The sequence below is a fragment of the Arachis hypogaea genome, chromosome 11 (genome assembly GCF_003086295.3).
Source record: "Arachis hypogaea cultivar Tifrunner chromosome 11, arahy.Tifrunner.gnm2.J5K5, whole genome shotgun sequence".
In the NCBI taxonomy this organism is placed as follows: Eukaryota; Viridiplantae; Streptophyta; class Magnoliopsida; order Fabales; family Fabaceae; genus Arachis; species Arachis hypogaea.
Genome location: NC_092046.1, coordinates 74468884 through 74540972, shown reverse-complemented (window position 1 = coordinate 74540972; position 72089 = coordinate 74468884). Strand labels below are relative to the sequence as shown.

General features: G+C 38.0%; 2 protein-coding genes and 1 long non-coding RNA gene across 3 annotated transcripts; all 3 read right to left on the bottom strand.

Annotated features, from left to right (window-relative positions):
* Positions 1-24251: 24251 nt before the first annotated feature.
* On the bottom strand, positions 24252-24878 carry LOC140176147 (uncharacterized). The gene has a single exon (XM_072206035.1). It carries the CDS (start codon positions 24876-24878, stop codon positions 24252-24254), a length of 627 nt encoding a protein of 208 aa, XP_072062136.1.
* Positions 24879-27076: 2198 nt separating this feature from the next.
* Positions 27077-28234, bottom strand: LOC112721478 (uncharacterized). The gene is made up of 2 exons (XM_025772538.1): positions 28093-28234; positions 27077-28008 (listed from the first exon to the last, which is right to left on the bottom strand). Exons 1-2 carry the CDS (start codon positions 28232-28234, stop codon positions 27077-27079), a joined length of 1074 nt encoding a protein of 357 aa, XP_025628323.1.
* Positions 28235-56961: 28727 nt separating this feature from the next.
* Positions 56962-57839, bottom strand: LOC112723937 (uncharacterized). Its single transcript, XR_003163236.2, has 3 exons — positions 57750-57839; positions 57264-57505; positions 56962-57036 (listed from the first exon to the last, which is right to left on the bottom strand). It is a non-coding gene; the product is annotated as an uncharacterized lncRNA (long non-coding RNA).
* Positions 57840-72089: the final 14250 nt, after the last annotated feature.

Genomic DNA, 72089 nt, shown 5'->3' with positions numbered 1-72089 from the left:
AGATATACAAATAGGAACAGATAAGGCATTTAGACAATTAGCAAGTAATATACAGTCAATTAGACAATCTCAAACAAATCACGTAGTATGCAATATGATGAATGTCTGTCCCTAATGGCTGATGATATCATCTGTCGGTTATATAGCCAACCCGACAAGTCCTGTAGCTAACCATTGGACTGTCCCTCTATCACGCATCCCCAACTCGAGTTATACTCAATGTAATCGTGATCATAATTATGATCCATATCTAACACCCTCAATGGTGTATATTCAGGGGGCGAGCTAATCCGACACTTTCACAGTGCCCGGCCACCCTTACGACATAGGGTCAACAGAGTCTTGAGTCTCCACCTGGAGCACGTGGTGGCTAGCCACTACTTTCTTTCAGGAAAACTCGTGTCTCAGATATTGGAAGTGTAACATTTATATTTCATTCAATAGCATATATGCATTTATACACGGCCATAATCAATAATGGCACCGCCGTAACATGGCCATAATCCAGCCATCCGGCTCACAGTTAAATCTATAACCAGCCAATTCATAACAATTGCAGCTCTTAGGCTCATGGCACATACAGCACTTCCACCGCCATCCTCTGCATCTCATATAGTCATCTTTGATCCTCATTGATCATTCATTTTTCCCTTGCTTCACTCGCAAGTTACCACATTCCCTAGCTATTCTTCTCATTGCTAGGCATATCATAATGATTTAAGACATAAGTGGTGAGATCTAAGGCTTAGAAGTATGAAATTTGGCTATTAAAACTCAAAAATCAACTTTGGGATGAAAACAGGGCCACGCGTACACGTCCTCCACGCGCATGCGTGGATGGCCAAAAGGTTCATCGACGCGTATGCGTCGCCCACGCGCACGCGTAGATGGGAAAATAGTCAAGGGACGCCTACGCGTCAACCACACGCACGCGTGGGTGCATTTGTACCCCACGCATAGAACTCGCACAGTGCTCGTGCAACTCTCGGGAAATTTGGCTGGGCAACCATTTTAGCACATCGACGCGTACGCGTGAGTCACGCGCATGCGTGGATGGCGTTTTTCTGAAAATGACGCATGCGCGTCAAGCACGCCTACGTGTGGGGGGGATATTCTGCTAAAAAATTTTCCAAGTTAAAAGCTGCAGAATTCACAGATTAAACCCCCAATTTTCCAACGGACATAACTTCATCGTTTTAAAATGTTTTTCGTCTGTTCTTCGAACGGCATAACCACCCCAGATCCAATTTCAGTTTTTAAACAGATTTGGCACAAAACGGAGATCCAGAGTTCAAGTTACATCCCATCAAATTATGCCCAAAAACCACATTTTTATTCAAAACCACAATGTGCCATTTTCAAAACATCCAAATTTCATCCCTTTTTGAAGTCAACCAAATCATACCAATTTTAACCCTTTTTGAAATCAAGGAAGGTATACCAAAATTCAACTCAAGCCTCTTCAACTCATACATTAGCATATTTAACACGTTACAAGCCAACAACTCACTATTTCATCCCATCTCAATCAAATAGCCCAATATTAAATACATTAACATGGCATATACCTTTCCTTATCACAATTTCCAATCACATCATTACCAATTAACCAACATTACACATAATCACTACCATGCTCACTCTCACATGGATCCATCCATAATTCAACCTTAATCATTCATCAAGCATATATCATAGCATGCATTTTTCTCATATATCACACCATCAAGGCATCAATATTCATAATCACATATATGACCACATCATATATCTCAACCATTCAACAACATCAACAATTCAATGCCTATCTTAGGGTCTCTAGCCTAAGTATTTCCTACCACATTACATTTTAGATACGAAAAAACGAGACCATACCTTAACCAATTTCCCAAGCTCAACCGGAGCACTTCCAAACTACTTTTCCACAAGCTTTCAAGGTCTCAACACCTCCAAGAACAGATTTTTATCACCAAAAATCCCTTTTCAAGCTTTTCAAAGTCTCAATCAAGCTCCAATATCCACATATACACAACATAAGCCACAATTATCATATCCATACACAACATCTCAATACCCAAATATCATAGAACAATAATTTATACTAGGGCTGAGAATCTTACCACACCCAAGGTCCAAGGAGACAAGATTAACCTTCTCCTTCAAGAGAGTTGGGTCCTATAACATCAAAGAGCCCAAAATCTCAACATTTTTGCTCATTAAACTCGAAATCAAAGCTGGAAATTCGAAGAGCAAACTGTGGCTTACCTCAAGATTGATTGAATGAGTTTTGTAGAGCTCTCTACGGTGAACGCGTGGCCGCAAACGGTGCGGCAATTGGAGCTCTAGATCAAAAGTTATGGTGGTTTGAAGATCAAATGAGAGAAAGAACTTGAGAGAGTGTTCTTCCCTCTTGTGCCTCCATTTCAGCGTGTTTAGTGTCTTAGAGAGGGGAGAGAGAGTGCTTAAATGAGTGTTTTAGGGTTTAGTTTAGTTGGGCCAAGGGCCAACTATGGGTCCGGTTGGTCCGATTTGGCCCGTTCGGTCCAATCTTGGTCCGATTTCTATAAAATTGGTACCAAAATTCTCGTCTCAATCTCTTCTATCATATTTAGCCATAAAAATCATATTTTTGACTTTCTAAAATAAATTCTCATTTATGAGTTAATTAGCCGTTAATTAATCGGATTTTACAACTCCAATAGCTTCTTCTGTGGAGGTGAATGTTAAAAATATACACTTTTAGGGTGAGAAAAAGAATCCACAATTGTCTCAAGAAGATATAAGTAAAGTCTATAATTCTGGTATACACATTATTCAATTTAGTATATTTCCAATTCAATCATTCTGGAATTATACTACTATGAACTATGTCTTTGTGAAGGTTTAAGTTCTACATTTTTTGGAGGAGATAACAACCATACGTCTGCTAGCTATGAAACTTCCTTATATGGTCTCATTCCTAGTCATAGATGGTTGCTACAGGTAATTAAGATTTGTTATCATTTATCTATCTTATATTTAGTTTTCAAATAATATTTTTTCATAAATTTATATCTTTTGGGATTTAATAGCATGTGAATGATTTGGTTTTTTATTTTGATAGGCCATGCAGAATACACCATAGTCAAATAAGGAGTGATTTTTGAGATTAATATCATGTAATAGACAGCTTTATACCATAGAAAACGTATATTTGGGACTAAAGACATGGATATTAACGAAATGCAAATATGTTTTGTGATTATTAGCTGAAGAAACTTTTTATTTAGAGATATTAATAAAAGAAAATAATGCAAGTATATATCTGTAACTAATTATTTGTGAATATTATTAAATTAATTCAATTTATTATTATTATTATTATTATTATTATTATTATTATTATTATTATTATTATTATTATTATTTTGGCCAATAAATCTATGCTTTTATCCTTCATATTTTTTTATTAAGCACATTATATATATAATAAAACACATATTATTATTAAACAAAAATATTATAAATTAGAACTATATTAAATAATTAATACTAACAACTTAATAGTACTCGGCATTAGTATAACTTTTTTTTTATAGTTAATGTACTTCATTTCTTAAAAAAAGAAAAAGAAAAAGTTATATCAAGGACAATATTCTACTGAATAGATTTTGTTAAAACCGAGTTGACATTGGATAAAAACACATAATTTGATAGATGTAAGTATATAAATCACTAAAAATATTATTTATTTAATTAGGTTTTAGCATAAATTAATGTTTTTCATTTCTCATATATATATATATATATATATATATATGATCAATTTTATAAAAAAAAATTTTTAAATACAATGATACATAGCCAATACAATAGTAAAAAAACATTTAATTTTTATAAAAAATAATATCATTACATAATAAAATAATTAAATAAACAATAAATATAAGTTTAAGAGAATTTCTAATCAAGTCCTATTTGCAATTCTAAATATTTTTGGAGAAATTCTGTAATAAAAAATTTTAGAGTACGGTTTTATTCTTATCCATTAATATAGTACCTTAAATACTAATCCTTTAAAAGTACATCATAGGTCAATAGAAAGTAGATATTTTAATTAAGGATAATTTAATGCATGTTTATATGTAATTATGTTGTTTGCAAAATATTTTTTAATTAACGTTTACTTCTTTTAACAAATTTTAGTGTGTACGATAAATTTTGTCTGAGTTAAAAAAATTACTTTTAAACAAAATATAATAAATAAATAAATAGCATTTTATATTATTATATTCAAACATATTTAGTAGATATAAAATATTTTTTATAAAACATAATAAATAAACAAAATATATTTTTATATCCTAGGACCATATGTAAAAGTTTTTTTTTTAAAGTGATATATTCAAATATTAAATTACTTGTATTTTTTATAAGATTCTTTAAAAAAAATTATTCTAACATTTTTTTTTAAAGTTATACCCATACAAGATAATATACTATTACTATCCGATTTATATGTAAATAATAAAAATATGAAGAATAAAATAAATTTAATTCTAAGATAGATATTATAAATTTTTATTCACTTATTTTGTTTTCTTGGGGTTATATTAAGTTAATTAGGTTAAAATTTAAGGTATTCCAATACTTTTTATAAATACCCATTGATTTTTTAATAGTACACGTCTTCTTTTAATATGAATGTAATGCAGCAGAATATTACGTATTAAAAAAAATAAAGATAAGATAATAATAATTCTTATGCAAATACATTATAACTAACAAGCTCAATTTTTATTAATTTAAACTTCATAGACTTATAATTTACTAAAGGGTTAACCACCAAAAACGTCCCCGAATTATTCAAACGCTGACAAAAATGCACCTGAATTTTACTATCGACAAAAATACCTTTAAATAATTTAAAAACACAACAAAAATACCCAATAGTAAATATATATTTTCAAAAAATGCCTTAGAGATTATATTTTGATACAATTTTTCACAAGCATTATTATAAAATTGAAATATTATTATCCTTAAAATTTGGTGATTTTTCGTTAAGTATATATTTTTTTATAATTTTTTTGTTAACAACCAATAAAACTTTTAAAACATCACAAAAAATATATACTTAACAAAAAATCACCAAATTTTAAGAATAATAATATCTCATTTTTCTAATCATACTTACAAAAAATCACAACAAAATTCAATTTTTAATATATTTTTTGAGAAATACATATTTAATGTTAGTTTTTTTGCAAGATTATCTAACATTAAATATGTATTTCTCAAAAAATATATTAGAGATTGAATTTTGATGCAATTTTTTGTAATTATGATTAAAAAAATAAGATTTTATTATCCTTAAAATTTGGTGATTTTTTGTTAGGTATATAATTTTTTTGTTAACAACCAATAATATTTTTAAAAATTACAAAAAATATATACTCAGCAAAAAATTACCAAATTTTAAGAATAATAATATCTCATTTTTCTAATGATTCTTACAAAAAATTGCATCAAAATTCAATCTCTAAGGTATTTTTTGAAAATACATATTTACTGTTGGGTATTTTTATTGCATTTTTAAGTTATTTAAAGACATTTTTGTCGATGGTAAAATTCGGGTGTATTTTTGTCAGTATTTGAATAACTCAGAGACATTTTTGGTAGTTAACCCTTTATTAAAACAAAAAGTAATGAAATTTTCTAAAGAAATAAACTAATAATTCTAATATAGAATTATAACTAAACTAGATTACCCTATAAAACTAAGATAATCAAGACACTTTCTTCAAATGAAGAAAAATTAAAATTGTTCCTAATTTAAATTATTCTAAAATTAAATTGGTCTTGAATTGTTGTTCCAATTTTTGATAGCGAGATCTTCTATTTCCCTCTTCTTCTTCTTGATGTTGTGATCTCCACTAACCAAATCAATTGCAAGGCGCATTCTTGTAAAGTCATTCACTCTCTGTTACAGAATAAAATTACAATATTATATTAGATTAGAAACTAACTTATGAATTTAATAAATTAAATATATTGTTATAGTACCCCAACATCATATGATCCCCAAAGATCTGATAGTATCATCCATTGTGCAACATAAATACCACAATCATTCCTGCAATAGAACATGTAAGACCCATAAGTTTTAGAAAATCTTATTATGAGCTGATTTCAAATTTATTTATTTATTAGAGATTTTATTTTCAAAAATTATTTCATTGAGAATAATTAAATCAAGTTTTGATAATTAAAATGAAGATTTTACTTAATTTCATAATTATTGAATAATTTTCTATATTTAAATTATAAAGTTTAATAGTTGTAAAAGAAAAGAATTTTTATATGATTTAGTTTAAACAATTGAGATTTTAGAATTTAATATTTTAATTTTTATAAATAGAGAAAATTTATTATATTATCTTATATTTTAAATTAAAATACTTGATTGAGAGTTAATTAGCAAATTGACAATTAAATAAATTTTTAAAGTAATTTTGAGGGATTAAATTAGATTTTAAAATAAATACAATGTAACTTAAATTGATTTAGAAATTACCAACCTTAATTTAACCCAAAAATTCCTAATTTCAAAGTTACCCCAAATCAAACCCTAATCCTAAAAATCAAGCCCACAAACCCTAACCCCTTTAGCCCAAGCCGCTGCCCTCTTTCCCAACAAGACACACGCGCACACACAGTAAGAAAGGGAGATGGAGAGAACGGGAAAAGAGAAGAGAGAAAGGAGGAAGGAGATGCGCCTGTGCTGGTGGTCCTCACCATCGACTCAACAGGATGGAAGAGAGAGTTTGAACAGAGGAGAAGAAGAAGGGTGGCCACTGTTGCTGCTGTCCGCGCCATCGCAGACGCCACCGTTCTGTGGAGTCGTCGTCCTCACCGCATCACCGCCGGTACATCCACGAGCCGCCGGCAGAACCGTGAAGGGAGAGAGTGCACGAACAGAGAAGAAGATTGACGGGGGAGGAGTGCGATGCTCGGAAGGAGGCGTCGCTGTTCACATCACCGTCGCCGAATACCAACGCCGCCATCGTTGCGTGCTCCATCGTCATTGTTGGAATTGGGCAGCCGAGCTTCTGCCGCCAGGGAATGCCGCCGCTATTCGGGTCACTGGAAATGTGGCTGTGATCACCGAAAACACCATCGGAGTTGTCGCTGTTTCAGGTCAGCCATTCTTCCTTGTCTGGGTAAGAGTTTCATTCCGGAACCTTTGAATCGGTATTTTCTGTTTCAAGTTGTTTAAGGATCTGAGGTTTTGGTATACCGCTCACATATTTTTAAAAGTGAATGTTGTGGGGTTCGTGGTGGTTTATGGCCAACATATGTGTGTTGTTTTCCAATTGAAGATCTTGCGAGGTTCGTGGTGGTGTACCACTCGCAATGGTGGGGTTCGTGGTGGTGTATCGCCTACCGATTTTCAAGAGGACGATATCCAGGTTAGCTACCAGATGTGTCGGGCTCTGGCAAAGTAACCGACACGTGAGCTTATGGCCAGAAGGACAAGTATGCATCATACTACATTTGTTTGCCATTGTTTGGGTGTGCTTAAATTGTTTTAGTTTGCTTATCTGATAAGTTCTGCTTAACTGATAACTGTGATATTTGCTGTGACTGTTCTTTAAGTGTGTTTGCCTTGTATTTGTTTGTGCTTATGACTGGTTTCTGTTTGAAGTATTGGTGGTGGATTGATGATAGCAGTTATGAGTTTGTTGGGCCGGAGGCAGAAATTTAATTGTATATTGGGCCGGAGGCCGTGACGAGCGAGTTTAGGTTGATTGATCCCATGGTATTTACATTGAATATTATGTCTACTTATAAGAAATGGAACTTTTACGAAATTAAGATATGGGTGTTGGAATTTTGGATCTAATTACATGTCGATGTTTGAATAGATTCATAAGACAACGACGACTATTGATCTTTTAAAACAGTTTTCGTTAAAAATATCTTCTCATAACAATTCTCAAAACCCTCTACTGAGAACTCTTTCGAAGATAATGTTCTCACCCCCCCTACAGATTTCCCTTTTCAGGATATGGACGCAAAAGTCATGAAGAGTTTACCTAGTTGTTATTGTCGCAATGTTTTATATTGCTTTAGTTATTATTTAATATTTTCCTTGCCTTTATCTTTCACAATTTGTAAGAGGGATAGGATTTGTTTTATGTAAAGCTTGTAAGTTAATACTATTTATATGTATGTATATGGTTGTAAGTATGGATTTATGTTTTGTTTTAAACGGTCTTTTGAAAAATACGGTTTAAGTTTTAAACAGGCTCATATTTTAGTATTAAATATTTTAAGAGTCTTCGTAATACCCGAGCTATCAGAGTGGCGTAGCCGAAAGCGTGACATTTTGATAGTTAGGGTGTTACAGAACACATAAAGAAAAAAAAGATAATACTAAGTTTTTAAAATTTTAATAATATTGCTTCCTAATAATAAGATAAGTTTATGTAATTATTATAATTTTTCACTCATATTAATTTAGATTAAAATTAGTGAATGAAGTACGAAATTTTTATTTACTTACGAGCCATCTTCTTGCTGCGTAACTTCGGGATCTACCAATTTATAAGTAGAAATTGTAGGTGATATCCCAACAGATAATTTATATGTTCCGTCACCCAAAATATTTTCAAGAAATGATGCCTGAAGGATAGTCATCAACCATAAGCGGTAATCCAAATATGATGAAAGAATATTTTTTAAATACAATCTGGTTTGCTTAAATGGCTCATCACTTTATTGACTGCTGTCATCCTTGACTTTTTCTGTATCTTAGATTTTTTAGAGTCAAGATACACAATTTCTTGATCAGATATGTTAACAACCATTAAGAACCAGTGAAAATCCACGTGAATTGGAACATAAATCTACAATAACAAAAGACATTAGAGTACAAGATTATTTGTTACAATAATAAATCACTTTTAGCATTATACTTTGATAGTAAATTTCTCTATGAGACATGTGATAAACCCATATTTTATGATATAATTTGTGCTCAAATTGAGTGTTTCTATCAATTCTTCACCCACTTATTCATATAAATTGTATGGTTTTACTTTTTCTTCCTTATTTTATGATATATGTGAAAAACATGTTTCCTATGCTTTAAAAATATTAATTTTAATTATCTTTTATTACCATTCGATGTCGTGATTTGTGTGTTAAGTATTTTCAGGCTTCATAGGGCAGGAATGACTTAGAGGACAGAAAGGAAACATACAAAAATAGAAGGAAAGCAAAAAAATGGAGTTTTGAAGAAAAGGCAGCGACACGAACGCATGGACGACGCGAATGCATGCCTAGCGCGAAATGGCAGTGACGCATACGCGTGGACGATGCGAACGCGCACCTTGAGGAGAATGCAAATGACGTGTACGCGTGACTGACGCGTACGCGTGACAAGGAAAACTTCCAGATGACGCGAACGCGTGACCCACTCGAACGCGTGACAGACGCCACGTATAAGAATCTACAGAAAATGCCCCCAGCAATTTCTGGACCCTTTTTCGGCCCAAATCTAAGTCAGAAACTCAGAATATAAGCCAGAGAATGAAGGAATCAAACAACGAAACAACTTAGTGATAAAATATTGATAATTTTTAGGATTAGATGTACTTTTAGAGAGAGAGGCTCTCTCCTCTCTCTTAGGATTTAGGATTAGGATTTCTCTTAGGATTTAGGATTTCATCTTCTTCAATCACAGGTTCAATTCCTTTAATTTATTTTCTACTTTTATTTATTCCATTACTTTAATTGTCATTTATCTTTTCATTATTGATTTACAAACTCTCCATGTTAGGATTTGAATTTATGTTTAAATACAATTTGAGGTATTTCAAATTAATGATTGTTTTAATTATGATGGTTTCAATTAAATTTAGATTTATTTTCTCCTTTTGGTTTGGTTAAGTAATTAGCAACACTTGAGTTATCAAACTCAGCTGTTGATTGAAATTGGAATTCTCTGCTGGTTAATTTGTACTCCAATAACTCTAGTCTTTCCATAGGAATTGACTAGGACTTGAGGATCAAATTAATTAGTCCACTTGACTCTCCTTTGTTTAGCAAGGGTTAATTTAAGTGGGAGCAGAATTCAATTCTCATCACACCTGATAAGGATAACTAGGATAGGACCTCAATTTCTTATACCTTGCCAAGAGATTTTATTATTATTAATTTATTTTTCTTGTCATTTAAATTACTTTTAATTTATTTCAAAAACCCAAAAACATATCTTTTTACATAACCAATAATAAATCATACCTCCCTGCAATTCCTTGAGAAGACGACCCGAGGTTTAAATACTTCGGTTATAAATTTTATTGGGTTTTGTTACTTGTGACAACCAAACTTTTGTACGAAAGGATTCTCTGTTGGTTTAGAAACTATACTTGCAATGTGATTATATTTTTAATAAAAATTCTAGACCATACGAAAATCCTAACATCAACATGTCTATCTTAGTAAGATTATATGCTTCTCTCATAAAATTGGCCTTAATGTAATTCCAAGTTCCGATGGAAACATTTTCTAGATGCATTGTAATTTGCTGTAAAAGACATGTCAATTAGAACGAGCATACATACCTATATTAATGCGAAAAAAAATAAACATACCGCAAATGTTGTGGGAAGAAACCACTTGTGACCATCATCATTATGAGTTAGCATGGAAACAACAAGGATAAGGACCTATAGTTATATCAAATTACAAGGTCCAAAATTATATAAAACAAACAATTCAATAAAATTTGCTACAAAATAAAGTCAATTTGAGTACATCTTGGATAAATTTGTAACAAAGCAAAAAAAAAAATACAATACATCATCAATAATAGAATGTCTAGGTTTTAGTGTCATCAAAGCTTCTCTTATGCCTGAACAATGATCATTGGAAACCAATTCTTCCCTATTAAAAACAAAATCATTACTTTGTGTCATCTTTTAAAAAATCACCGTATACCTTCTAAAAATATATTAAGAAGATTGTATAGTACTTTGGGTCATAATTAAAATAAAAAATATATGACGCAAGGGCAAGATCTGCTTCTCTAAAGCTCGAATTCCTTGTTGCCTGAAATAAAACCGAGAAACACTGCATAATATATTGTAAAAAATAAATAATATACCTAATTAAACTAAATTCATTTATATTGTTCATTAATTTATTAGTTACTTGGAAAATTTTATCTCCATTCATTAAGGTTGAGACATCTTCAGCTGAATTTTCTTCGTGCCAGAATAAATTGCACTAAAATGAAAAAAAAAACACATACGAATCATGTTAGACTTATGAATAAGAAAAATAAAATTGGTTATGCAACTAATTTTTTAAAGACAATAATACCTTAGTGTCAGTCTTAGATGGTGTCTTCCTTACTCCATTTTGTCTAGTTTTTGGCCATAAAGATTTCCTTTTTTTGCGCGCAAAACCTTTATTAATCTTACCATTCTGTCTTGAAGATGTTTGTGTTGTCTTTTTGGGTGTAGTTTTCTTCTTAACAGAATTTTTCATACCACTGGAAGTTGGACCACTTAGGAGTAGTATTCATGCATTGACTCATAGGAGGCGTTGAGTTCATTGGTCGTGATGATAGTTCGTCCACCTTTTTGGTCAACAGCTGTAGTTGCTCATCTAGCCCTTGTAAAAATTTTGTTGGAATTATACTTACTTCAGCATTAGTCTATCACAAAAATAAGAATGGAACAATCAAGTCAATTAAGAATAGAAACGAGTTGCCTAATAAAGAAAAGGATAAAGAAGGATTTATGGTTACCATTGTGAAAACAAGTTGGGAGTTCGTGACGTATCCATACTTATGGACTCAGTCTTTAGCTTCGAAAAATCCATTAACTATCCTTCACTGAAAATATAAAAATGTTTTGAATATTTTCTTTAGCTGTGAAGGAAAGCATGTATATATAGATAGTATTTTTTAACATAAGTTGGTTACATAAATGTCTCACTACTCTCTCATTTATAGAAAGATCTTAAACAATCAAATAACTGTTTAACATTATATTAGAATTCGGTGATAATGAAAAAGAAATTTACAAGAGAAACAAGTAGTGCAGTATGCACAATATATATTTTTTCATATACACTTGTAGATAAATATTACCATATATGCTGTTTAATAAATTTAGTTGCACTTATCACTTATCTAAAAATATGAAAAAAAAATTGACATACTTAGATTTACACAAAAAAAAAATTTTATTTCCAGCATTCATCTAAATTTAGAGAGCAAACAAAATTAGTTCTTTTTATTTGCGGTTTCACATTTTAATTTAATATTAAATAAATTATATTATGTAAATTTTTTACTTTACCTTAACCTCCTATGTTGGTGTGTTTTTTTTTTCATTCATGGGAGAAAGTGATAGAGAGTACATAAACTATAAATATTTTTTTAAGATATAATTATAACTATAACAAAAACTTGTTACATTAAAATTAAATTCTTTAACCTCACCTAGAAAAGAATTAAAGGTAGCATATCTTTGTTCGGGTACTCACAATTGAAAAGACATTATTTATACTAAATAATAATAAATTTACTATTTGTGCTAAACACTAATAAGTTATATAAAAGATTACATAAATCTGTTAGAAATTAAAAATTAGATACCAATTTTATAGGGGCTAAATTTACTGACTAATTAATTTTAAATAACCAAAACATCAATGTTAATGTGAAAAGACATATTTAATTTCATCATAATGAGTTAATTTATTTAATTTTAATATGAATTAGAATTTTAGTTTTATAAAATAATTATTCATTTAAATTTTTTTAGAGTGACGATAGACTAAAATATTATTATTAGATAAAATATTGTTTAATTTTAGTAATCATTAAATATTTAAACTTAGTTTTAAAAACTGAAATATCTCAGGAGTTCACTTTTACAAGAGAACAGACCGAAATATTGTAAGAGGGTTCTTTCTAGTAATTTCTTTTATGTTGTTTCTTTTTTAAAACTATAAGTCACGCAGGATCAATATGGTAACAAAGTAGTACAGCCAAATGTTTCTATTAGAACTTAAAAAATTATATAGTAATATATAATAATATTATTTATTTATCCTCTTTAGTTTATTAATTTTGACATTGTTATATTACATAATTCTCTTCTATTAGATTAATATAAAAATCATTGTATTAGATTTAATTCTATATATAACAAATATAAAAAAAACTTTATTTAAAAAATTATTGGGTTAATTTAATTGATCTCACAAAATTACTTTGTACTACTCAATTAATATATTAAAATTTAATGATAATTGTGCATGTCAAGTAGGGTTGAAAGTGAGTCAATACAGCTCATAAGCCAGCACAAACTTGACTCGCTAAAAGCTCAATAAGCTAAACTCGTGAGTTGGTGAGCCGAGCTTGAAAAAGGAATCGAACTCATAAATTAAATAACCCATCTTGACCTTGGGTAAGTTCAGCTCATTAACTCGTAAATGGGCTCGATTATATGTATAATATTACATATATCATACATACATATATCCGATATGCATTTAAGCTATACTTTCGATGTAGGACATAAATAAAAAAATTATGATAATAAATAAATAGACAATATGTAAAATTTATCTTTTTTAATAATTTTTACAATATACATAAGTTATAATTAATTGAAATAGAATTATAAATTATGTTCTTGTTATTTGAGCCAGCTCATGAGCATTTGGTGAGCCGAGCTTGAGCTTAAGAAATAGGCTCGATTGTTAATGAGTCGAGTCATGAGCCAAGTTCAATTTTCGTGACCTGAACTTAAGTTTGGTATACTCAACTCAACTCGACTCACTTCTAACCCTAATGTCAAATAGTACTTCTATTGTAAGTTAATAACTAAATCTCATATAGATATTAAGATTCACTTGAAAAACGAAAAAATGTAGAAATGAAAAGAATGTAATTTATGATATTTTAGTTACAACTAATGGTATCAAACTAGGGATTACATATTTTGAAAAAAAAATCTTAGAGTCCCATAAATAATAGCTTTAGAACTGGCAAGAGTAATCTCGCACTGTTCATGTATGTCATGATTTTAATGGTGAAATTTCATTATAAGTTTGAATAAGTTTTATTACATTATTTATATAATTTGACTATATAAATTTATAAATATTAATTGTGTTAAAATTTTAATACGCAAAATATATATTTCTCTCGAGTGTCGAAAATTTTTATATTTATCTTTGGACGATGATTTTCGTAAATATTATTTGATGCGAGTTGGCGTGACTTAGTATCATAACACTATGTTTGTAGGATTGCAAGAATAGACTTGATCTTTAATCAAACATAAAAGCAAATCGAGTTAAATATGGTATTAGCATAAGTGATTGGTTTGACCCACGATAATGGAAAAAGTGTCACATATTAACTTGTGATAAATTGAATCTATTTGTAAATCTCAGGTTCAACTTACTAGATAATCTATTTGTAAATTATTTAATATTTGAAATGACCTCTGAAATTTGACCTCTGACATAATTTAGTCCACCTAGCCATCCTTAGGGGTTGGGATGATCTTCCCATCAACGATTATGCAACCACTCCACCATAGTTGTAGCTGCCTCTGCCTTTTTCGCCCTGGCCCAAGCCTTCTCCAAGTCAGACCTCAACCCGTCCCTCTCCTCTTCCAACTATTTTTTAATCTCTTTAAGTCTGTCCATCTCAGCTCGGGCAGCCATTAAAGAACTCTGAGTAGCATTGAGAGGAGTCTTCTCCAACTCCCTGGCCAAGATAGTACACACACCAGCGGCCCGATTTCCATTTCGGGCAATGAGTTGAAGGTTGTTTTGAATAGCCATGTCATCCATACTGATATGCCTAAGGGGAAGAATATTTTAAATCACATCTAGCTCCCAACATTGGAGCTGGTATATCTTCAAAAAATAATAGAAGTTTAGGTGTAGCTGGGTAGGGGGAACATCGCAGGTCTAGATAACATTGATCTCGAAATCAGAAAAAGGAAGCCTTACATCTAACTTCGAGAAAAAGCAATCCTATGCATAGAAAAAGTGACACTCTGACTCATCTAAAGGGGGGAAGCATACCCTCTCTTCAAGATCAGCCACTACTATCTCATAATTCCGTTCATCCTCTCAACTCTCACATAGCCTATGGTGTCTACGAAAAGTTTGAGTGTATTCTTTATCAATTACAGGAACAGTGGTCAGGATAAAAGTGTCTACCTAAGCTAAAACGGAAGGGGGGACTTTTGTCAACATATCATGAACAATGGATCGAGACATACAGCTATACCTACAAATGCAACAAATGAACATCGTCGCTAAAGGAACTCGGTCAAAGCCAGAGGAAGTCGGGTAAAAGCAACAAAATAAAACACGCGATTTCACAAGATATTTTCAAAATAGAACGAATAGAAATGGCATCCCTCCTACACTATCAGCAGCGACACCATTGGGGGACAATGTGATTATGTTCTACAAGTAATGAACAGCAACAAGTTTCTCCAAAATTCCAAATACAGAGCCAAACGTTCATAATAGTAACATCAGACGACAAAAACAGTTTCAAAAGGGGTTTTTAGTAAACAAAGCAGCAGCATTGAACAACTTTTTCCAAAGAAGTTTCAAGACACAAACAAAATCAACAATGTAAGAATCTCCGCTACTACTTGAAATGTCCCCCGAAGTACAAGAAGCAGATTGAAAGAGCCCAGAACAGTTACACAAAAAGAAGTCAAGAATACCAACCTTGGTGAGGTGCGAAAAGGGAAAGGCACGTCTCACAGCAAGCAACCACAAACGTTCCTCTCCAAAGGGTGAAAAGAGACCTTCAAAGAGTCTAAGACAGAGAAATCTTGGGTCGAAATGACGAACAAGGAGTGAAAAGGAAAAAGTGAAGATAAGATTCTTTTTGCATCTAGAAGGAAACATGGCAACATTGAGAGCTTTTCAGATATGGAATAAGGAAGAAGAAGAAGGGTGCGAAGCTTGTATAAGAGCGAAGGGGAAAAAAGGGTATCTTGCACCCTTCTTTAAAGCTATGCGCGGATTCCAACGAAACGGCCACCTAATGCTCACCCCTCATTTAAAGTGGTAACATTCAAAATTTTAAAACACGTCGAGTATCCGACCTCTTGAAGGCGGCATACCCGATCAAAATATATCAACCGTTCTTCCATTACTCCATGATCAATCGTGTTCACACAAATTCTGCTGGTTTTTTTAATCCAATCAAAATATAATTTCCTTGGTGACGAGCTATATAAATCACAATGCATTCTTATACTTTAATATAATAGGTACTTTTATTTGTTATTGGAGTACTCTTATCATGACCACTACCAACTCCAAAAAAGAGTTAAAATTGTCGATGGAGATGCTCTTGCCAAAGGCATTACGTATGAAATCTGGTTGTGAGAAAAAGTTCATACAACAAAAAATACAAAAAAGTATTCTTCTGTGTCAATTGACATCCTTGCCAAAGGAACAGAGACCGACATCTACATTCCCCTGGTGAGTGCCTTAGACATTTAGCAATATATACAAATGAATTATATATTGTTATTTCGGTCAAGATTGTATTATTAAACATTCAGTTACAATTTTTTATTTTAACTTCTTATAAATGCAGTGGTTACCCATTTTGTTTAGACCCCTTCCATGGATGACATTGAAACACACATAAACACTAGTTGCAACATATGTTTACGGCATAGCCAATGATACAAAAACTCATTGGTTTGTATAAATTTATCTATATTTTTCACACTTAAATTTTTTTTTAAATTGTTGTTAACATTTATTTGAGCAAAGATGAAATATTTGCTAAATCAAGCCAATTTAGTGCCAACATATCATCATTTAAGACTCTGTGTCCAGGAAATCGTATAGATGAAAATGCAAGGTCCCCTATCATTTATAAACCACGTGTGCACTCTACCATATTAAGTAAAACTAAAATTTATAATTTACTAAACAGGTACTTAATGTGTTGGCTTCAATGTTGACATATGATGAAAGATCAATGTCAGAATTGCATATGAATTGGTACATGCCATCAACCTTCGTAGTGAGTATATAAAAATATTTTTAAAAAATAATTTTTAAATATAGTTCAGTCTTAAATGATTATTTTATTTGTCCTCTATAGCAATACATACTAGATTAGGAGGGATCGTCAAAGAATATGCGAAGAAAATATCAAGAGGATTTTACGGGGAAGGTAGATTACCTTAGAAAGGTGATTGAATTATTTACAATTTAATCTTTATAAAAATTTATTTAATTTTGTATTTTTCATTTTCTGTTTACTCACAATTAAAAAATTATTAGATGTTTGTTAGTGTTAAAGAAGACAACAATCATTGGTATTTAGTGGTGTTTGATTTTCGAAAGCAAGAAGTTATTTTATTAGATCCAACACTTGATCTATCTAAAGAGGACTCAAAGGATTAAACCATTAAAAGACTGGTAATTATACTTGTTTGATAATCTTAGTTGTCTAATTTCTATTATATTTGTAATAATGTTAAATGGTTAAAATGGATGCAGGCTTTGTATATCGTAGCCATGTTACAAGATCCCACATTTTATGACTCCAAACGCACTGTAATGCCAAAAGTTTCAAAATTTGCTGTCGTCAACTCGTCATGTCAGATGAAATCGGGAGATGTGAAAAGTATTTGTTTTATTTATAGTTTACTCAACAAAATTATATTACAATCCAATTGAACATTTTTATTAACTGTAACTTACTTTGTAGAAATGATGCAGGTGTTTGGATGACTCAATGGATGAGAGAATACGGTTGGTGCGATCAATATTCTTCTATTGATGTAAGTAGTTGTAGCATAATATAAAAAATTAAGTATTTATTTCAAATTGCATGAATATTTTTTTTTCTTTTTACAGGTTCACGATGAAATTCGGATGAGACTACCTTTGGATCTCATATTGTATCAGTACAATGTGAAAAGGGACGTTGTCATCAAAGCTGCCGAAAAAAATTACAAGGAAATTCATGCCAAGTATAGGACTTTAGTTAAAAAAGTAGTATGCATTAGTATTAGATCTCCAAATTATTTATTTGTCTACTGTTAGTATGATGTTCTTTCTTTTAATATTTGTTATTTCTGCTCATGTTATTCATCTTTTTTAATTGTTATTTTATTTCACTTAAAATTTGTTAATCTTTATGTAGTTTGATATGTTAAATATATAATTTATGATCATATATGTTGCTGATTATTAGAATTGGATATTTGAATGTATATTTTAATGTAAAATAGTCTATATTCAAATAGAAAATGATCTATACTCAAATGGAAAATGATCTATACTCAAAAGCTCCTAAAACAATTTTTAATTTAACATAACTGTACGATGAATGAAAACACAAAATAATAATAATAATAATAATAATAAGGGTAAGTTTAGATGGATACATAACATCTTTTATTCTTCTAAATTATGATTATTATAACATAGTTGTCAAAATAATTTTTTAATACTTATAGTATAGGTATTTTTTCATCATTCGTTAACTCTTCTCACTATTTACTTTTGAACTTCTTGAAGTACTCTAATTTAGATTTCTACCTTTCTTTTGCCTTTATCTTCTTCATCCATAATTATAGTATTTTTCTAGAATAAACAAAAGTAGGAATATATCAATATTGACAAAGATGATATTAAACAAAAATATTATATTTTGCAATTAAAAGTACATAACTAGAGTACAAAATTAGAGTATAAGAATACAACTACTCATGAAAATTAAGTGATTACATTCTTGACAATAAAAAAGAAGTTAAATATAGTAGTATAATAAGAAAGATAAAAATTTTGATGACCATGACCTCGAGAGAAATTTATACAAATAAGTTTTTATTAAACTTTCATTAACGTGACTATTTTCAAGACTTTTTGCTTATTGTCCATAATAATAATAAATATACTATTTCATTGATAAAAAAATATACAAATGTCTTAGCCCATACATAGCACCGACATCAAGAGAAAAATTATTTAAATTAATGAAAAGCGTATATCTTTATAAGAAAACATACTTAATCTATTGGAAAAATGAAAAAACAAAAAATCAATAATTTCTTACAATGTTGGGACAAGCAAAACGAACGCTGTGGATACACTTTTGAAAAATCTCGTGCTAAAGAGCGTGGAGGTTCGAGTCCTCTTCAAGGCATAATATTGAGATCTCTTATTGAATTGGAATAAGTTCGGCAGCGCATCACGAAATTTTTTTTTCAAAGGAGTCCATCATGTAATTAAAAGAGTTGATCTTTTTGAGAAATCGATGTTTCTTGTTCAATCGTCTGAACTAGCTAATTTAGGATTGGAGCTATGGCTGCCGATGAAAGATTTGACTCATGAGACCTGATGAAGAACACAACATAACCACCAATACATTTATTACAATGACATTTATAGGTTGTCTCCTATTTTTTCTTAAAAGTAAAATTACTGTGATACATTTTTTTTCCAGCTAAAGCTTCCAATAATAAATAGCTTATATTAATCTCTGTTTGTTCGGATGAATGCATTAGAAATTTTTGGAGTCCTAATTCTTCTAGGAAGGAAGATAAGAAACTCATGCATTGAGCCTATACCAGAGAGATATAGATTTAGACTAGAAGATATGGGTATATTGTTGGATAGGTTTTTTTTATTTAAATAAAATAAAGAGGGATCAATTTTATTTGATTCTACAAATTCGAAAACGTGAATTCCCTACACCTGCTAATATATAAATCGTGCTATAGTAGTGTGTATTAGATATTATATTAAACACTGATTTATGCATCAAATTCCTTAAAAAAAAAAGTTCATAAATCGTCTCAGGACACCGAACCTCCCAAATTGTATATAATTCGTCTTAGGTAGCATGGTTTACTTTTTTTTTCTGAATAACCCTAAACCTCAATTCATTATATATATTTAGTTTATTTTGTCAAATAAAATATATCTTTAAAAATTTATTTTATTATTTGAGTTTTTTAAAATATATTTTTGTTCGGTTTGCTGGGTACCAAACGGGTCGGAGATGCTTTGAGGATGAGGTAGTGGGAATCGGAGGTGCGTGAGGACTGAGGCTTTACGACCTTCCGAGCTGTTGTGGTGTAAAAGGGAGGAGACACCTGCAAAAAAGACTCCGATGCTCAAGTCAGAATCGGTATAGATGGCAATAAAAGTGAGGAGGTAGTGACGTACCTGAGGGAGGGGTAGGGCCCTCCCCTTATATACTCCGTACCTAGGGCGGGTCCCATAGGAGCAGACTCACCTTCCAGGAAATTTCCTTTCCTCGAGCTATCAGGTGCCTTGCTGGAGGGGTGGAATGGCTGGGTCGGGTTCCCAGTTTGGGAGCGACGTGCCCGTCGGGTCGGCCATTCGGACTCGGGAGTTGTTCCAGATGAGTCAGGCCGAAATAATGCCCTCCAACGTGCCAGTTGTGGTCGTGAGAACCGCTGTTGGCGCGTTTTGACCTCCTTTATTTGTATCGCTGCTTGGTCGGTCGCTCGTATTTGGGGCGTGCCTTCTACGCGCGTGTAGGCTTCACCGTCTCGAGGGAGCATTGTTTGTCGCCTCGTTCTTCTTAATTAAGTGCATTTATGACTAATTTGAAGGTGTGGGAAAAGTCCATTTTACCTCTGACCTTCGCGCTTCTCCATGGCAGTTACTCTTTCATTTTGGTTTTCTTCTCTTTCCTTCGCGTCTCCTTTCCTTGTTTTCTAATCACTACCACAAACTTCTCATTTCCCTTCTGCACTTTCTGAAGCTTCTTCATTTGGGATTGATTCAGTAAAATTTCTTCAAGATTTCGTAACTCCTTTCAATCATCATCATTTTCCTGGTGAGTCTTTTCTTCCTTTCGTGCTTCTTAACTTTATTGTGCATTTATGTTGCCTGTGTGCCTTTTCCTATTCATGCCTATTTGGAGTAAGTGTTGGGTTTGCATGTTTGACAATGCTAGGTAGATGTTAGGGGGGTTGTAATTTAGGTTCCTGATTTTTGATCTTTACTTAGCTGTAGATTTAGTCTTGTCTTAACTGTAGATAGGCTCACTGTAGCGTTTAGTGTTAGTTCCTGTTTTCCTGACCTACCGGCCTTTTGGTCTAACCTTAAGTGGTGCCTCCACTATAGGTATGGCGCAACTTCCTTTCCTGAGACCCCGTGTTAACAGTTACGCCTGGGTCACTTCTGACGTGAAGTATACACCTTCACAAATAACCTTAGAGGAGCTCGCGGAGTTTCGTCTTTGCGACCAGCTGTGTGGGGGAGGTGGCGAGGAGGGGCGTTATGAGGTGTTCGTTCCCGCCACCCACGAGCGCATATGCCATCTTAACCTTAACACCCCCCAGATTGCCGACTGAATTTGGATGTATAAGGCAATGTTCACCATTCTGGGGGTTCGCATCTCCTTCACCCCCTTCCAAATGGCGCTTCTTAACCGGTGCGACGTGGCTCCATCGCAGCTGCACCCGAACAGTTGGGCAGCCATCCGGTGTTTTGAGATGGTCTGCTAGTACCTAGATCTGCCGGCCTCTGTGGAGGTGTTCTTATGGTTGTTTGTCTTGACTAACCCTTCCAAGGAGGGAAGACACAAGAAAGGGTTTATGTCATTCCGGGCTGCTCAGGGCAGACAAATTTTTGCGGTGTTTAAAGACTCATTTCATGGTTTTAGAGTAACTTCTTAAGGTCTGACCTACCAAAGGTGACCATCCTTTCTGGTTGACTCTAGAAGGGGAGCGGCGGATTCTGACTTACTGGAGTTTTGGGTCCGGGTGCAACGTTTTTACTAAGGTTACATATAAAGGCCTTACTCAGCGGGATAAGAACATTGCTGATGTGTTGCTGGCAATTTTTAACAAAAACAACATTAACCCTCATCTTTTAATGGGTGACCGGGAGATGGGTAGAGGTTACATAGGTGAGTGGTCGGCTGGTTTTGTTGCCCTTTCTCTCTTTTTTTTTGTATATATATACCAGACTGACGACTTGTTGTGTGTCGCAGTGAGTATGGCCGCCGAACATACTGGACTTGAAGATTTGATGTCTCAGTTCATTCCTGGCCACAGTGAGGATAGCTCTGCCACCCAGTTTGCCGAGCAACCGTCCTCCCCTAATGCCGAAGCGCAGACAGCAACTCCTCCCCCACCACCAAAATCTATCAGCCCAATTGTTATAACTGGTCCAAGCAGTAGTGGAGTGGTGCCTCTTAAGGTCGAGCCGGCTGAATAGGGTCCCGATGTCGCGATAGTCGACAACCCTCATAAGCAAAAATCGACCTCTAGTCCTGAGGGGTCACTCACCGTAATGGAGAAGAATTTTGATGCTGGGGGCTTCATTGATTCCCAGCTTATGCCTGGTACAGACGAATTCTTTCATGACGGGGACCTCGGCGCACAAGCTCGGTGGATCTACCGATCTATGTTAAGGGCTGCGACTATTGCCAGGAGAGCTGAGCCTATTTTGACCCAAGCTGGGACGTTGGATGGGAAGTATCGCCAATCCACTCGAGAGGTCGAGAGCTTGAGGTTGGAGGTCCAAATCTTAAAAGAGAAGTTAGCTGACTCAGAAGGGAAACTGAAGTCCTCCGACGAAGCGGTCGCCCGTCTTGCTGAGCGGGAGATGACCTTGGAGTTTGAGCTCAACTTCGCTCGTGGTGAGGCTTCTGCCGCCCAGGCCAAGGTTACTGCTTTGGAGGCCAAGCTTGAAGAGGTCGAGAAGTCGGCCAAGAGTGCTAAAGATGAGGTCGCCAGGCTGAAGGGAGAATTTGCCGGCTTGAAGAAGAAAAATAAAGACACCGTGAAGAAGGCGAGGGAGGTGATCAACGGGACCGAGGAGGTGATTAAGGCCCAGGTCAAGCTACTTTCTCCCGACTTTGACACTTCTACAATTGGAGCTTTCAAGACTATTCGGGATGGTCGGATTGTGGACATCCTGAAGAAGTAATGTAACTTTGTTGTATTTTGTTTTGAACTCTGTAATAGTTTATGTAGACCTTTGAACGCTTGAGTAGTTTTAATGAACTTGTTTACCGCTTTGTTGGTAGTTAACAACTTGCTTGCCTTTAATGCGCTTGCCTACCATTTTTTTGGTAATTAACGACTTATTTACCACTTTGCTCTTGTCTGGTAATTAGCTAATTGCTTACCATTTTTTTTGTCATTGATAATTGGGGAAAATGACTCGTGGCTAGCTGGCTCCTGGAGTGATCAATCCTGTGAGGCCGTAACCGTAGTAGGCCGGTTAGTTGGTAAGTAAATAAAGTGAAGAGAGAGCAGTGATGAAACAGGAATTTGTTAAGTAAATAGTAGAAATTAACAACTGGTAATAATTACTGGTAATAATTTCACATAAAGTAAAATAGATATTACTGAATCGGCAAGACGAGTGGTCGCCCTGCTCTCTAGGGGTAGAACCTTGTCAAGTTTGTCGCATTCCATGTTCGGGTACCCCCTTCCCGTCTTGGTGTTCCAACTTGTATGCCTCGTTGCCGACCACTTCTTTCACTCTGTGTGGACCTTCCCAGTAAGCCACCGGCTTCCCTTCCCCAGGGGTGGGGAGTCCTACGTTGTTGCGTCATAACACCAGGTCGTCTCACTCAAATCTCCTTCTTAGCACTTTAGCATTGTAGCGAAGTGCCACTCTTTGCTTCAGTGCCGTTTCCGACATGTGTGCCATTTACCTGGTCTTATCAACCAGGTCTTTCTCTACAGCTTCCTCTACTCCACCCAGGAATAGTCGTAGACTTGGCTCCCCGTAGGTAAGTCAGAAAGGCGTTTCACCGGTGGAGGATTGAGGTGTTGTTCTATACGACCATAGGACCCATGGTAGTTCGTTTGCCCACGCTCCCTTCCTCTGTCGAGTCACTTTTTCAAGCCCTGGAGGATGACTTTGTTTGCGGCTTTGACTTGGCCATTGGTCTGGGGATGCTCTATCGACGAGAACCTTTGTTTTACTCCTAAGCCGGCGAGGAACTCCTTAAATTTCTTGTCCACAAACTGTCCCGTTGTCCGATATCACAGACTCTGGGATTCTGAACCTGGAAATTATCTGTCCCTATACAAACTTAAGGCAGTTAGCTGACGAGATGCTAGCCAATAGTTTTGCTTCAATCCACTTTGTGTAGTAATCAATGGCCATAATCGGTATTTGACCTGTCCAAGGCCAACTGGGAAAGGACCCAGGAGGTCGATCCCCCATTAGCTGAAAGGCCGAGATGCCATTAGTAAACTGAGCTCAGATGCCGGTGCCTTGTGGAAGTTAGCATTTTCCTGGCACTTCTTGCATCTCATGACAAATTCTTGGGAGTCTGCCATCATCGTGGGCCAAAAGTAACCAGCTCTAACGAGCTTCCGAGCCAAAGCCTTCCCCCTAATGTGATGGCCGCAACAACCCTCGTGGACCTCCCTAAAGACGTAGTCCGTCTGATCGGGTCGTAGGCACTTCAACAGGGGTTTATTCAGTCCTCTTTTGAACAGCTGGCCTTGCACTATTGCATACTTGGCCGCCTCCCTTCTCAACGCCTTCACCTCCTTGTGGTCGTTAGGGAGCTTGCCACTTTCCAAGAAGTCGATGATTGGATCAATCCATGAGGGATCGACGTCTGCTCGGGTTGTGCACAGGGTGACTGTTGGTTCTTTCACCAAGCCTTGAATTAAGGAACGGTTTCCCGTTCCTGGTTTTGTGTTGGCTAGTTTGGATAAGAGGTCGGCTTGAGTGTTCCTCTCACTTAGGACATGCTGTACCACGACCTCTTCGAAGTCCTTTCTCAAGCCCTTTACCTTTTCCAGGTATTTTTTTTTCAGAGGGTCATTGGCTTGATACATTCTGTTGACCTGGGAGGTGACGACCTGAGAGTCGCTATTCACCTCTACCCTTGCTACCCCACTTCTTTTGACAATAGTAGGCCGCCAATAAGGGTCTCGTATTCTGCCTTGTTGTTGGAGACCGGGAACTCAAACTTGATGGATTGTTCGTACACTATCCCTGACGGGCTCTCGGGGATTATCCCTCCTCCTCCAAACGTTTGGTTGGAGGCTTCGTTAACGTGGAGCTTCCACCATGTGCCCGGGGCTTCGTGAGGGTCTCCCGCGACCTCCACGAGGAAGTCGGCCATGGCCTGGGCCTTGGTCGCATGTTTGGGCTCGTACTGCAGGTCGTACTGAGATAGCTCGATTACCCAGGTCATCATCCGTCCTGCTAGGTCGGGCTTTTGCAGGAATTGACGTATTGCTTGATCCGTTCTGATGACGATACGATGACTTTGGAAGTACTGTCGTAGCCTTCTAGATGAGGTTAATAGCGCATACGCTAACTTTTCCAACTTACAGTATCTCAGCTCCGCTCCTTGAAGTGCTTTGCTAACAAAATATATCGGTTGTTGGGTCCTCCCTTCTTCCCGTATCAAGATGGCCGCCAAGGCTTTGTCGGTTACGTCCAAGTACAGATACAGTATTTCAGAGTCTTTGGGTTTCTCGAGAACCGGGGGTGCCGATAGTATTCTTTTAAAATGGTGGAATGCCTCCTCAAATGCTGGGGTTCATTTGAATGCAATCCCTTTTTTCATCAAGTTGAAGAATGGGAGTGCCTTTGCTGCCAACGTGCCGAGGAAATGTGATAGGGCAGTAAGCCTTTCGGCTAACCTTTGTAGGTCTTTGACGCATCCCGGGCTCTTTATTTGCAGGATTGCTTCACACTTTTCAGAGTTAGCCTCTACTCCTCTCTGAGTTATCATGAATCCCAGGAACTTTTTAGCCTCCACAGAAAAGGCACACTTGAGAGGGTTAAGTCTCATGTTGTGTCTCCGGAGGGACACAAACACAGTCTCCAGATCACTGAAGAGGTCTTCTGGCTGGGTGGTCTTCACCAGGATGTCGTCTACATAGACTTCTACTGTCCTTCCGATAAGGTTTCTAAAAACCTTATTCATCAGCCTTTGATAAGTATCTCCTACGTTTTTTAGTCCAAACAGCATCACCTTATAGCAGTATGTACCCCCTGGCGTTATGAACGCCGTTTTCTCCTCGTCTGGCCGGTGCATCGGAATCTGTTTGTAGCCAGAGTATGCGTCCATGAAACTCAGAAACCGATACCCTGTAGCTGCGTCCACTAGAGTGTCAATGTTAGGAAGGGGGAAGGAATCCTTAGGGCTTGCCTTGTTGAGATCGGAATAGTCTACACACATCCTCGACTTCCCATTGGCTTTCTTGACCAGGACTACATTTGATAGCCAGGTCGAGTAGTCCATTTCTCGGATGAACCCCGCTTCTAGCAAGCTGGCCATTTGCCTGGCCACCTCGTTAGCTCTCTTTTGGGACATCTTTCTTCTTCTCTGTGCCACTGGTTTAGCCTTTGCCTTCACAGCCAGGTGGTGTGACATGAACTGAGGGTTAATCCCCGGTATGTCGGTTGGGGTCTAGGCGAACAGATCGCCATTTGCTCGAATCATCTCCACCAATGGCTTTTTCAAGTTCTGGGGGAGGTTTCAGCTCACAAAGGTGAACTTGTCTTCTGAGTCACCCACCCTGAACTTTTTGAGGTCTCCTTCAGGTTCCGGTCTCGGCTTGTCGTCGACCCTAGCATCTAGATCAGCTAGGAAAACCCCAGATGCATCCTTTGACTTCTTCCTTAGGAAGAGGCTGGCATTGTCGCACGCGACCGCCGTTTCGAAATCTCCCCTGATGGATCCCACTAACCCATCGTCAGTCACAAACTTCATCATCAATAACTTGGTACATATTACCGCTCTGAACTCATTGATTGTTTTCCTTCCCAAGATAAGGTTGTAAGCCTTGGAGTCTCTTAGAACAATGAACTCCGCCATTAACGACCTCTTTCCTTGACATCCTCCTATAGAGACCAGTAGGGAGACTATTCCATCATGCTTGATAAAGTTATCCCCTAAGCTGACCACCCCGTGCTGGTGGGTTTTCAGGTCGGCTTCTCGGAGGCCCAGAGCTTCGAACACGTTTTGGAACATGATGTTCGAGTCGGCTTCGGTGTCAACGAGGATTCATCTGACTAATCAAGTTTCCACTCCTGCCGTGATCACCATGGAGGGGTTCTCCGGTACGTCGTGGAACCACTGGTCCTCTGGTCCATATGATATTGTCGAGACTCTCCTAGAGGAAGGCACAGGACTAGATGATGATACTGCCAAGATTTTGGCATCTTTTTTGTCGCGTTCACTGTCCTCGTCGGGTTCGTGCCTTGGTCTCATGGCGTGGCTCCTGTCGTCTTCAGATCGGTCGCGATCTCGTCTCTTGGGTTCTCTTATGAGGTGAGAGAACTCCGCCAGCTTACCTTCCCGGATCGCCTGCTCTAGAGCATCCTTCAGGTCGAAGTAATCTTGGGTTTTATGGCTGAAGCCCTTGTGGTAGTCACAGTAAAGGTTCTTGTTCCCTCCAATTCTATCCTTGAGCTGGCGAGACTTCGACAAGATGCCCTTGTCGGCTATCTGCTGGTACACCTCGACGATCAGGGCTGTCAGGGGAGTGTAATTAGTGAACTTCCCTACCCGGGGGAACGGCTTGAAGGCTTTAGTTGGCCCTCCGTCCTTGGAGTGCTCCTTAGGCCTTTTCCCGTTACCGAGCTGATGAGCAGGGTGATAGGCGGGCTGCTGCTTGTTGGCTGCCATGACTTGGCTAACCTCCTCGTCGTTGATGTACTTCCTAGCCACATTTTGGATTTCTTGCATCGTTCTCACGGGCTTGATGGTAAGGTGTTTTCTGAAATCGTCGTTCAACAGCCCATTTGTCAGACACAAGTTGGTCACCGAGTCGGTCAGGCCGTCAATCTCCAGGCATTCATCATTGAACCTATCCAAATACTTCCTGGTCAGTTCCCCGCTTCTCTGCGTCACCCTTAGCAAGTTGATCGGGTGCTTCGCTTTGGCAATACGCGTGGTGAACTGAGCCAGAAAAGCGCGGGTTATGTCCGCAAAGGTTGTCACAGAGCCTTGGGGGAGAGCATTGAACCAGCGGATTGCCAGCCCTGCTAAGGTCACGGGGAAGGCGCGACACCTCACTTAATCACCCACACCTTCCAGATTCATCCTGGCCTCAAAGGCCGTTAGATTTTTCTGGGGTCCCTGGGACCCGTTGTATCTCATGTCCGTTTGCTTATTGAAGTGCTTCGGTAGCCGGACCTCAAGAATGGAGTGGTGAAAAGGGGTTGCCCCCATGATCACAGGGTGTCACTTTCTCCTTGGTCTTTCTCTGCTATCTTCTCGGTTTTCCTCTTTGGTGTGTCTCGCTCGAGGTTGATTGTAGATTATAAGGTCTTGCCGTCTCCTCGGCACCTCTCTACTCTCCCCTTGGCTTTCTGGATCAGACTGGGAGGTCGGTGTGCATCTGGAGCAGTCTCTTCAGGGACTTCTCCCTCTAGTTTCCCCCTCTTTTGAGGAGACCGGGAATGATGCTGCCTCAGGGCGAGCTGGTAGCGCTCTCTGGTTTCTAGCTCCCGCTCCAGGTTCTACACCCTGTGGCGCAGTTCCTGCATTATTCTAGCGCTGTTGCTCTGCGTTCCTCCGAAGGGACGCCTTTCCTGGGAACGGGAGGGAAACTCATCCCGTCGAGGGGGGGGGGATCTCGTGTGTTCACGGGAGGAAGCCAAGGAGGCTACCCTACTAGTTCGGTGAACCACTTCCTCCCCACGTGGCTCGCCTCCATCATCTCCTTCCACAGGACCCAACAGAAAATCCATTCAGGCTGGTCCCCACAGATGGCGCCAATGTTCGGTTTGTTAGGTACCAAACGGGTCAGAGATGCTTTGAGGATGAGGTGGTGGGAACTGGCTTGGATCTGGGTCACTGGTGCGTGAGGACTGAGGCTTCATGACCTTCCGAGCTGTTGTGGTATAAAAGGGGGGAGCCACCTGCAAAAAGGACTCTGACGCTCAAGTCCGAATCCGTACAGATGGTAGTAAAAGTGAGGAGATAGTGACGTACCTGGGGGAGGGGTAGGGCCCTCCCCTTGTATGCTCCGTACCTAGAGTGGGTCCCACAGGAGCAGACTCGCCTTCCAGAAAGTTTCCTTTCCTCCAACTGTCAGGTGCCTTGCTAGACGGGTGGAATGCCCGGGTCGGGTTCCCAGTTTAGGCGCGACGTTCCCGTCGGGTCGGCCATCCGGACTCGAGCATTGTGCCAGCTGGGTCGGGTCAAAACAATTTTGTTAAAATTATAATTTTAAAAAGTATAAATGTTTTTGTAAAAATAAAAGTGACATATTAAATTAGGTTAAGTGTGATGAGTAGTATTTTGAAATAAGAAGGGAGAAAGCACTTAGGTACAGGACATAATTGATTAATTTAAATTAAAAAATTGTAGTTACTTTTTTTTAATATAAACTTGAGGAAAAAATTTCTAGATTAATTATAAAACTTAATTGGCATCGGTGATTTAAGTATATAGGATATATGATATAGTCATGATGTTAGATTTTTAACCATTATATGAATTTTATTATAAAAACAAATTGATTAATTTAAATTGGGAAATTGTAGTTAATTGATTACTATAAATTTTTAAACCAAAATTATAATTGAAAAATCATTCAAAAGAAACAAAATTAGTTAGTATATTGGACCAACTCAATGTTAATCACATTTTATTTTTCTATTATAAAATATAAAATTTTAATTCTCAAAACATTAAAATCAAGTTATTTTTTTGGATTTAATTTTTTATAGTGTTTTCATAAAATTTGCACGAAATTCATCTATCACATTGATTTAACTTATTTATTTACATAAATTTTGTCTATGAACTCAGCAAACTTGCTTATATTTTAATACGATTTAAATTGCATTGGTATATTTTTATTTTTCAATCAATTTAATTTATTTAAATAATTTAAATTAATGATTAAATTAAATTTTATAAAATTATATGTATTTTTGTTATTGTAATTAATTATATTTTTTTAATTTAAAAAAATAACGATTTGAAACCGTTAATTCTTAACTAAAAAATAAATACACTTATATTATTTTTAACTGAAAATTTATTAAATAAATGTATTCTTATTATTTTAATTTTTTATTTTAAATAAATATATTCGTATTATTTTAAATAAAATTTAAAATTAATATAAATAAGTTTATTTAAAATTTAAAATTTTTATTTAAAATAATACGAATATGTTTATTTAAAATTTTAAATTTTAGTATTTTAAATAAACATACTCTTATTACTTTAAAATTTTTAAAATTTAAATAAACGTACTCATTATTTTAAATCATTTTGAAATTAATACAAGTAGATTGATTCAAAATTTTAGAATTTTAAATAAATATATTTTTATTATTTTAAATAAATATATTCTTTTAATTTGAAAATAATATGAATGTATTTAAATAAATATAGGCATGTTCTTTTAATCCTGTGTGTTAAGGTAGTGTGGGATAGGTTATTGCACGTTAATCGTGCTCACTACTAGAAAAATAGTTATTACAGATGGATATTTCCGACGGATTTTATCCCACGGAAATACAGATGAAATTTTAGAGGAATTTTTTTGTCGGAAAATAAAAAAAATGAATTAGCATAAATTACAGACAGAAAATAGAATCCGTCGATAATTCTGTCGATAAAATTATTTTTTTCGTGAGAAATGGTTACAGACGGAAAATTCGTCTGTAATTAAATAAACAAAACGCTGTATTTTATTCAATTATTACAGACAGAAAATTCGTCTGTAATTTAAAATTTTTCGTCGAAAATATATTAGAATAAGGAAATGGGTCACTTTGGTTCCAATACTTCAGTTCACTTTTTTTTTTCACGTTCTCCTTGAATTACTCCCATGCCTTCTCTCTCTCCATTGAAGATGTGACATCCTCCACTGTCGCCGCCGCCGCCGCTCGCGTCGCACGAGCTCCTTCCACCGCCGCTCTCAATGCGTTTGCTCCTTTTGTCGTCACACGAGCTCTCTCGGCCGTGCTCTTGTCTTACGAGCTCCCTCCGCCGCCGCTCTCGCGCTGCTTCTTCTCTCCTCGCCGGAGGTTTGTCATCGTCTCTTCTCGTCGCTGTTAGTTCAGGTAGGCCTCCGCCTCCTTCGTCCCTAGCCCTAACCCTTCCTTTTTGATTCTGTTCCGATTTCATTATCCCTAGCCCTAACCCTGTCCCTTCCCTGTTTTTCTTAACCCTAATTCTCGTCCCTTAACCCTAATTTTCCATTTGTTCTCTCCGGTTTAGAATTATGTTATGTGGATCAATTTTAATCCTAATTTGTTTTTTTCAGATCCGCTGAAGGTTACACCATTTATGGTTGAGTGAAGATCCCCAACAGTATGCTTTATTTTTCTTTTTTGTCACTCTGATTTTTATTTTCTTACTTTTTAGTTAATTCAAAATCTAATTGTTGGATGGTGACTGATGCGAATAACCATTGCATTCGAATTGGTAGATTTTTTATATTTTGTTCAATAAACTTTATATGAAGTAAAGCTTTCAACTTTAATATGTAGATGCACTAAAGCACTTTAATATGTGAGATTGACTTTGAATTGTTGATGGGACTGGTAATGGTGCTTGGGGTCATATGTCAGTTCAAGTTGTTCATATTGTTTTGGAGTTCACACCAAAATCAAGTTTGATTTAGTCATTCAGGATTCATCTAATTTGAAGCTTCGGTTGGTTTATAGTATCAATTGTAATTTGAAATATTTAGGAAGATGGATGTCAGAGCCTGTTAGCATCTCTGGTGTCATTTCATTTACTTAGGTGTATCTGATAATGTTAATTGAGTAAAATTCAGCAAGATTTTGCTAGAGTTCATTATGGTGTGCATCCATTCCTTTGTGTGCATCCATTCCTTACATCCATTTCTTGTTAATGATGTGCATAAATTTGTTTGCAGATTTAGGAACAAAAGACTATATAATTCTTGGAAAAGTGTCGAATGTCAAAGTTATACTCAATGGTGGTCAGAGAGTTACTTTTTTGAGGCCTGATGGATATTTCTCACTGTATCCTTTAATTTACATCTTCATTTTAAACTCATTTCAATTTGCATGATAACTGCTATTGCAATACTTCAGGTCATGTTTAATTTGATCTCTTTTTGCTGTCCTGATATTGCTTTTGCAAAGTTATAGTTAATGATAGTATTTCATTGTTGAGCAATAAACTAGTTCCTTAACATGTTTGCTTTAAGCCACAATGTCCCAAATATTTCTTGATGGATGCTTCATGAGGTCTGAAAATTATAGCTTCTTTGATGAGTATGCAGGGCCAGGGGACAAGGCTGTTTGTGGAAACAAAACTAGGACGAATTCAAGTTTTCAAGCGGCCGCAAAGCAGGCGATTTTGGAAGTAGTTCAAGCTGCACCAAACAGCATAGGATGCTATACAAGAGGAAAGGTTGATGTTTCTAGAAGGGTAAATGAATCTGCTTATGTTTTGGCTAATTGTTGGAAGAGTTTGAACAGTAGTCTTGTAAAGTATGTCTTGAGAATTCTCATGAAAATTGCTGATTTTGGACTGGTATTGATTTAGAGGGGAACAAGGTCCCCTGAGCTATTTTGTATTTTATCCCAGTTTTTTAAGCCTCACACAGTTAATGATTACTTGTAGGGTCCACCACTGGCTGGAAGGTATGACATGGGAGCTCTATGCATGCATGAGCATTCTGAAAAACTTTGTGCTGGGCATGTGCATTTATTTTGTGCTACTTTTAAATGAACTTTTGGAGACATAAGGGAATCTTGATTAGAAGAACTAAGTATTTGGACTGTGGTGCTGAGGTATTCGTCTGGGTTGGCCGGGTCACACAAGTTGAAGAGTGAAAAGCAGGTTGTCTTGCAGCTGAGGTAATGCCACTATAGAATCTTTGTTTCTTCTTTTTATGTTAGTTTAAAGTGGATTAATATATTGAGCTACTAATATCTTGAGACTCCTCCCACCTTTGATTATCCCAACCTTGATGCATGTTCTCATTGTAGCTTCCATTTCCTACAACATAATTTGAACCAAACTCGTAGTCAAAGGGGTGAGAATTTATAGTAACAAGAGAAAATAGAAACGAAAAATAACAAGAAATAATGAAAATAAACTCCTAAAGCTAGCAACAACTAACAAAGAACCGAAAAGGCAAACATATTCACAATATTCACAATAACCAATAATAAGGCACACATTTGCAATTCTCGGCACCGGTGCCAAAAATTTGACGGAGGAAAATTGTCGGCAAAGATTTTCACAGAAATATCGCGTTGCAAGTATAGTTCTAAACCAACAAATTATCCTCGGTCAATGTTTAAATTGTTTGTCATAAATACAAACCCAATAAAATAACCGAAGTATTCAAATCTCGGGTCGTCTCTCAAGGAATTGCAGGGAAGTGTAGTTTATTATTGGTTATGGAAAAGTATATTTTTGGGGTTTTTGAAATAAGGAATAAGAAAATATAGATTGCGAGAAAAATAAACTAATAACTAAGAAAGCTCTTAGCAAGGATTGAGAATTAGAAGTCCTATCCTCATTATCATCGTCAATTGTGATGGTAAATGTGAATTGCCTTCACTTAGTTAACCTCTAACCAATGGAGGAAGGTCAAGTGCATACAATCAACTTGAGTTTAAAAGTCCTAGTCAACTCATGATGAGAGACTAGATTTAGTGAAGTTCAAGCTAACCGACAATCTTTAATTACCAATCAACAAGAGATTTTGATAACTCAAGAGTCTCTAATTAATCAATTCAAGTCAAGAACATAAAAATCTAATTTAAAATCTAACCAAGCATTTTATCAAACACTTGGAAGGTACAAAATAAAAACATAGAAAACTAACAAGACATAGCAAATCTAAGACTAACAATTGTAAGAGGAAACAATAACTACAAATTAAAGAAAGCAATCATAAATATGAAAACATAAATTGCATTAATATGGATTAAAGGAAACAAGAAGAATTCATAAACTAACTTGGCAACATAAAGAAATCAACAAGAGGAGTAGATAAACTAAAGTACTAGAACAAATAAAAGTAGAAGAAAACTAAATTAAAGTAAGGTAGAAATCTGAATTTGAAAAGGAACAAGACTAAAAACCCAAAAACCTAGAGAGAGGAGAGAGCCTCTCACTCTAAAAACCTACATCTAAACCTAAAGTGTGAATGAATGAAAAGTGAATTGAATGATCCTTCCAGCTTCACTCTGCATCCTTTAATCTGTAATTTTGGGCCTGAAACTGGGTCAAAAGCATCCCAGAAATTGCCCCCAGCGTTTTCTGTTGATTGCAGCATGTGACGCCCGTCATGCGTACGCGTCAGCCAGTCGTATGCATCGCTGGACTTTTCACTGGCCACGCGTAGGTGTCAGCCACACGTGCACGTCATTTGGTTATGACTTGGTCACGTGTACGCATCGTCCATGCGTACGCGTTGCTACCAACTTCTGAAAACTTCAATTTCTTGTGTTCCTTCCACTTTTGCATGCTTCCTTTCCATCCTCTATGCCATTGCACCCCTATAAACCCTGAAATCATTTAACACACACATCACGACATCGAATGGTAGTAAGAGAGGACTAAAAATTAGTGATTTTAAGGCCTAAGACGCATGTTTTCAATCATAGCACAAAATTAGGAAGGAAACTTAGAAACATGCAATTTATATGGATAAGTGTAGGAATAGTTGATAAAATCTACTCAATTCAATACAAAATAAACCATAAAATAGTGGTTTATCACGCTTTTGACGCTACCCACTGCAAAGCCTTTCCAATAACTTTGACAAAGGCATGAAGTGGTTCGATCCCCCATGGTCGGTCACCAGATTTGATGACCTCTCGCGTAAGTTCCTTATGCGACTTTCAATCTAGAATGACAAAGTCAAGCACACGCCTAGTCTCCTGGGAGTAAAATAGGAGATCGGAGAACCCCTGAGGGATTACATGGAAAGGTTCAACAAGGCATGCCTAGAAATTCAAGACCTGCCTATAGAAGCAGTGATCATGGGCCAAGTAAATGGACTCCGAGAAGGCTCCTTATCTTAGTCCATCTCGAAAAGGCATCCGACTTCTTTGAGTGATGTACAAGAAAGAGCAGAAAAGTACATCAATATGGAAGAAAATGTTAGACTGCGGGAACCGAGCTGGCGATCCAGGCACCCTAACTCGTCAAAGGAAAAGGAGAGGGAGCCCAAAGAGAAAGAAGAAGTCGGGTCTGAAAGGCCTAGAAGATATCATTCTTACACTCCCCTACGAGTTTCCTTAGTTGATATTTACAGAGAAATTTGCCACACTGAAAAGTTACTTCCCTCTCAGCCAATCAAAAACAAGAAGGGGGGAGTCATAGCGAATACTGTGAATATCACAAGTTATATGGGCACTCTACCAATGATTGTTATGACTTAAAAAATGTGATAGAAAAGCTGGCCAGGGAAGGTCGACTTGACAGATATCTCATGGAAAGGTTGGACAATCATGGAAAAAAGAAACGAGATGAGGAATATCGGAGAGATCCGCCACCATGAACCTCAGAATGACATATACATATGATCTCGGGAGGGTTTGCTGGAGGAGGACTCACAAAATCATCTCGTAAAAGACATCTGAAGGAAGTTTACTAGGTCGGGAGCGAACTACTCGACCTCCCAACCATCTGTTTCAGCAAGGAAGACGGGCAGCGTATTGCTCCTGGACATGACGATCCGGTGGTAATTACCATGATTCTCGCCAACGCTCATCTACGCAGAACCCTGGTGAATCAGGAAAGCCCAGCAGACATCCTCTTTAAACCAGCTTTTGACAAGTTAGGATTGGATAAAAAGAAGTTAAGGGCATACTCTGACACCCTCTTTGGGCTGGGGGACACACCAATAAAACCATTAGGATTCATACCCCTACATACAACTTTTGGAAAGGGAATGAAATCCAAAACCCTAAGCATCGACTTCATTATCATCGATCTGGGCTCGGCCTATAATGCCTTGATAGGTAGAACGACCCTAAATCGGCTTGGGGCAGTGGTATCTACCCCCCATCTTTGCATGAAATTTCCAACACCAGAAGGAATAGCAACCATCAGGGGAGATCAGAAGCTGGCGAAAAAGTGATACGACGAAAGCCTAAACCTAAGGGGTAAAGGCAAGGAGGTGAACACCATTGAACTCGGAGGCATCCGAGTTAGGTAAGAATTGAGGCCACAACCCGGAGCGAAGACTGAAGAAGTACAGATCGGGCAGGAAGACGGAAAGAATACCAATATAGGAGCCAATTTAAAAGAGGATTTGAAGCAAAAGATGATAAGGCTCCTACAAGAAAATTCTGACCTCTTCGCTTAGAAAGCTTCCAATATGCCCGGGATAGATTCTAAACTCATGACGCATAAATTGTCGGTATACCCAGGGTCCCGACCTGTCCAACAGCGAATATGGAAGCTCGGTCCAGAACGGGCTCAAGTGGTCGAGGAGCAAATACAAGCCCTCTTAGAGGCCGGCTTTATCAGAGAAGTCAAGTATCCGGCCTGGCTGGCAAACGTGGTGCTAGTCAAGAAGCAGAACGGCAAGTGGAGGGTGTGCGTCGACTACACCGACTTGAATAAGGCATATCCAAAAGACCCATACCCTCTTCCAAATATTGATATCCTAGTAGACTCCACCTCGGGATATCAATACTTGTCATTCATGGATACGTACTCGGGATATAATCAAATCCTGATGTACAGTCCGGATTAGGAAAAAAACATCTTTCATCACGCCTAGAGCGAATTACTGCTATGTGGTCATGCCCTACGGGTTAAAAAATGCAGGAGCCACATACCAAAGGTTAATGAACAAGGTGTTTGCACCTCACCTTGGAGGTTTAATGGAAGTTTATGTGGATGACATGTTAATAAAAACCAAGGATGAGGCCGACCTCCTGACTGACCTCTCACAAGTCTTCAACACCATAAGGGCGCACGGGATGAGATTGAATCCCGCAAAGTGCACCTTTGCAGTAGTGGCTGGAAAGTTTCTAGGGTTTATGCTAACACAAATGGGGATTGAAGCTAACCTCGATAAGTGTAGAGTAGTTCTGGAAATGAAGAGCCCGACCTATTTAAGGGAGGTCCAGCAGTTGAACAGCCAACTTGTAGCTGTCTCCAGATTTTTAGCAAGATCAACATTGAGATTCCTACCACTTTTTTCTCTATTAAGAAAAGGATTCCAGTTTGAATGGACTTCTGAATGCAAAGAAGCTTTCCAGGAGTTCAAAAGGTTTTTGAGCTAACCTCCCGTTCTGACCCGATCTAAAATTAGGGAAGAACTCGTCTTGTATTTGTTTGTAGCCAAAAAGGTTGTGGCATCAGCACTAATACGAGAAGATGAGGTCGGGTAGCATCCTGTATACTTCACCAGTAAAGTTCTACAAGGCCCCGAGTTAAGGTATAAAAAACTCGAGAAGTTTGCGTATGCCCTAATAGTGGTGTCTCAAAGGCTACAGCCTTATTTTCAAGCTCATACAATAAAAGTTCGAACGAACCAGCCCATTAAAGAAATTCTTCTAAAAATAGATATTGCAGGCAGAATGGTTCAATGGGCTATAGAACTATCCGAGTTCGACTTAAAGTATGAAATTCGGACAGCGATTAAAGCCCAGTTCCTAACCGACTTCATGGCAGAATACGTGGGAGATCAAGAGGAGTAGGCCTCCACAACTTGGGAGTTGTATGTGGACGACTCTTCCAATAAAGTCAGAAGCGGCGTAAGCATAATACTGTTCAACCAAAAAGGAACCAAAATAGAGGTCTCCCTAAAATTTGAATTTCCGGCCTCCAACAATAAGGCAGAATATGAGGCCCTGGTTGCCAGGTTGAAGCTAGCAAAAGAAGTCGGTGCGACCAAAGTAGTGGTCTTCAGTGACTCTCAAGTGGTGACTTCTCAAATTAATGAAGAGTACCAGGCTAAAGACCCAAATATGAAAATGTACTTAGACAAAACTTTGGAGTACCTTAGGCGATTCTCAGAGACTTAGGTCAGACACATAACTTGGGATCTTAATAGTAGAGCGGATGCCCTTTCCAAGTTAGCAAGTACCAAGCCAGGGGGAATAACAGAAGCCTGATCCAGGAAACTCTCCAAGAACCCTCAGTCACGAAAAAAGAGGCTAAACAAGATGTCCCAGAGGTATCCGGCTTGGACCTCAGGTGGATGACCCCATTAATCAAATACGTAAAATTCGACATCCTACCCAAGGAGGAAAAAGAAGCCAAGAAAATTCGAAGGGAGGCACAAAGTTAAAAGTTGGTGAAAAATATCCTCTATAGAAGAGGAATATCCACACCATTGCTGAAGTGCGTCCCGACCTCAAAGACAACAGAAGTTTTGGAAGAAGTGCACAATGGCATCTGCGAAAATCATCTCGGAGCAAGGACTCTAGCCAGAAGAGTTATCCGAGCCGGGTTTTACTGGTCGACCTCGCAGAAGGATGCTACCGACTTCGTGAAGAAATGTCAGCCATGCTAAATGCATGCCAACTTTCATGTCACTCCCCCCCGAAGAGCTCATCAGCATAACTTCTCCATGGCCTTTTGCAAAATGGGGATTAGACCTACTCGGACCCTTTCTCCAAGCGCCTGGACAAGTAAAATACCTCATAGTGGGAGTAGACTACTTCACAAAGTGGATTGAAGTAGAACCCTTGGCCACCATTACAGCTCAGAGAAGTAGGAAGTTCCTCTACAAAAATATCATTACCATGTATGGAATTCTGATGAATGGTTTATTGACAGTGTAGAATTTCTCAAATGAAATCTCGTCGAAGTATAGTTTGCAAATCAACAATAATCCTCTCATGCAAATATTTTGTTTGTCACAAGTACAAACCCCTAATTATTCTAATAACCGAAGTATTTAAACCTCGGGTCGTCTCTCAAAGAAATTCAGGGTAGTGTTCTTGTTATTGGTTATGGACATGTATAATTTGGGGTTTTGGACTGGTGCACGAATTATAAATCACACTTTTCACAACTCGTACCACTAACCAGCAAGTGCACTGGGTCGTCCAAGTAATACCTTACGTGAGTAAGGGTCAATCCCACGGAGATTGTCGGCTTGAAGCAAGCTATGGTTATTTTGTAATTCTTAGTCAGGAAATCAATAATAAGGGTGATTATATTTATGAAGAGTAAAAAGTGTAAATTAAATAATACTTGTTATGCAATAATGGAGAACAGATTGAGGTTTTGGAGATGCTCTGTCTTCTGAATCTCTGCTTTCCTACTTTCTTCTTCTTCACGCATGCAAGACTCCTTCCATGGCAAGCTGTATGTTGGTGGATCACCGTTGTCAATGGCTACCATCCATCCTCTCAGTGAAAATGGTCCAAATGCGCTGTCACCGCACGGCTAATCATCTGTCGGTTCTCACTCATGTGGAATAGGATCCATTGATCCTTTTGCGTCTGTCACTACGCCCAGCACTCGTGAGTTTGAAGCTCGTCACAGTCATCCCATCCCAGATCCTACTCAGAATACCACAGATAAGGTTTAGACTTTCCAGATCTCAGGAATGGCTGCCAATAATTCTAGCCTATACCACGAAGACTCTGATCTCACGGATTCGAATGCTCTGTTGTCAGGAGATGCAATCAAACGCGTGAACTAGGAATCAAAGAAATACACACCAATCTAAGGTAGAATGGAAGTGGTTGTCAGGCACGCATTCATGGGTTGAGAATGGTGATGAGTGTCACGGATCGTCACATTTGTCATGGTTAAGTGCGAGTGAATATCTTAGAGCAGAGACAAGCGTGTTTGAATAGAAAATAGAAGTAATTGCATTAATTCATCGAGACACAGTAGAGCTCCTCACCCCCAATCATGGGGTTTAGAGACTCATGCCATCAGAAATACAATATGAAACGTGTAAAATGTCATGAGGTACCAAAATAAATCTCTAAAAGTTGTTTAAATACTAAACTAGTAACCTAGGTATACAGAAAATGAGTAAACTATGATAGATAGTGCAGAAATCCACTTCCGAGGCCCACTTGGTGTGTGCTGGGGCTGAGACTTGAGCTTTACACATGCCTAGGCTATTTTTGGAGTTAAACGCTAGGTTGTAACCTGTTTCTGGCGTTTAACTCTGCTTTGCAACCTGTTTCTGGCGTTTAACTCCAGAATAGGGCAGGAAGCTGGCGTTGAACGCAAGTTTGCGTCATTTATCTTCAAGCAAAGTATAGACTATTATATATTGTTGGAAAGCCCTGGATGTCTACTTTCCAACGCAGTTAAGAGCGCACCATTTGGACTACTGTAGCTCCAGAAAATTCACTTTGAGTGCAGGGAGGTCAGAATCCAACAGCATCTGCAGTCCTTTTTCAACCTCTGAATCAGATTTTTCTCAGGTCCCTCAATTTCAGCCAGAAAATACCTGAAATCATAGGAAAATACACAAACTCATAGTAAAGTCCAGAAATGTGAATTTTGAATAAAAACTAATAAAAATATAGTAAAAACTAGCTAAATCATACTAAAAACTACTTAAAAACAATGCCAAAAAGCGTATAAATTATCCGCTCATCACAACACCAAACTTAAATTGTTGCTTATCCCCAAGCAACTAGAAATCAAATATGATAAAAAGAAGAGAATATACTATAAATTCCAAAATATCAATGAAACGTAGCTCCAATCAGATGAGCGGGACTAGTAGCTTTTTGCCTCTTGAATAGTTTTGGCATCTCACTTTATCCATTGAAGTTCAGAATGATTGGCATCTATAGGAACTTAGAATTTAGATAGTGTTATTGATTCTCCTAGTTCCGTATGTTGATTCTTGAACACAGCTACTTTATGAATCTTGGCCGTGGCCCTAAGCACTCTATTTTCCAGTATTACCACCGGATAGATACATGTCATAGACACATAACTGGGTGAACCTTTTCAGATTGTGATTCAGCTTTGCTAAAGTCCCCAATTAGAGGTGTCCAGGGTTCTTAAGCACACTCTGTTTTTACTTTGGGTCTTGACTTTAACTGCTCAGTCTCAAGTTTTCACTTGACACCTTCACGCCACAAGCACATGGTTAGGGACAGCTTGGTTTAGCCGCTTAGGCCAGGATTTTATTCCCTTGGGCCCTCCTATCCACTGATGCTCAAAGCCTTGGATCCTTTTTATTACTCCTGCCTTTTTATTTTAAGGGCTATTGGCTTTTTCTGCTTGCTTTTTTTTTTCGCAAGCTTTTATATTCACTGCTTTTCTTGCTTCGAGAATCAATTTTATGATTTTTCAGATTATCAATAACATTTCTCCTTTTCATCATTCTTTCAAGAGCCAACATATTTAACATTCATAAACAACAATATCAAAAGACATATGCACTGTTCAAGCATTCATTCAGAGAACAAAAAGTATTGTCACTACATCAAAAATAATTAAACTAATTTCAAGGATGAATTCGAAATCATGTACTTCTTGTTCTTTTGTAATTAAAACATTTTTTCATTTAAGAAAGGTGATGGATTCATAGGATGCTCATAACTTTAAGGCATAGACTCTAATCTTTATTTATTATTTAATGGAAATAATATAAATTAGGCATAAAAGCAGACACTTAGTAATAAAAGAAAAGAAACTAAAGACATAAAGACAAATGACTCTAATTTTAATACTCATATACTCTTAAAATAGATAAAAGCTTATCACAGAGTTAGAACTCAACAACCTTTGCTTGGCCCTTCAAGAGATAGCTTCTGGCGCTTCAGTTCTTTCAGTTCACGCCCTTGCTCTTCTTGTTCCCTAAGCAGTTTGCAGAGCATGCTGTTTTGATTTTGCTATTCTTCCTTCAGTTGATCCATAGCTTCTTGCAACTTGGTGATAGATGCTTCTAGGCGCCCTCTAGTATTCAAATTGAGGAATTTTTGGGAGAAACTCCTGTGCTCTCCTCTTGATGGGGTCGTCCTGCACTTGTCCTTCCATTGACTTTTTGGTGATTGGTTGCTCAACTGAAATATACTCATATACTCCCATTTTTACTCCAGCATCTTTACATAACAGGGAGATCAAGCTTGGATAAGCCAATTTGGCATCTTTGGAGTTCTTGTTTGCAATTTTGTAAAGCTCACAAGAAATCAGCTGATGAACTTCCACTTCTTTTTCCCGCATAATTCAATGAATCATTACTGCTCTTTTGATGGTGACTTCAGAGCGGTTGCTAGTGGGCAGTATAGAGCGCCCAATGAAGTCCATCCAGCCTTTGGCGACTGGTTTGATATCTCCTCTTTTGAGTTGGTTTGAGACACCCTTTGTGTTGGTTGTCCATTTGGCTCCAGGAAGGCATATGTCCTCTAGGATTTTGTCCAAGCTCTGATTTGGTCTCATCATTCTCCTGTTAAAGGAGTTTGGGTCATCTTACAGTTGAGGCAGCTTGAAGACCTCCCTTATTTTGTCAGGGTGGGTGTGAACAATCTTCCCTCTGACCAGAGTTTGATAGTCATAGAATGCGGTTCCAGCTATTCTCTGTCTGTCTGTCTGCCATAGATTAGAGTAGAATTCCTGAACCATGTTTCTTCCCACCTTTGTTTCAGGATTAGCTAGGACTTTCCAGCTCCTGCTTCAAATTTGCTCTTGGATCTCCGGATATTCGTCTTCTTTCAGATCGAATTTAACTTCCGGGATCACTGACCTTAGACCCATTATTTTGTAGTAATGGTCTGAATGTTCTTTGGTTAAGAACTTCCCTTGATTCCAAAGTGGTTTTGGAATATTCTCTTTCTTGCCTCTTGAGTTGGTTTGTTTTCCCTTAGGAGCCATGATCTTGGTGGGTATTGGCTTAGTGATCACGGATAAACACACCAAACTTAGAGGTTTGCTTGTCCTCAAGTAAAAAAAAAAAGAAAGGAGAGGGATAGAAGGAGAGCCAAGTTCGAATTTGTGGATGAGAGGGGGGAGGCCGAACGAGGATTTAAATGGGAGGGGGTGGGTTTTCGAAAATCTTTTAAAAAGATATGATAGAAAATGTGATTTGGAAAAGATAAGTAAGATAGGAAAAGATGTAATTTAAAATTGAAAAGATATGAAATATATTTGAAAAAGATAGATTTGTTCTAAAAATATTGTGAAGATTAGAAAAAGATATTGATGAGTTTGAGAAAAGAAAAAAATTTGAAAAAGATAGATTTATTTTGAAAAAAGATTTGAGAAGAGGTTGAAGAAGAATTGAGAAAGATTTAATTTTAGGATTACGATAAAAAAAAGTTTGAAAAATGAAAGTATGGGAACATGTTTATGCAAGAAAAATGGATGGAAATATGAAATTTTAAAAAAATCCAAGTTGGGAACAAAAACTTCCTCCCCTCCACAATCCTGGCGTTAAACACCCAACTGCTGCTTGTTTTGGGCGTTTAACGCCCATCTGTAGCCTCTTTTGGGCGTTTAACGCCCAGCTGTTGCTTCTGGCTGGCGTTAAACGCCAGAAATCTTTTGTCACTGGGCATTTTTCTAAACGCCCAGGATGCTGCAGGTATGGCGTTAAACGCCAGAAAGGTATCTTTACTGGCGTTAAACGCACAGTAAATGCTTCTTTTGGGCGTTTAACGCCCAAATATACCTCTTACCGGCGTTTTCTTGCCAGTGAGCTCCTTCTCCCTGTTTTGTATTCTGAATCCTTCTGTAACCCTGTGAACTTATGCAATTAATTCTTTACCTTGAAGATTATTTATATTAAACTTGTATAATTAAAATTAAATAAATAAATAAAAAGCTTTACTAATGGCTGGGTTGCCTCCCAGTAAGCGCTTCTTTATTGTCATTAGCTGGACCTTGCTGAGCTTTTAATCTAGCCTCAGTCTTGAGCACTCTTGCTCAACATTGCCTTCAAGATTATGCTTGATTCTCTGTCCATTAACAATGAACTTCTTATTAGAATCAATGTCTTGAAGCTCCACATAGCCATACGGTGACACACTTGTAATCACATATGGTCTCCTCCACCGGGATTTCAGTTTCCCGGGGAATAGCCTGAGCCTAGAGTTAAACAGTAGAACCTTTTGTCCTAGTTCAAAGACTCTAGAGGATAGCTTTCTGTCATGCCACCTTTTTGCTTTCTCTTTGTAAAGCTTGGCATTTTCGAAAGCAGTGAGTCTGAATTCCTCTAGCTCATTCAGCTGGAGCAATCTTTTTTCTCCAGCTAATTTGGCATCAAAGTTTAGGAATCTGGTTACCCAGTAGGCCTTATGCTCCAGTTCCACGGGCAGATGGCAAGCCTTACCATACACAAGCTGGTATGGAGAGGTCCCTATAGGAGTCTTGAATGCTGTTCTGTAAGCCCACAGAGCATCATCCAAGCTTCTCGCCCAATCCTGTCTACGGCTACTTACAGTCCGTTCCAGGATTCTTTGTAGTTCTCTATTAGAGACTTTAGCTTGCCCGTTTGTCTGTGGATGATATGGAGTTGCCACCTTGTGACTAATTCCATACCGGACCATAGCAGAGTAAAGTTGTTTGTTGCAGAAGTGAGTGCCCCCATCACTAATTAGTGCTCTAGGGATACCAAACCTGCTGAAGATATGTTTCTGGAGGAACTTCAGCACTGTCTTAGTATCATTAGTGGGTGTGGCAATGGCCTCTACCCATTTGGATACATAGTCGACTGCCACCAGAATATAAGTGTTTGAGTATGATGGTGGGAAAGGCCCCATGAAGTCAATACCCCATACATCAAACAACTCAATCTCCAAGATTCCTTGTTGAGGCATGGTGTAACCATGAGGCAGATTACCAGATCTCTGGCAACTGTCACAGTTACGTACAAACTCACGGGAATCTCTATAGAGGGTAGGCCAGTAGAAGCCACATTGGAGGACCTTGGTGGCTGTTCGCTCACCTCTGAAATGGCCTCCATATTGTGACCCATGGCAATGCCATAAGATCTTCTATGCTTCTTCTATAGGCACACACCTACGGATTATTTCGTCTGCATGTCTCTTAAAGAGATAGGGTTCATCCCACAAGTAGTACTTTACATCAGTAATTAATTTTTTCTTTTGTTGCCTGTTGTACTCCTTGGGTATGAACCTTGCAGCTTTATAGTTTGCAATGTCTGCAAACCATGGTGTTTCCTGAATGGCGAACAAATGCTCATCCGGAAAGGTTTCAGAGATCTCAATAGAGGGAAAGGATGCCCCTTCTACTGGTTCTATCCAGGACAGATGATCAACCACTTGGTTTTCTATCCCTTTTCTGTCTCTTATTTCTATATCAAACTCTTGCAGAAGCAACACCCATCTTATGAGCCTGGGTTTTGAATCCTGCTTGTAAGTAGATATTTAAGAGCAGCATGGTCAGTGTACACAATCACTTTTGATCCTACTAAGTATGATCTAAACTTGTCAATGGCATAAACCACTGCAAGCAATTCTTTTTCTATGGTTGTGTAATTTTTCTGGGCATCATTTAAAACACGGCTAGCATAATAAATGACATGCAGAAGCTTGTCATGCCTCTGCCCCAATACTGCACCAATGGCATGGTCACTGGCATCACACATTAGTTCGAATGGTAATGTCCAGTCTGGTGCAAAAATAACTGGTGCTGTGACCAGCTTAGCTTTCAGAGTTTCAAACGCCTGTAGACACTCTGTGTCAAACACAAATGGCGTGTCAGTAGGTAGCAGGTTGCTCAGAGGTTTTGCAATTTTTGAAAAATCCTTTATAAACCTCCTATAGAATCCTGCATGCCCCAGAAAACTTCTGATTGCCTTAACATTGGCAGGTGGTGGTAATTTTTCAATTACCTCTACCTTAGCTTGATCCACCTCTATTCCCTTGTTCGAAATCTTGTGCCCAAGGACAATCCCTTCAGTCACCATAAAGTGACATTTTTCCCAGTTTAAAACCAGGTTAGTCTCTTGGCATCTTTTCAGAACCAGTGTCAGGTGATCAAGACAGGAGCTGAATGAGTCTCCATATACTGAGAAGTCATCCATGAAAGACTTCCAGAAAATTTTCCACCATATCAGAGAAAATAGAGAGCATGCATCTCTGAAAAGTTGCAGGTGCATTACACAGCCCTAATGGCATCCTTCTGTAGGCAAATACTCCTGATGGACATGTGAATGCTGTTTTCTCTTGATCCTAGGGATCTACTGCAATTTGGTTGTAGCCTGAATAGCCATCCAAAAAGTAGTAATAATCATGACCTGCTAGTCTTTTTAGCATCTGGTCTATGAATGGTAAAGAAAAATGATCCTTTCTCGTGGCTGTATTGAGCCTTCTGTAGTCAATACACATGCACCACTTTGTAACTGTTCTTGTAGGAACCAGTTCATTTTTTTCATTATGAACCACTGTCATGCCTCCCTTTTTGGGGACAACTTAGACAGGGCTCACCCATGGGCTATCAGAAATAGGATAAATAATCCCAGCCTCCAATAACTTGGTGACCTCTTTCTGCACCACTTCCTTCATGGCTGGATTTAGCCGCCTCTGTGGTTGAACCACTGGCTTAGCATTGTCCTCCAATAGGATCTTGTGCATGCATCTTGCTGGGCTGATGCCCTTAAGATCACTTATGGACCACCCAAGAGCTGTCTTGTGTGTCCTTAGCACCTGAAGTAGCGCTTCCTCTTCCAGGGGATTTAAAGTAGAGCTTATGATCACCGGAAAAGTGTCACCTTCTCCCAGAAATGTATATTTTAGGGATGGTGGTAATGGTTTGAGCTCGGGTTTAGGAGGTTTTTTCTCTTCCTGAGGAAGTTTCAGAGGCTCTTTCAATTCCTCTGATTCCTCCAGATTAGGCTGAACATCTTTAAAGATGTCTTCCAGCTCTAATTCGAGACTCTCAGCCATGTTGATCTCTTCTACCAAAGAGTCAATAAGATCAACTTTCATGCAGTCTTTTGGTGTGTCTGGATCCTGCATGGCTTTGACAGCATTCAACTTAAACTCATCTTTATTGACTCTCAGGGTTACTTCCCCCTTTTGGACATCAATGAGAGTTCGTCCAGTTGCTAGGAAAGGTCTTCCTAGAATGAGAGTAGCACTCTTGTGCTCCTCCATTTCCAGTACCACAAAGTCAGTGGGGAAGGTGAATGGCCCAACCCTGACAATCATGTCTTCAATCACGCCTGATGGGTATTTAATGGCGCCATCAGCAAGTTGGAGACATATTCGGGTTGGTTTGACTTCTTCCGTTAAACCAAGCTTTCTGATAGTGGATGCAGGTATTAGGTTGATGCTTGCTCTAAGATCACATAAAGCTGTCTTGGTGCAATTACCCTCTAATATGCATGGTATCATAAAGCTCCCGGGATCTTTAAGCTTTTCTGGGAAGCTCTCCAGAATGACTGCATTGCATTCTTCAGTGAGGAAACTCTTTTAGTTTCTCTCCAATCCTTCTTATGACTCAAGATCTCTTTCATGAACTTGGCATAAGAGGGTATTTGCTCAAGTGCCTCTGCAAACGGAATCTTTATTTCAAGAGTCCTGAGATAGTATGCAAAGCGGGCAAATTACTTATCCTGCTCCTCTTGGCGGAATTTTTGAGGATAAGGTATCTTGGCTTTGTATTCCTCAACCTTAGTTGCTGCAGGTTTATTTCCTACAGAGGTGGTTGGAGAAGCCTTTTTAGAGGGGTTGCTATCAACACTTGTGTGTATCTGATCCCTCACTGGCGTTTGAACGCCAGAACTGAGCTTCCATTGGGCGTTTGACGCCAGCTCCTTCCCTGTTTTTGGCGTTTGAACGCCAGAACTGCGCATGGGTTGGGCGTTTAACACCAACTTTGCATCCTTTTCTGGCGTTTGAACGCCAGTGTTGTTCCTCCTTGGGCTCTTACTGTCCTCAGAGAGATTTTGGATAATATTTTGCTCATCCTCTATCAGTTGTTCTTTTCTTGGCTTTCTGCTGCTCTGAAGTGAGGTATTTAATGTTTTTCCGCTTCTTAATTAGACTGCCTGGCACTCTTCTGTTATCTGCTTTAATAACTACTGTTTTGTTTGATTCAATTGTGCTTCCATATTTTTATTAGCATTTTTAGTGTCTTGTAGCATCTCCTTGAATTCTGCTAGCTGTTTTGTTAGAAAACACAATTGTTGATTGAGTTCAGCAATTTGTTCTGGAGGACCAAGTTCAGTAGACACTGCTTTGGCTTCTTCTTTTATGGAAGACCCACTACTTATGTACAGATGATGATTTTTGGCAACTATATCAATAAGCTCTTGAGCCTCTTAAATAGTTTTTCTCATGTGTATAGATCCACCAGCTGAGTGGTCTAGAGATATCTGAGCTCTTTCTGTAAGCCCATAGTAGAAGATGACTAATTGCACCCACTCTGAAAACATTTCAGAGGGGCATTTCCTTAGCATCCCTCTGTACCTTTCCCAGGCATTATAAAGGGATTCATCATCCTCTTGTTTAAATCCTTGGATGTCCAGCCTTAGCTGTGTCATCCTTTTTGGAGGGAAATATTGATTCAGGAATTTTTCTGATAACTGTTTCCATGTTCTTATGCTTGCTGTGGGTTGGTTATTTAACCACCTTTTAGCTTGATCTTTTACAACAAACAGAAACAGTAACAACCTGTATACATCCTGATCTACCTCTTTGTCACGTACTGTGTCAGCAATTTGCAAGAATTGTGCCAAAAACTCAGTAGGTTCTTCTTGTGGAAGACCGGAATACTGGCAGTTTTGTTGTACCATGACAATGAGCTGAGGATTTAGCTTAAAACTGCCTGCTTTGATGGGAGGTATACAGATACTACTCTCATATGCAGTAGTAGTGGGATTAGCATATGATCCCAGAGTCCTTCTGGACTGTTCATTTCCATTTAGATCCATGACGGAGAAAGGGATATTATGTGAATTGCAAGTAAAATGTAATTTTTTTATTTTTGTTTTATTTAATTAAAAATAACCAAAAAATGAAATAAAATGAAGTAAAATAATTAGAAGACAGAATATAGATTTCGAAAATTAAAAGAAAAAGAAAATAAGAAGAAATTTGAATGTTAAATTGACTAATTAATTGAAAAGATTTGAAAATTTTTGAATATGATTTTAGAAAAAGATTTGAATTTTGAATTTTTAAAACTAAGATAAGATAAAATAGAAAGTTTTTAAAATAAAAATCTGAATTTTTAAAGGGAAATTTCAAAAATTAATTGAAATAAAGAGAAAAGATATTTTTGAATTTAATAAAGAAAGAGAAAAACACACAAAAGACACAAGACTTAAAATTTTTAGATCTAATGTTCCTTGTTTTTCGAAAATTTTGGAAGGAAAACACCAAGGAATACCAAACTTAAAAATTTTAAGATCAAAATATAAAGAAGACTCAAGAACACCTTGAAGACTCACAAGAACAACAAGAATAAGTTTCAAAGACTCAAGAACATAAAAAGAACACCAAACTTAAAACTTTTAGAAAAACTAAAAATAAATTTTCGAAAATTAAAGAAAGATAGCAAGAGAACACCAAACTTAAAAGTTTGGCACAAGATTTAATCAAAGAAAAATTATTTTTAAAAAGTTTTAAAAGGAAGATACTCAATTACCAAGAACATAAGCACAACGCTCTACCCAACTGAGCTATAAATTTAACGTGTTTTTTTTTAAGAAAATATTCAATGTATAAAAATTTTTGGAAACTGATAATTTGAAAACACACAAGAAAAATAAGAAAAGACACAGGACAGGAAAAACTAAAGATCAAACAAGAAAAATAGCAAGGACAACTTGAAGATCAAGAAAGAACAATGAACACAAATTCAAAAATTTAAACGAAAATAAAAAAAACATGCAATTGACACCAAACATAAAATATAAAACTAAACTTAAACAGAAAACTCTAAAGATTAATAAAGAAAAATAATAAATTTTTGGAAATTTTTGAAAAGAAAATAAAAGACTCTGACCCAAAAGACAAAATTTTCCTAATCTAAGCAACAAAATAAACCGTCAGTTGTCCAAACTCGAACAATCCCCGGCAACGGTGCCAAAAACTTGGTGCACGAATTGTAAATCACACTTTTCACAACTCGTACCACTAACCAGCAAGTGCACTGGGTCGTCCAAGTAATACCTTACGTGAGTAAGGGTCGATCCCACGGAGATTGTCGGCTTGAAGCAAGCTATGGTTATTTTGTAATTCTTAGTCAGGAAACCAATGATAAGGGTGATTATATTTATGAAGAGTAAAAAGCGTAGATTAAATAATACTTGTTATGCAGTAATGGAGAACAGATTGGGGTTTTGGAGATGCTCTGTCTTCTAAATCTCCGCTTTCCTACTGTCTTCTTCTTCACACACGCAAGACTCCTTCCATGGCAAGCTGTATGTTGGTGGATCACCGTTGTCAATGGCTACCATCCGTCCTCTCAGTGAAAATGGTCCAAATGCGCTGTCACCGCACGGCTAATCATCTGTCGGTTCTCACTCATGTGGAATAGGATCCATTGATCCTTTTGCGTCTGTCACTGCGCCCAGCACTCGTGAGTTTGAAGCTCGTCACAGTCATCCCATCCCAGATCCTACTCGGAATACCACAGACAAGGTTTAGACTTTCCAGATCTCAGGAATGGCTGCCAATAATTCTAGCCTATACCACGAAGACTCTGATCTCACGGATTCGAATGCTCTGTTGTCAGGAGATGCAATCAAACGCGTGAATCAGGAATCAAAGAGATACACACTCAATCTAAGGTAGAATGGAAATGGTTGTCAGGCACGCGTTCATGGGTTGAGAATGGTAATGAGTGTCACGGATCGTCACATTCATCATGGTTAAGTGCGAGTGAATATCTTAGAGCAGAGACAAGCGTGTTTGAATAGAAAATAGAAGTAATTGCATTAATTCATCGAGACACAGCAGAGCTCCTCACCCCCAATCATGGGGGTTTAGAGACTCATGCCGTCAGAAATACAATATGAAACGCGTAAAATGTCATGAGGTACCAAAATAAATCTCTAAAAGTTGTTTAAATACTAAACTAGTAACCTAGGTTTACAGAAAATGAGTAAACTATGATAGATAGTGCAGAAATCCACTTCTAGGGCCCACTTGGTGTGTGTTGGGGCTGAGACTTGAGCTTTACACGTACCTAGGCTGTTTTTGGAGTTAAACGCCAGGTTGTAACCTGTTTCTGGCGTTTAACTCCAGAATGGGGCAGGAAGCTGGCGTTGAACGCCAGTTTGCGTCATTTATCTTCAAGCAAAGTATAGACTATTATATATTGCTAAAAAGCGCTGGATGTCTACTTTCTAACGAAATTGATAGCGCACCATTTGAACTTCTGTAGCTCCAGAAAATCCACTTTGAGTGCAGGGAGGTCAGAATCCAACAGCATCTAGAGTCGTTTTTCATCCTCTGAATCATATTTTTCTCAGGTCCCTCAATTTCAGCCAGAAAATACTAGATATCACAAAAAAACACACAAACTCATAGTAAAGTCCAGAAATGTGAATTTTGAATAAAAACTAATAAAAATATAGTAAAAACTAGCTAAATCATACTAAAAACTACTTAAAAATAATGTCAAAAAGCGTATAAATTATCCGCTCATCATGGACAAGAAACTAGGAGAGTAAATGATAAAGGAAATCAAATGACAAAAAGGTCTTGGCAAGGTTTGGTGATCAAGGCTCTCTATCCTTATCACTAACCACAATATGATAATTGCAAGGATCAATCCCATTAAGTCATCCTCTAACAAGTAAAAGAAAGACAAATGAGTTGCATCAATCCAAGCCCATAAGTCCTAGCTATTCACTAATGGAATTAATGAGAGCTAGAGTCAATGGTTACAAACTATCAATCACTTGGACATTAGTAACTCAAGAATTCCTAAGTTACCTTCCCAAGCCAAGAACATAAAATTCTATTCTAACATCTTCTCAAGCATTTTTACAAACACTTGGAAGGCATAAAAGAAAAGCATAGTAAATTGGCAACAAGAATGAAATCTAACAACATTTATTGCAACGAATTAACAACACAATCAAAAGGAACACAATTATTAGCTAGAGTCAATGGTTACAAACTATTAATCACTTGGACATTAGTAACTCAAGAATTCCTAAGTTACCTTCCCAAGCTAAGAACATAAAATTCTATTCTAACATCTTCTCAAGCATTTTTACAAACACTTGGAAGGCATAAAAGAAAAGCATAGTAAATTGGCAACAAGAATGAAATCTAACAACAATTATTGCAACAAATTAACAACACAATCAAAAGGAACACAATTATTATGAATTACCTCAAATTGAATTGAAGGAAAATAGAATGAACAAGAGTAGATCTACAACAAAGTATGGAAACAAAATAGAAGAAATTACAACAAAGGAATAGAAGAACAAGATGTAACAACAAAGAATTGATAAGTAGAAGTAGATGAAAACATGAATTAAAACCTAGATCTAAAATTATTGACCTAAACCTAATCCTAATCCTAGAGAGAAGTGAGAGCTTCTCTCTCTAAAACTAACTAAGGCCTTCTCTAAACTAAAACTATGTGTAAAGTGATGGAATCCCCCCTTGCTCTTTAATCCTTGGTCCTTTAAAGCATTTTGGCGCCAAAGTTGGTTGCAAACTGGGCCCCGCAGCTCTCAGAATTCGCTGGGCACGTTTTCACTTTAAAATCACGTGCTGGCACGGATGCGTATGCGTACAGCACGTGTGCGCGTCCCTTGAGTTTTCGCGATCCACGCGTGCGCGTACATTGCGTGTGCACGTGGATGGTTGCATCCAAATCTTTGGCTTTTTCCATGTGTTCTCCACTTTGCATGCTTTCCTCTTCACTCCTTTGATCCATTCCTAGCCTTTTCAACCTGAAATCACTTAACAAGAAAATCAAGGCATCTAGTGGAATCAAAGGTGAATAAAAATCATCAAATTAAAGGTCTAAAAGCATGTTTTCACATTTAAGCACAAATCAAGGGAGAATCACAAAACCATGCTATTTCATTGAATAAATATGAGAAAAGGTTGATAAAATACTCTAAATTCATCACAAGATAAACCCTAAAACGGGGTTTATCAAATTCCCCATTCCATCACCACGGATAGTGAAACCCAGTTCACCGACTCTACATTCAGAAACTTGGTAGCCAGTATGAAGATCAAGCACCAGTTCACCTCGGTTGAACACCCACAAGCAAATGGGCAAGCCGAGGCAGCCAATAAAGTCATACTGGCCGGACTGAAGAATAGGCTTCAAGATGCAAAGGGGGCTTGGGTCGAGGAGCTCCCTCAAGTGTTCTGGGCCTATTGAACGACGCCTCAATCAGCTACTAGAGAAACACATTTTCGACTTGCTTATGGCATAGAAGCCATGATACCAGTTGAAGTCAACGAGTAAAGTCCAAGGGTGAGATTCTATGATGAGGTTAGCAATCTCAGGGCACATAAAGAAGAGCTCAAACTACTCCCTGAACACCGAGAACAGGCCCAGATAAGGGAAGCAGTGCTTGTTCCGAGGGTTACCTGAAACTGTAGGTCGATCTCGGACGAGATCTTCTGTGCTGGTCAGCGCTGACGTGTCCGACTTGTGGGTGGTGGCCAGAGCTGCCGCGCCCAACTTGTTGGACTTGTTGGTGATGCTGATCCTTCGTCACCGGAGGGTGGTGGTACCTGCAAGGGACTCCGATGCTTAAGTTAGCAAGGGTATTAAGCAGGTTTTTAGTAGAATCAGAGTATGAGTTATACCTGGGTGCTCCAGTGTATTTATAATAGTGAGGAATGACCTTTCTGGAGATAAGATAGTTATCTTATCTTATCTTATCTTTGAGTGAAGTCATCTTATCTTCAAGGGAACCGCCTTTATCCCAATAGGCTTGTGCTGCCTTTGGATTTGGGTCATGTTCCTTTCTTTGGGCCCTTATTGGGCTTTTCGGGTGATTTGGCCGAGCTCTTTGAGAAGAGGTCGGGTAGTTGGTGCACGAAATTGTGATCTCAGGCAACGGCGCCAAAAACTCTGTACGCACGTCTTAATAAATCGTTTTTCATTCACAACTTCGATACAACTAACCAGCAAGTGCACTGGGTCGTCCAAGTAATAAAACCTTACGTGAGTAAGGGTCGATCCCACGGAGATTTTTGGTATGAAGCAAGCTATGGTCACCTTGTAAATCTCAGTCAGGCGGATATCAAATAGTTATGGAGTTTTCGAATAATAATAATAAATAAACAGAAAATAAAGATAGAAATACTTATGTATATCATTGGTGAGAATTTCAGATAAAGGTATAGAGATGCTTTCGTCCCTCTGAACTTCTGCTTTCCTGCTGTCTTCATCCAATCAGTCCTACTCCTTTCCATGGCTGGCTTTATGTAAGGACATCACTATTGTCACTGGCTACTTTTAATCCTCTCTGGAAAATGGTCCGATGCGCTGTCACTGCATGGCTAATCGTCTGGAGGCATCACCGTGGTCAATGGTTGCATCCTATCCTCTTGTGAAAATGGTCCAAATGCTCTGTCACAGCACGGCTAATCATCTGAGGTTCTCGATCATACTGGAATAGGATTCACCCTCCTTTTGCGTCTGTCACTACGCCCAGCACTCGCGAGTTTGAAGTTTGTCACAGTCATTCAATCCCAGAGTCCTACTCAGAATACCACAGACAAGGTTTAGACTTTCCAGACTCTCATGAATGTTGCCATCAATCTAGCTTACACCACGAAGATTCTGATTAAGAGATCCAAGAGATAATCATCCAATCTAATATGGAACGGAAGTGGTTGTCAGGCACGCGTTCGTGGGAGAATGATGATGATTGTCACGTTCATCACATTCATGTTGAAGTGCGAATGAATATCTTAGAAACGGAATAAGTTGAATTTAATAGAAAAACAGTAGTACTTTGCATTAATCTTTGTGGAACAGCACAGCTCCACACCTTAATCTATGGAGTGTAGAAACTCTACCGTTTGAAACACAACTAGAAAATGGATTAATACAGACAGATTTACAGACGGATTTAGTCTTTATTACAGACGGATTTTTGGTTACCGACGAAATTACCGACGGATTTTGTCCCTCTGTAAAAGCCCTGTCGGAAATTATTTACCAACGAATTTTTTCTCCGTCGGAAAATTACAGACAGATTTTTACCAGTTACCGACGGATTTTCCCTCTGTAAATTTTCTACCCATTTCCCAAAGGCGACGCACTTTCAGACGAATTTTCCGTCTGTAATTACAGACGGATTTTCAGACGGATTTTCCGTCTGTAATTACAGACGAATTTTCAGACGGATTTTCCGTCTGTAATTACAGACGAATTTTCAGACAGATTTTCCGTCTGTAATTACAGACAGATTTTCCAAACTTTGAATACAGACAGAAAATCCGTCTGTAAGTCCATCAGTAAGGTAAATTTTTTTTTTAGATTTTTTCTTTACAAAATACACCTTTTTTCATACAAAATAAATATAAATTTAATAAATAAATATTTTTATCTAATTTGTATTCGAATATTTATAATATTTCAAAAAATAAACAAATTTATTATCTTATCGAACTAAAAGAAAAATACTATAATCAAGGAAGCCAATATAATTCAAAAAATAAACAAAGTGTATTGATACATCAACTATAATAATAAATAACTATACATCAATAAAATGTGTTGATACATCAACTATAATTCAAAACATATACTCTGTGTATTGTTCTTATAGCATCATATAAAGAGGAAGAAGAAGTTACATTAAATTAATTAATTATTTGACAAATGCATCCTTGCTGGGAGTTACATTATTTGTAACTCATTCTTGTATATTTTAATCTCAGCTTCAAATGGAGTAATGATGCTATCAATTGGGAGAATATCATCATCCTTTTGATTTGCATGTACCCTTCTAAGAGTTGCTTCTGCCGCATATTGTGTAGCCAATGCACATTTCTTTTCATCTGTCAATTTCTTGATTTCCAGATTCTGCATGGCAGTAGATTTAAAAACATGCATTTAGATATACTAAACATGATTTCAAATTCCATGAAATAACAGGACCAGACTATACAGCACCTTTTGTTTGAGATGATCATCAGTAACTCCAAGCCTCTCCTCCAGTTTATTAACTTCATTTCTCAACTGGCAGACTCCAAAAGAATATGTTTTGTAATTATAATGCAACTGAAATACACAGAAACTAAAACTTAAATGCCAAAATTAGTTGATGATACCTTGAACATTATCACACTAGCTAGGATTGTAAGTGTTGTGAACATGACATAGTATATAGGAGAAACTACTGCAGTGTTGAAGGTGTCAAGAGCCTGAAATATTACAATTACGTTACATTAGTTAAGCATAGTTGATTTCAAATTGCAAAAATTGTGTGTAATTCACAAAACAAATATGAAGTATGGCAATTATTCATGTTCCACTAAATAAAATTGAGACAACATTTTCAACCTAAAGAAATCAAATCCAAAGCAAATGTTAATTTAGCTTTTGGAAAGAAGATTATAAAGACTAACCGTGACTGATTTTTCCCTAAAGAAGTGGACACTGATATCACAATCATATTCTGAAAAAACAGGACCAAAATTGATATATTAAGCAAATAAACCACTATTAGTCTTCTTGAGACAGATACCAAAAAAGAAGGATATGGTGGTACCTACCGCATGAGCAATTCTTAATAGGACTTCATGTGAAGCTCTGCCAGTAAGAACTTTCTTCAAAGCATAAAAATAGTACAACAAGATGAATTCACCAAAGCATAAAAATGGTACAACAAGACTGAAATGCCAAATGAATATCCATAATTCTCACTATAATACAGGACTAAACAGTTAATAGAGAAAGCCAAAGAACAATACCATTCCAGAATGCACTGAAAATGAAACTCATGCTTGCAACTTGTCACCTGCAGGAAGGGTGAAAGAAACCAGCATGATCAAAAGAGTCAAACAAAAGTCATCCAAAGAAATGAACACATGATAAAAAAAATTAGGGTCATACGGTGGAAGGATCACTGTCACAGAAGGCTTCAAGACAGATGCTACAAGAATTGTCACAAGCATCCTGAATTTAACCCTCCACAGAAGCAGCAGCTGAAGTCAATTGCGCCTCAGACTTGTCGCTATCTTCAATTCCAGGAGATCCCTACAAAAACAATACCATCCAAAAAATCCCCAAAATCAGAACACAACTAATAAAAAAATGACACATAAAGCTACCCCTCCCTCAAAACTAAGATGTTAAAAGCAACACGCATTTTAAAAGATAAAAAGAGAGAGGGGGGAGGAGAACAAGCATTTGCATTAAGACATTAACTAACCTATCATAGTTCACAGCAGCTCTAATTTTCAGATAAACAAAGCATAAATTCGGTTAAGAAATGAAATATGGTCATCATTCAAAGATCCAACCCTACTTGAAGTAAGCCAATTGTTTATTAGGACAATCTAATCAGCACCACCATTGATCACAGCTTCTTTAGCAGAAATAAGCTCATAAAGCCCCAAAAGGTTTTTGAGATCCTTGACAGCCATATTGCTCAAAGCCTCACCCAAGATTTGCCTACATCATGCAATAATTGTTCAATTTTTCTGTGATTCAATTATTTAGTAATAATTGGTTCATCGAACTTGCCTGTTGTGGTTCTGAAGGTTACTGATTTGCACACGCAGTTTTGCAGATTCTTGCTGGTAATGCTGAAATATATATATATATATATATATATATATATATATATATTTAGTGAAAAAGCTATATATATATATATGATGCTGATGAGATTAATAATGAATTAATAAGTAATAACCTGAGCATTAATCTCAGAAGTGGATCCACCATTAGAAGAATCTGAACTGGCTTTCTTGTACCTCTCAATAGATGCTTTGACACTGTTAAAATGTTGAAGAATTGAAAGTCAAATCATCCAACTCAATGAGTTAACTGAACCTTAAACGCAACTATTCAAATGCCTCAACGTCAAAGTCTAATTGGATTTGATCAAAAATAAAATGTTTAAATAGTACCCTACTCTTACAAATACCTTAATTTCCTTGACCCACTCATTGGCTGCACCTGCCACCGTTTTATCTCTGAAATAGAATGAAACTCTTAGCACTAGAACTCCAAACCCGCAGTCCAAATAAAATTCACTTTTTAATATTCATTTCAGATTAGGCAGGGGCAGGTAGAAAAATTGTTCCAATCCCATATTTTTATTTTTGTTTTTTTGCACACAGAACTTGATGATGTGCTGGGGATGGCATTTGATATTCAATACACTATCTTCCAATTCCATCTCCCCCCCCCCCAAAAAAAGAATAGCAGGAATGGAAGAAAGAAAGAAAGAAAGAAAGTGCACCTCCATACAAGGAATCAAGGATAGCAGGATCAGTTTGTATTATAGCAGAATGGAAGAATGTGCAAGCAAATATTAGTTCAGGTATAATGCTGCAATCCAATTTAACGATTCAATAGTTTATTGGTAGCACGAATTGTGAATCACACTTTTCACAACGCGTACCACTAACCAGCAAGTGCACTGGGTCGTCCAAGTAATACCTTACGTGAGTAAGGGTCGAATCCCACAGAGATTGTTGGTTTGAAGCAATCTATGGTTATCTTGTAAATCTTAGTCAGGAAGTCAATTATGTTTATCAATTGAATTGTGAATAACCAGTAGAGCATAAATTAAAAGTTACTTGTTGTGCAGTAATGGAGAATATGTTGGAGTTTTGGAGATGCTTTGTCCTCTGAATCTCTGCTTTCCTCTGTCTTCTGATTCACGCACGCACGTCCTCCTATGGCAAGCTGTGTGTTGGTGGATCACCATTGTCAATGGCTACCTTCCATCCTTCCAGTGAAAACTACGCTCACGCGCTCTGTCACAGCACGGCTAATCACCGGTTGGTTCTCGATCCGGTTGGAATAGGATTTACTATCCTTTTGCGTCTGTCACTAACGCCCAGCCTTCAGGAGTTTGAAGCTCGTCACAGTCATTCAATCCTTGAATCCTACTCGGAATGCCACAGACAAGGCTTAGACTTTCCGGATTCTCATGAATGCCGCCATCAGTTCTAGCTTATACCACGAAGATTCTGATTGAAGAATCTAAGAGACACTCATTCAATCGGATATAGAACGGAGGTGGTTGTCAGACACACGTTCATGGGTTGAGGAAGGTGATGAGTGTCATAGCTCATCACCATCATCACAGTTAAGCACGAATGAACATCTTAGATAGGAACAAGCGTGTTTGAATGAAAACAGAAATACTTGCATTAATTCATTGAGACACAGCAGAGCTCCTCACCCCCAACAATGGGGTTTAGAGACTCATGCCGTCAGAGAATACAAAGTTTAGATCTGAAATGTCATGAGATACAAAATAAGTCTCTAAAAGTTGTTTAAATACTAAACTAGTAGCCTAGGGTTACAAAATATGAGTGGACTATGATGGATGATGCAGAGATCCACTTCTGGGGCCCACTTGGTGTGCTGGGGCCCACTTGGTGTGTGCTGGGGCTGAGACTTTAAGCAATTCTCATGCAGAGGCCATTTGTGGAGTTGAACGCCAGTTTTTGTGCCAGTTTGGGCGTTCAACTCCAGTTTTTGATCCTTTTCTGGCGCTGGACGCCAGAATTGGGCAGAGGACTGGCGTTGAACGCCAGTTTACGTCGTCTATTCTTGTGCAAAGTATGGACTATTATATATTTCTGGAAAGCCCTGGATGTCTACTTTCCAACGCAATTGGAAGCACGCCATTTTGAGTTCTGTAGCTCCAGAAAATCCACTTTGAGTGCAGGGAGGTCAGAATCCAACAACATCAGCAGTCCTTTTTCAGCCTGAATCAGATTTTTGCTCAGCTCCTTCAATTTCAGCCAGAAAAATACCTGAAATTACAGAAAAACACACAACTCATAGTAAAGTCCAGAAATATGAATTTTTCCTAAAAACTACTAGAATTAGACTAAAAACTAACTAAAACATACTCAAAACTATATGAAATTATCCCCAAAAAGCGTATAAAATATCCGCTCATCACAACACCAAACTTAAACTGTTGCTTGTCCTCAAGCAACTAGACAAATAAAATAGAAGACTAATAGGTTGAGAAGCAATAATATCTCAGAGTTTTTGAATGAAGCTCAGATTCTAATTAGATGAGCGGGACTAGTAGCTTTTTGCTTCTGAACAGTTTTGGCATCTCACTTTATCCATTGAAGCTTAGAGTGATTGGCATCTATAGGAACTCAGAATTCAGATAGTGTTATTGATTCTCTTAGTTCAGTGTGATGATTCTTGAACACAGCTTCTTTATGAGTCTTGGCCGTGGCCCTAAGCACTTTGTTTTCCAGTATTACCACCGGATACATAAATGCCACAGACACATAACTGGGTGAACCTTTTCAGATTGTGACTCAGCTTTGCTAAAGTCCCCAATTAGAGGTGTCCAGAGTTCTTAAGCACACTCTTTTTTTTTTTTTTTCGCTTGGACCTTGACTTTAACCGCTCAGTCTCAAGTTTTCACTTGACACCTGCACGCCACAAGCACATGTTTAGGGACAGCTTGGTTTAGCCGCTTAGACCAGGACTTCAGTCCTTTAGGCCCTCCTATCCACTGATGCTCAAAGCCTTGGGATCCTTTTTAATTGCCCTTGCCTTTTGGTTTTAAGGGTTATTGGCTTTTTCTGCTTGCTTTTGCTTCTTTTTTTTTTTTCTGCAAGCTTTGTTCTTTGCTGCTTTTTCTTGCTTCAAGAATCATTTTTTTTTTATTTTTCAGATTCTCAATAACATGTCTCATGTTCATCATTCTTTCAAGAGCCAACATATTTAACAGTCTTAAACAACAAATTCAAAAGACATATGCACTGTTCAAGCATTCATTCAGAAGACAGAAAGCATTGCCACCACATTTAACCAATTAGAATTTGTTTTATTTAAACTCGAAATTTTATTGCTTCTTATTCAAAAGATCTACTATTTTATTCATGTTTAATGATGATGAGAAAAATAAACTATAGCTTAATTGGAGATAAAATCAAATAGATACTAATTACTATTATATGACTTCTAAGGTAAACTTTTTATAAGGACACTATCACAGAGTTACGGCAGAAATTGGAAATTAACAACCTTTATTTTGGAGGTATGGGAGTTCCTCTGATCCTTGGGAGACTTGGTATCACAGAAGACTTTTGGCACTTCAGTTCCCTTAAGTCACGTCCCTGCTCCTCTTGTTCTTTAAGTATATGGGTCAGCATTTGACTGTGTTCCTTCTGTTGTTTTATTATTTGCTCCATAGCTTCCTGTATCTTGGTGACAGACGTCTCAAGATGTTCCCAATATTCTGCTTGAGGAATCTCTGGGAGGAATTCCTGTGCTCTCTTCTTGATATGATCCTCCTGTGCTTGTTGTCTCTCCATTGATGCTTTGGTGATTGACTTTTCAATTAGGATATATTCAGTTATTCCCATCTTGACTCCAGCGTCCTTGCAGAGCAGAGATATCACACTTGGATAAGCCAACCTGGCCTCTCTTGAATTTTTGTTAGCAATCTTATAGAGCTCTGTTGAAATCAGCTGATGAACCTCCACTTCCTTTCCCATCATGATGCAATGAATCATCACTGCTCTTTTAACTGTGACTTCAGAACGGTTGCTGGTGGGCAACAGAGAACGCCCAATGAAGTCCAGCCATCCTCTGGCAACTGGTTTGAGATCCTCCCTCTTGAGTTGATTTGGGACGCCCTTTGTGTTGGTGGTCCACCTGGCTCTAGGAATACAGATGACCTCTCCAATTTTATCCAGGCCAATGTCTGCTCTCATCATCCTCCTGTTGAAGGAGTCTGGATCATCCTTTAGCTGAGGTAGCTTTAGTATCTCTCTGATCTTGTCAGGGGTGGTATGAACAATTTTTCCCCTGACCATGGTCCGAAATTCGTAGCAGGCAATTCCAGATAGTCTTTGCTTGTCAGTCTGCCACATATTAGCATAGAACTCCTGGACCATGTTCCTTCCTACTTTCGTTTCAGGATTAGCTAGGACTTCCCAGTTCCTGATTCGAATTTGCTCCTGGATCTCCGGATATTCATCTTCTTTCAGATCGAATCTAACTTCCGGGATCACTGATCTCAGACCCATTACTTTAAGATAATGGTCTGAATGTTCTTTAGATAAGAACTTCTCTTGATTCCAAAGTGGTTTTGGAACGCTCTCTTTCTTGTCTCTAGGAGTGTATTGTTTCCCTTTGGGAGCCATGATCTTAGTGATTTCGGAAAAACACACCAAACTTAGAGGTTTGCTTGTCCTCAAGCAAAAGAAAAGAAAGGAGAGGGATAGAAGGAGATTGAGTAGCACTTGTTGATGAAGGAGGGGGGGCCGAACCCAATTTAAAGGGGGGGAGGGGTGAATTTTCGAAAAATTGGAGGAGATAAGATAAAAAGATTGAGTTGAAAAAGATAAGATAGAAGATATAGTTTAATTTTGAAAAGATAGGATAGATTTTTGAAAAAGATAATTCTGGATTTTGAAAAAGATAATATGAAAAAGATATTGGAGAAGATATGGATTAGTTGAAAAGATTTTTGAGTGAAAAAGATAGATTTTGAAAAAGATAGATTTTTCAGAAAAGATTTTGAAAGGAGTTGGGTTGAATTTGGAAAGATGGATTTTTAGAAATTAAGGTTTTTTGAAATCAGGGTTCTTGATATGTTCATGTAAACATCATGCATTGATGCATAAAATTTGAAATGGAAATACGTGTGGGATTGCTTGGATTTGGCTCCTTCCTGTCCTCCTGGCGTTTGAACGCCCAAACACTGCCTGTTTTGGGCGTTCAGCGCCCAAATGCTGATCTCCTGGGCGTTCAGCGCCCAGTTGCTGCCATTCCTGGCGTTCAACGCCCAGTGGGTGGCCATTTCTGGCGTTGAACGCCCAAATGCTGCCATTACTGGCGTTCAGCACCCAGTGGATGCCCATTTTGGGCGCTGAACGCCCAAAATGCCCCTTTTGGCGTTTTCTTGCCATTGAGCTCTTTTACTCTGTTTTGTGTGCTGATTCCTTCTGTAACCCTGTAAACTTATACAAATGACTTTGTACCTTAGTGTCAGTGAACTTTATATAAACAAATAAAAATAAAAATAGGGCAAAAATGCTTAGAGGATTGTTGCCCCATGGCTGGGTTGTCTCCCAACAAGCGCTTCTTTATTGTCTTTAGCTGGACTTTGCTGAGCTTTCAATCTAGCTTCAGCCTTGAGCATTCTTGCTCAGTGTTGCCTTCAAGATAATGCTTGATTCTCTGTCCATTGACAATGAACTTCTTATCAGAATCAATATCTTGAAGCTCCACATAACCATATGGTGACACACTTGTAATCACGTATGGTCCCCTCCACCGGGATTTCAGTTTCCCGGGGAATAGCCTGAGTCTAGAGTTAAACAACAGGACCTTCTGTCCTGGTTCAAAGATTCTAGATGACAGCTTTCTGTCATGCCATTTTTTTGATTTTTCTTTATAAAGCTTGGCATTTTCGAAAGCTGTGAATCTGAATTCCTCTAGCTCATTTAGCTGGAGCAATCGTTTTTCTCCTGCTAATTTGGCATCTAAGTTTAGGAATCTGGTTGCCCAGTAGGCCTTATGTTCCAGTTCCACGGGCAAGTGGCATGCCTTACCATACACGAGTTGGTATGGAGAGGTCCCTATAGGGGTCTTGAATGCTGTTCTGTAAGCCCACAGAGCATCATCCAAGCTCCTTGCCCAATCCTTTCTACGGGTATTTACTGTCCGTTCCAGGATTCTCTTTAATTCTCTATTAGAGACTTCAGCCTGCCCATTGGTTTGTGGATGATATGGAGTGGCCACCTTGTGGCGAATTCCATACCGAACCATGGCAGAGTAAAGCTGTTTATTGCAGAAGTGAGTGCCCCCATCACTGATTAACACTCTAGGGACACCAAACCTGCTAAAGATATATTTCTGGAGGAACTTCAGCACTGTTTTAGTATCATTGGTGGGTGTGGCAATAGCCTCAACCCATTTTGATACATAGTCAACTGCCACCAGAATATAAGTGTTTGAGTATGATGGTGGGAAAGGTCCCATGAAGTCAATTCCCCATACATCAAACAACTCTATTTCCAAGATTCCTTGTTGAGGCATGGCGTAACCATGAGGCAGATTACCAGCTCTTTGGCAACTGTCACAATTACGTACAAACTCTCGGGAATCTTTATAGAGTGTGGGCCAATAGAAGCCACATTGGAGGACCTTGGTGGCTGTTCGCTCACCTCCGAAATGACCTCCATATTGAGATCCATGGCAATGCCATAAGATTCTCTGTGCTTCCTCTCTGGGGACACACCTACGGATAATTCCATCTGCACATCTCTTAAAGAGATAGGGCTCATCCCACAAGTAGTACTTTGCATCAGTAATTAGTTTCTTTTTTTGTATTCTATTGTACTCCTTGGGTATGAACCTTGCAGCTTTATAGTTTGCAATATCGGCAAACCATGGTGCTTCCTGAATGGCAAATAGATGCTCATCAGGGAATGTCTCAGAGATCTCAAGGAAGGGGAGGGACGTCCCTTCCACTGGCTCTATCCGGGACAGATGATCAGCTACTTGGTTCTCTGTCCCTTTTCTGTCTCTTATTTCTATATCAAACTCTTGCAGAAGCAATACCCATCTGATGAGCCTGGGTTTTGAATCCTGCTTTGTGAGTAGATACTTAAGAGCAGCATGGTCAGTGTACACAATCACCTTTGATCCTACTAAGTAGGATCTGAACTTGTCAATGGCGTAAACCACTGCAAGTAATTCCTTTTCTGTGGTTGTGTAATTTTTCTGGGCATCATTTAAAACGCGACTGGCATAATAAATGACATGCAGAAGCTTGTCATGCCTCTGTCCCAGTACTGCACCAATGGCATGATCACTGGCATCACACATTAACTCAAATGGCAATGTCCAGTCTGGTGCAGAAATGACTGGTGCTGTGACCAGCTTAGCTTTCAGCGTTTCAAACGCCTGTAGGCATGCTGTGTCAAACACAAATGGCGTGTCAGCAGCTAGCAGATTGCTTAGGGGTTTTGCGATTTTTGAAAAATCCTTTATAAACCTCCTATAGAATCCTGCATGCCCCAGAAAGCTTCTGATTGCCTTAACATTGGCAGGTGGTGGTAATTTTTCAATTACCTCTATTTTTGCTTGATCTACCTCTATTCCCTTGTTTGAGATTTTATGCCCAAGAACAATTCCTTCAGTCACCATGAAGTGACACTTTTCCCAGTTTAAAACTAGGTTGGTTTCTTGGCATCTTTTCAGAACAAGTTTCAGGTGATCAAGACAGGAGCTGAATGAGTCTCCATATACTGAGAAGTCATCCATGAAGACTTCCAGAAATTTTTCCACCATATCAGAGAAAATAGAGAGCATGCATCTCTGGAAGGTTGCAGGTGCATTGCATAGCCCAAAAGGCATCCTTCTATAAGCAAACACTCCGGATGGACATGTGAATGCTGTTTTCTCTTGATCCTGGGGATCTACTGCAATCTGGTTATAGCCTGAGTAGCCATCCAAAAAGCAGTAATAATCATGACCTGCTAGTCTCTCTAGCATCTGGTCTATGAATGGTAAAGGAAAATGATCCTTTCTGGTGGCTATATTGAGCCTTCTGTAGTCAATACACATGCGCCACCCTGTAACTGTTCTTGTAGGAACCAGTTCATTTTTTTCATTATGAATCACTGTCATGCCTCCCTTTTTTGGGACGACTTGAACAGGGCTCACCCAGGGGCTGTCAGAAATAGGATAAATAATCCCAGCCTCCAGTAATTTGGTGACCTCTTTCTGCACCACTTCCTTCATGGCTGGATTTAGCCGCCTCTGTGGTTGAACCACTGGTTTGGCATTATCCTCCAATAGGATTTTGTGCATGCATCTAGCTGGGCTTATGCCCTTAAGATCACCTATGGACCACCCAAGAGCTGTCTTGTGTGTCCTTAGCACTTGAATAAGTGCTTCCTCTTCCTGTGAATTTAAAGCAGAGCTTATGATCACTGGAAAAGTGTCACCTTCTCCTAGAAATGCATATTTCAAGGATGGTGGCAGTGGCTTGAGCTCTGGTTTAGGAGGTTTTTCCTCTTTCAGAAGAAAGTTCAGAGGCTCTTTCATGTCCCCTGAATCCTCCAAATCAGGCTGAACATCTTTAAAGATGTTTTCCAACTCTGATTCGAGACTCTCAGCCATGTTGATCTCTTCTACCAAAGAGTCAATAAGGTCAACTTTCATGCAGTCTGTTGATGTGTCTGGATGCTGCATGGCTTTGACAGCGTTCAATTTGAACTCGTCATCGTTGACTCTCAGGGTTATTTCCCCCTGCTGGACGTCAATGAGGGATCGTCCAGTTGCTAGGAAGGGTCTTCCTAGAATGAGAGTAGCACTCTTGTGCTCCTCCATTTCCAGCACAACAAAGTCAGTGGGAAAGGCGAATGGCCCAACTCTGACAATCATGTCCTCAATCACGCCTGATGGGTATTTAGTGGAACCATCAGCAAGTTGGAGACATATCCGGGTTGGTTTAACTTCTTCAGTTAAGCCAAGCTTCCTGATAGTGGATGCAGGTATTAGGTTGATGCTTGCCCCAAGATCGCATAAAGCTGTCTTGGTGCAATCACCTTCTAATATGCATGGTATCAGAAAACTCCCAGGGTCTTTAAGCTTTTCAGGAAAGCTTTTCAGAATGACTGCACTGCATTCTTCAGTGAGGAGAACTCTTTCTGTTTCTCTCCACTCCTTTTTATGACTCAAGATCTCTTTCATGAACTTGGCATAAGAAGGTATTTGCTCAAGTGCCTCTGCAAATGGAATCTTTATTTCAAGAGTCCTTAGATAATCTGCAAAGCGAGCAAATTGCTTATCCTGCTCCTCTTTCCAGAGTTTTTGAGGATAAGGTATCTTGGCTTTATATTCCTCAACCTTAGTGGTTAAAGAAGCCTTTTTAGAGGGGTTGTTGTCAGCACTTGTGTGTGTCTGATCCCTCACTGGCAATTGAATGCCAGAGTCAGAAGCTGGAGTGACGTTAGACGCTAGCTCACTGTCTGTTCCTGGCGCCTGAACGCCAGAAATGTGCCCCGGTTGGGCGTTCAACGCCAGATTCTTGCCCATTTCTGGCATTGAACGCCAATCCTGCCTTGTTTCTGGCGCTGAACGCCAGTTTTGGGCATGGTCTGGGCGTTCAGCGCCAGCCTTCCACCCATTTTCTGGCGTTTTAGTGCCAGAATTATTTTTTCCTGGGCTCTTACTGTCCTCAGGGGAATCTTTGGTGGGTTGCTTATTTCTTGAATTTTTGATGCCTTGAGGTGGGGTATTTAATGTTTTCCCACTTCTTAATTGAACTGCTTGGCATTCTTCTGCTATTTGCTTTGATAGCTGCTGCTTTGTTTGCTTAAACTGTTCTTCCATATGTATATTAGCTATCCTTGTCTCCTGTAACCTGTCTTTGAATTCAGCTAGCTGCTTTGTTAGAAAATCTAATTGCTGATTGAATTCAGCAGCTTGTTTTACAGTACTGAATTCAGCAGTTACTGTTTTAACCTCTTCATTCATGGAAGGGTTGCTGCTTAGATACAGATGCTGATTCCTGGCAACTGTATCAATGAGCTCTTGAGCCTCTTCGATTGTCTTTCTCATATGGATAGATCCACCAGCTGAGTAATCTAAAGACATCTGAGCTCCTTCTGCAAGCCCATAGTAGAAGATGTCTAACTGAACCCACTCTGAAAATATTTCAGAGGGGCATTTTCGTAGCATCTCTCTGTATCTCTCCCAGGCATCATAAAGAGATTCATTATCTCCTTGTTTAAAGCCTTGGATGTCCAGCCTTAGCTGTGTCATCCTTTTTGGAGGGAAATATTGATTCAGGAATTTTTCTGTCAGCTGTTTCCATGTTCTTATGCTGGCCTTAGGTTGGTTATTTAACCACCTCTTAGCTTGATCTTTTACAGCAAATGGAAACAGTAATAGTCTGTAGACATCCTGATCTATTTCCTTATCATGTACTGTGTCAGCAATCTGTAGAAACTGTGCCAGAAACTCTGTAGGTTCTTCCTGTGGAAGACCGGAATACTGGCAACTTTGCTGCACCATGATAATGAGCTGAGGATTCAACTCAAAGCTACTAACTCCAATGGAGGGTATGCATATGCTACTCCCATATGAAGCAGTAGAGGGGTTAGAATATGACCCCAGAGTCCTCCTGGACTGTTCATTTCCACTTATGTCCATGATGGATTTCTATGGATATAACTTGGACTGATTTATCTTTTTATTTATTTTATTTTATAAGAAGTAAATACTTAAATAAAATAAAATAACTAAAAAGAATTTGAATTTTGAAAATTATTTTTTTTTTTTGTAAAAAAAATTAAAAATAATTAGTTAAAAAAAACGAAATTTTTTTTTTGAAAAAGAGGGAAGATATTTTCGAAAATTAGAGAGAGAGAGTTAGTTAGGTAGTTTTGAAAAAGTTAAGAAACAAACAAAAAGTTAGTTAGTTAGTTGAAACAAATTTGAAAAGATAAGAAGTTAGGAAGTTAGAAGAGATATTTTGAAAAGATATTTTTGAATTTAGTGAGGAGAGAGAAAAACAATAAGATAGTACAAGATTTAAAATTTTTAGATCTAATGCTCCTTGTTTTCGAAAAATTTGGAGGGAAAACACCAAGGAACACAAAACTTAAAAATTTTAAGATCAAGACACAAGGAAAACTCAAGAACACTTTGAAGACTCACAAGAACACAAGAACATGAAGGAAGAACACCAAACTTAAAATTTTTAGAAAACCAAACCAAAATTTTCGAAAATCAAAGGGGAATCAACAAGAAAACACCAAACTTAAAGTTTGGCACAAGATTTAATAGAAAAAATATTTTTGAAAAAGAAGGTTTTGAAAAGAGTATAAAAGATTCTAACCCAATCAAATTAATGTTCTAGCCAAATGAGTTATGGGACCTTATTAAAGTTTGGCACAGGATTTAATAGAAAAATTATTTTTGGAAAAAGGTTTTTTAAAAATATGATAGCCAATTACCATGAACATAAACACCACGTTCTAATTAACTGAGCTATAAATTTAAAGTGTTTTAACAAGGGATAAATAATAAAAGACTCTAAACCAAAAAAAAAAAGAGAAGATTTTTCCTAATCTAAGCAACAAAATAATCCGTCAGTTGTTCAAACACGAACAATCCCCGGCAACGGCGCCAAAAACTTGGTAGCACGAATTGTGAATCACACTTTTCACAACGCGTACCACTAACCAGCAAGTGCACTGGGTCGTCCAAGTAATACCTTACGTGAGTAAGGGTCGAATCCCACAGAGATTGTTGGTTTGAAGCAATCTATGGTTATCTTGTAAATCTTAGTCAGGAAGTCAATTATGTTTATCAATTGAATTGTGAATAACCAGTAGAGCATAAATTAAAAGTTACTTGTTGTGCAGTAATGGAGAATATGTTGGAGTTTTGGAGATGCTTTGTCCTCTGAATCTCTGCTTTCCTCTGTCTTCTGATTCACGCACGCACGTCCTCCTATGGCAAGCTGTGTGTTGGTGGATCACCGTTGTCAATGGCTACCTTCCATCCTTCCAGTGAAAACTACGCTCACGCGCTCTGTCACAGCACGGCTAATCACCGGTTGGTTCTCGATCCGCTTGGAATAGGATTTACTATCCTTTTGCGTCTGTCACTAACGCCCAGCCTTCAGGAGTTTGAAGCTCGTCACAGTCATTCAATCCTTGAATCCTACTCGGAATGCCACAGACAAGGCTTAGACTTTCCGGATTCTCATGAATGCCGCCATCAGTTCTAGCTTATACCACGGAGATTTTGATTGAAGAATCTAAGAGATACTCATTCAATCGGATATAGAACGGAGGTGGTTGTCAGACACACGTTCATGGGTTGAGGAAGGTGATGAGTGTCACAGCTCATCACCATCATCACAGTTAAGCGCGAATGAACATCTTAGATAGGAACAAGCGTGTTTGAATGAAAACAGAAATACTTGCATTAATTCATTGAGACACAGCAGAGCTCCTCACCCCCAACAATGGGGTTTAGAGACTCATGCCGTCAGAGAATACAAAGTTTAGATCTGAAATGTCATGAGATACAAAATAAGTCTCTAAAAGTTGTTTAAATACTAAACTAGTAGCCTAGGGTTACAAAATATGAGTGGACTATGATGGATGATGCAGAGATCCACTTCTAGGGCCCACTTGGTGTGCTGGGGCCCACTTGGTGTGTGCTGGGGCTGAGACTTTAAGTAATCCTCGTGCAGAGGCCATTTGTGGAGTTGAACGCCAATTTTGTGCCAGTTTGGGCGTTCAACTCCAGTTTTTGATCCTTTTCTGGCGCTGGACGCCAGAATTGGGCAGAGGACTGGCGTTGAACGCCAGTTTACGTCGTCTATTCTTGTGCAAAGTATGGACTATTATATATTGCTGGAAAGCCCTGGATGTCTACTTTCCAACGCAATTGGAAGCACGCCATTTCGAGTTCTGTAGCTCCAGAAAATCCACTTTGAGTGCAGGGAGGTCAGAATCCAACAGCATCAGCAGTCCTTTTTCAGCCTGAATCAGATTTTTGCTCAGCTCCTTCAATTTCAGCCAGAAAAATACCTGAAATTACAGAAAAACATACAACTCATAGTAAAGTCCAGAAATATGAATTTTTCCTAAAAACTACTAGAAATAGACTAAAAACTAACTAAAACATACTCAAAACTATATGAAATTATCCCCAAAAAGCGTATAAAATATCCGCTCATCATTTATGTAGATCAAGAAACCACAGAACCAAATTAGTGTTCACAACAATGATTAAAATCCATTTCAAAATCTCATGCAAGAAAACCAAGAGACAAACATGGCATCTCAAACAAACACTACACTTAACATTTCTGAGCTACAAGTAGAAGAGAGTGTGAAGTAGTGTCTACAAATACACCACAATTCATTTTCACATGCCAAGAGAGCAGCAGAAACACTCAATAAGATCAAGAAAATGCATAGCAATATAACTGAATACAAGTCATACTGTTTACCTTGTTTATCTCCTCTTTGTTATAATTATAATTCTCAAGCGGCTTCCATTCTTTTGTTGCCTTCAGCAGGACAGAACATAATATACAGTTCCTGTATATGAAACCGCATGATTTATCTTTCAAGCTGCCACTAAGTTCCTGTATCATTAATCTTTTTGAGTCAAGGTATTAACATGTTATTAGTGTAAAGATGCACCACCAAGCACAACTATTTGCAATCAGTAAAAGATTAGTTAATCACTTTTCAGCTTGAAAGAAAGAGTTTATGACTAGAATCCCTTGTGAAACAGATACTAAAACAAATATTAAGAACAAATGACATTTAAAAGAAGAAAATGGTCTCACCAGTCTTGAAACACAAGGAAGTGACGGGTTCCACAATAACATCCATAACCAGTCTCGCCACATCTTTGCACCGCATGTCAAACCAGCAAACACGGCCATCCTTTTATTTCAATATTTTCAATTAAGAAACAGATAAAAATCAATGCGTTAAATCAGAACAAAATAGTTAAATTTATAAATTGGAGATCTTAAGATAAAAGTGGAAGCCACGATGAATGAATCTCACCTCAACTAAACTGAGTAGATGGTTGCAAATATTGTGAGAGTAAGATTGATAATGTTGTTCCTAGGGTTTGCAAAAGTTGTGAGAGTAAGATTGATAAAGTGAGCTCGGAGAGTGTGAGACAGGTGAGCGCGCGATGAGAGTTTGACACAGAGTTACCTAAAATCAGAGAAGAGAAGGGGCAGGAGCAGTGAATCAGAAACGACGCACGGCGAGGAGGGGAGGAACCCTTCGCGACGGCGATGCCACGAGCTCAACTCAGAACTTCGTGCAATGGCGAGGAGAGGAGGAACGATGCGAAGAGGGCCGAGTAGAGCTTCCCCAGATGACGGCACCCACGGTCTATCCCCGCCGGCGGCGACAGCACCTTCTACCGGAGGAGAAGAGTACTCGACGACAACTTTGAAGAGGGATGAGGGTGAAAATGAGAAAATGAGTTCATAGGTCAGGAGTGTGAATGGAGCTCGATAGTG

Bases quoted from the DNA above. Each gene is read 5' to 3' on its own strand.
- LOC112721478 (XM_025772538.1), bottom strand. From the start codon at position 28,234: ATGGGGGCAACCCCTTTTCACCACTCCATTCTTGAGGTCCGGCTACCG. The intron at 28,009-28,092 runs GTGTGGGTGATT...CTCTCCCCCAAG, and splicing joins GGCCAGGATGAATCTGGAAG to GCTCTGTGACAACCTTTGCG.
- LOC140176147 (XM_072206035.1), bottom strand. From the start codon at position 24,878: ATGTATCAAGCCAATGACCCTCTGAAAAAAAAATACCTGGAAAAGGTA.